This window comes from Perca flavescens, chromosome 2 (assembly GCF_004354835.1).
Source record: "Perca flavescens isolate YP-PL-M2 chromosome 2, PFLA_1.0, whole genome shotgun sequence".
Taxonomy (NCBI): domain Eukaryota; kingdom Metazoa; phylum Chordata; class Actinopteri; order Perciformes; family Percidae; genus Perca; species Perca flavescens.
In genome coordinates, this window is record NC_041332.1 from 35,292,055 (window position 1) to 35,364,143 (window position 72,089).

Sequence of the window (72,089 nt, forward strand, 5' to 3'; positions counted from 1 at the left end):
AGCCTCAGTGGCATTAATAATGTAAAACCCGATGAAATATTACACAAGGCTGTCTTTGTGCTGCCAAAAAGCCGTCTCTACCTCTGTATGTTGTTGCTACAAGACTGTGAACATTTCTGAAGGAGACAATGGCACACACACACACACACAAACTCTCACACACCAGTCCCTGCACAACCTACCCTCACTCATCCCTTCCCCGCTGTCCAATAGCTTCTGTACTGTTTTTCATCAGTGAACCATCTCTGTGGACTCTGTGTCTGTCTGGCTTGTTGTTATTTTGCTGGTTCTTTCACTATATTTTGTGTTTTTTCCCAGAGAGAGAGAGAGAGAGAGAGAGAGAGAGAGAGAGAGGGGGGGCTGAACAAGGTAGCAAGTCATTACGTGTGATAGAATTAATGGATTTATTTACTCACACACACTTTCAACCTATTTAAATTATTTCACTATGTCCTTTTTTCACTCTCAGCCTCGCTCAAACTCTCATTCCAATACATACACACACACACACACACACACACACACACACACACACAGTCAAGCAGCGAATCGGCCCTGCCTGCTTTATGCCCTGTGGTGAAGGGGATTTAAGATTCTGTGTCCTGCAGGCTTGGAGTTTGGGGACCCTGTGCAGCCTCCACAGCCCCCGTTTGTAATGCAGAGGCAGCATTTCAGCTCACGCCTCTCTCTCTCTGTCTCTCTCCCAGCCTCTCTCCCTCTTTGATTCCGGCATATCACGGTTAGTCATTTGGGAGACTCCACGCTGGGAAAAGGCAGCCTTGTTTCTCCCTCTGCTGTTTGAATGCATGTGAAGTAGACTCACAAAGTCATACTTTTTAAGCGTGTGTGCGTCTGCATGCACAGGGAGGGGGTCCTTGCTAATGTGTCGCTTGCTTTGTTGCATTCCGGCTCTCCTTTCACCCTGCTCTCTCCCCCTCTTCTGTTGACCCCCATCCCCCCCACCTCCTGCTCACAGGTCTGGCCAGGAGGGTCTCCATCTATCTTGACAGAAGTAAGCAAGGAGGTGAGTGTCGCCATTCTCTTGTCTACTCCCTCAATCCCAGAGCAAAGGTGCGGCACTAAACAGCCTGCAGCGTGCCTCTTTTTTTGTTTTCTTTTATCTTCCTAACTACCACCCCCAGCCCTCATCCTTTTATCTGTCCGGTAATGCTCCATCACTTCATCCCTAGTCTCGCATTGCCAGACCTTCCTCCAGAGTGCAGCGGAGGAGGGTCTGGCTAGTCCACACAGCGTTCTGGGATGGGAGAAAAACATGCTCTGATTTATTGGCATTTCTTTAAACCAATCCCAATAGTCTTGGGTGGCACTAAACACCGGACGGTGCCACGGTGCCTCTGTAAAATAGCCTCGGGAAGGAAATTGTTTTGGTGGAACGTGTACGTTCAAAAGTTGTTTTATAGCCTGTTCAACAAGTTGGACACAGTTCCTGTTACTAATAACTCACTCATACAAATGGCTGTTGTTCTAGTACAACACATACTGTATGCAGTTTACAGTGATAACGAGGGCAGGGTTATCACTCAAAATTCTTCATAAGTTTTGAAACAAGGGGTCCTCGATCACATATATTGACACCTTGCATACTTGTTTGAAATTTTTTTGTGGAGAAAATCCAAAGTTTGACAGACCTGCCATGCAGAGCAAATTTGCAAATTGGCTTTAATCCACATACAAAAACTTTATTTAAATAGATGCTTATTCAAACAAGCAGAAAATAGCTTTTGGCGTTTGGTGAGTCCAAGGTCTCTCTTCAAACAGGCACTGCACCAATGACTCATATTCACCTCAAAATGGCTTCTGTCACCCATTAAAAAAAACAACAACAAAACATACACTCATTTAAGCTTGTCCCAAGGGTGTCACTGTTTAATTGGGAGAGTGTCGGTGCGGTGTGATTTTAATAGCATGGAGCCACCCAGTTGGTCTCGTCGGAGGGATTAGCCTGTTAAACTCCAGGGGAACCAGTGAAATAAGGGGAGCGTGGCTGGCACAGACTGGAGAAACTATTCCTGAGGCTACTGCACACAGCAGCACACAGACTTCACATCTCTTACAGATTACTTGTTTTTCCCCTTCTTCATTTACCTCCGTCCCCTCCTTCTACTCATTCATACCCCTACAGTTGCCCAAGATTAGGGATGTTTTCTTCCTGTTGTCTTCATCCCTTTTTGGTTTGGCTGCATAAGTGAAAGTAGGGCAGCCCTTTCCTCCTTGGCTTTAGGGAGGCAGACGCTGTGTCCTGTTCTACATTTGACTGTACTGCTTGGTGCTTTGTTAACATTGAGGCTCTGCGAACTTGCTAAATCCTGAACCTGGGACTTGCTGTGGAGTTTGAAAGAGGCACATGACTTAGAAGTTTCAGAAAAATGAGACAGAAATCCTCAAGGCAGACTCACCTGTTTTGTCTGCAGCTTTTACTGGGATGCAAAGCAAGGAGTTTCAGTATACTGTAGGTCAAATAACACAGAACCCTACATTCCCATATACAGTATGGGATAGCAGGAAAGCATGAGATCTAAAACTATTAGGTTTTAATCATTAGGTAATGTCACAGCAGAGCCACAACCCTGTGAAAACTTTATATTATCGTTGCCTAGCTAGGGCTTCCAGAGTTTGGTTCACTTGTGCATATGAAACTCTGATGTTTAAATTTGAAAACCTGACTGTCCAGACTAGCAGAGTCGACAGGTGGTTAGCGTAGTCAGCAGGAGGCAAGTGGATTTCCTGATCCTGATTAGCGACTCACTCAACGCACAACTAGTATTAGTAAAATAGACAGTAGAGCAGAGATCATGTCTGTCAAGGGCAAGTCCACAGTAATCCTGGAGATGGTTTATTAGCAGAGTCCTGGAGGACCTTTACAGAGCAAACACGATGAAGGGAAGAGAGGGGAAAACACTGAGGTGGAGAACAACCAAGAGGGCCGCTGCACTGGTTTAATAAGCTGCAGTGTGTGGGAGATCTAGTCCATCATCGGAGATAATAACCCAGAATAAGAATGCAGAGGACCGCGTCTTCTCCAGAGAGAATAGAGGAGTGAAACAAAGATATTTTTGCAAAGGCATTGATAAATATATCACAAATTAGGTTAGGTTGACTCGGCATACTGGCACTGGAACAATGAGATCTACCACCTGCTAACCTACCAACTGCTGGCAGCCCGACTGTTAGTGGTGTTAAAAGTAGCTTTTTTTCCCTTGTCAAAGACTCAACAGGGGAAAAGCCATTCTGTGAACAATACTATTACTGTTTTTTATATTGTTACTAGGGGAGATCATTTGATCTCAAGAAGTTTGGGAAAGAGACAAGGCTTAAAGAGAGAATTTATATTGAAGCTATCTATACCTCCACCCCTGTAAGGCAGTGAGATTTATAGCTGATGAAACATTGCCCACACTCCTTTGCTCCTGGCCTTTTCTTCTCACTTCTCTATTCTCTATGTCCGTAGTGATTTCTGTGTGGGTAACTAAGACCCGCTCATGCCCACAAAGGTTCCCTCTAAGGCAGAATTGTATCCCATTTTGAGCAGCTGAGCATTGACCGTGTGAGACAAAAGTCAAGGTTTGGGTTTATGGTTGCAGATCTGTGAGCTCTGACACCCTGAACTCCTAGCAATTGGAGTCAGGGAGGATTCAGTCACCTTAAGTGGAGAAGGAAAGAAGATACAATAACAAGGGAAAGAGTTGGGAGGAAGGGAGTTTGGGGTGAGAGGAAGTGTTTGGCTGAATGGAGAGCCAGAGAGGAATGGAAAGGTTGAACTGGGCAAAGGGGGCAACTTGCCTCGCCCCTGTAACTTGAGGGCCCAGAAAGCCCCAGGTTTACTGTGTGTCAACGGGTTTGGGCTATATAGATGGACCATCCACCATTTAAAGCACAGTATCAACTGATGGCAGGGGCCTTATGACGGGTCCTGCTTTATTACCCAAAGGATAATTGTAATTTCATTTGTAACATTCATTACAACTTGGATCTTTTTTTGTACTTTTTGCCCATCTGGTGTTGAAAACATTGTACTCACTAAAGTAATAGCTGATATCTGGGGACATGGCTCATCGCTCGAATAAAGAAGCAAGGGACAGCAGTCACAGAATCAGACAGGCAAGCAAGGAGGTGAAACCAAAAGTGATCGCACCAAACAGGTTGTTTTATAGTCCCTAATTGCACAGGAAGTCGGTGTGCACAACCACAGTAAGCAAAGTAGGTCAAAGTCAAACCAGGAAATAAGTGGTACGGGACTTTGGACGGACCACCACGACCTGCAAGGCGAGGGTTGCAGGATGGGGATAGCCAAGCTAGTACTGTGATTTTTCATTCTGAACAGAGTTAGTGGAAGTCTTTTGCTAAGCGACTGTGAGGCAATAGAACTGTCTGTCACACAAACATTTGAAAGTAAAGTATATTGAATTGCATTGATGAAGGGTATGGTTTCATAATGAAAACTATACCTTTTGCCCAATTTGTATGATTGCCTGACTGCTCAGGGTTTTTTGTCTCGTTTGCTTTCTGTTTAATAATGTCGCAGGATCAGGAGATGTCAGCAATTACTTGAGTAAATTGTCATCACCGATAGAAACAATGGCCAGACCTACAAAAATAAGATTCAAGCTCTAATACACCAGCATTATCCTACAATTTGAGGCCCTGTCTTAAGGGGTCACTTTAGCAAAGTGAAGACCTTCTTTATTTCCTTTGTTTAATCAAAGTACCGCTCAGCAAACATAGGACCAGGTAGTGTTCCAGCTCTGAAAAAATAGACACATCGCACAGAGTGGAAGGAACGGGGGTCAACTACATCATTTTATTAGCATTATTGTTGTGGAGATCTTCTCTCATGCACTTAATATATTTTATCCACAATTGATTTCCCATCTTGGGAGGACACAGGAAATGATGTATCTAAATCGTACGAAGGTTTGGTGGCATATCATCTCCTTATTTCAGAGGAAATGCATGCACACGCTGTTGTGTGGGAATCTTCCATTCCCTACCCCTCTCATTGTAACCCAGATTTCATCATCACAGAGCTACTAGCTTCAAAGGGAATGCCTCCTCTCTCCTCACAGCCTCTGAAATGAGCTAGCATCAAGCGTGCCACTGTGAATATGTCACCCACACGCACGCACGAACGCACGCACGCACGCACACACATGAGCCCACGCTACACTGGCAGTGTGACGTGACGCCTGGGCGAACAGTATGATGTCACAGTGGAGGATGTGAAGCTGCCACATGGGGCTCGGGATTTCCTGACAACTCAAGCCAGGTAGAAAAGTAAAAAGCCCCGTCACAGATTTTTTCGTGGAAGAAAGTTAAGACACGACTCATAAAAGAGCAATACAGAGGAGATGCGCAGTGGGACAGGATCACAAAGAGCGCACAGGTTCACTATTGTTCTGTGAGGCAAGAGAAGAGCAAAGAAATGGAGTCCTTATCCTTCTCTCTTCAACTCCAAATTGTGTGTAAGGAGCCAGTTGGGAAGAAAGGATGAAGCACGGGGGTGACATAGGATGGTCAGTCGGAGATGGTTATTGATTGTGAAAAAACAGGAGGCGGAAGTGACTAAGAGAGAAGAGGGAGCAAGAAAGCGAGTAAATTAATGGTTCAGTTTGTACTCGGGGGTCTGAATTTCCGGGGTCAAAGTCGGAAACACGCCCCCCTGAACTTGGATTTCAAAGTTTGGAACCTTGCAGGACCCTGAGCTCAAAATCCAACATGGCTGCTCCGTGCATCAACAGTTAGTGAAAGCTGTAGTAACATAGTTATTAGCACTTCTGTCTTATTTATGTCTCACTAACACACAGTCCTGTCCAACTTCTATCTGTGGACATGTTATTGCGCTGTTTGTATGCACATGCGTTGTTATCAACTGGTATTGCTAATAATGGCTTAGAGCTAATGAAAACAATGAAAAATCTGACTTGTAAAGGGAACGCATTCAACTCGGGTGTGACGTCATTCCCAGCTCCGGGGTTAATGGAGCGCACTATTCGCATGGCGTGATGAGTGAAAAGGATGATGTTTTCATCATTAGGATGAAAGGACGCTGGGTGAAAGAATTGAGTGAATGTACAAAGGAAAGTGGTGGCATAGGATGGTCAGCCAGATATGGTTATTGATTGTGAAGAAATAGGAGGAGGAAATGAAGCATGGCGTGATGAGTTTCAAGAGGAGAGCAAAGGATGCCGTTTCTGTAGCTTCTGTGGTAAAAGCATCCTTGTGAGAGAAAGACAGAGTGGTTCCATGTGCATTCTGCTTTCTGGAGTCCCTGCCTGCCCCTTTATGCCTTCTCCTTCATCATATAAACATCCATTATCAAAATAGCATTAGCACTCTTCTCAGCTCCGTTACTTGTGGGAAATGTGGATCTCCAAGTGCTGCTGATGGCCTAGTTAAGCCGGAATTATACTTTTCACAACTGTGTAGCCACACAATAATTTTAACTTAAGGTCCACCTACTGTTTGCGAATTTGACAAAAGTCTGACCATGAACTGCAACATTCTCGGTTTGCATGTTTAGTGGTGGAAGAAGTAAAAAAATTGTCCTGCATTGAAAGTTCAGATGATTGAAAGTACAAATATTTAAGTATATTCAGGAACATGTACTTAAATTATTAAACCTTAAAGTACCCAATGTAGAATAATCCTCACATTTTAGAAACTGGAAACGATCCAAACAGTTCTGTCAATCAACTAAGTGTTTAATCGGCCAATCATTTCAGCTTGACTTGTAGACTTGGATATTGTTGGGTAGTTTAATTCATTATAAAACCTCATATTTTGTAAACTGCAAACATCTTAATATGTAAAATAACTAGATGTCAGATTAATGTAGTGGAGTAAATAGTACAATATTTCTCTCTGAAATGTAATGGAGTAGAAGTAGAAAGTAGCATGAAACAAAAAGACTCAAGGAAAGTGCAAGTACCTCAAATTTGTACTTAAGTACAGTACTTGAGTAAATGTACTTAGTTACAGTACATTCCACCACTGCCTTTGTTGCATGTCGTTCCATATCTCTCCACCTAATTTCCTGTCATATCTCTATTACCGACTCTCAATCAAAGCCCCCCAAAAAAGTTAAGGCTTCAAAGACGCTGTCAAAGCTCAGTAACAAGCTTGTAAGTGCAACTTCAGTAAGGATTATTTTCGTCAAACTGTTCCTAAGGCTTTCAAATTGTTGGGGGATGTTGTAGGGTGCTTATTTACACAATATTTTGCGAACAACTCAGCCACTCTATGGCTTGCGAGTGTTAACATGCCCACAGCAAGGAGTGAAAAGTGGCGGAGGCATTGTTGTGTGATTTGATAACCTGCAGTTGGTCTTCAAGACGTGATGAATCCTACAAATGGGGATAAGGATGCATACTGTCCTACGGTCTCTCTTCAAAGGCATTCATGGTGTTGCACTCTGTTGTACGATTCAAACGAAAGGGATTGTGTGAAGTTCAAACCCTGCTGCTCATTCTCACTGTACACACCTGGCCAAAAGCACTTAGCTTGAAGCGTACTGGCACCTTCAGGCTGCAGCCAGGCATCAGCAGGGCGAGTGTGGCTGACATGGCACCCCTCGCTTGATTAATGCTGTGACTGCCAACATATGAAAAGTCTTGCTGTCTTCAGCTTCTTCACTCCTCACTTTCTCACTCCAGTGCCATTTGACTCATCTAAGCCAGAATGTGCTGACAGGCTCTGTTCCAGGGTGAGTGTGTGCATCTTCCATAACGCCTTGGCGGGAAGGGAAGGATGCAAAATGCTAAACCATGCCTCCATCAGCTTGAAATGTATATTCATACATTAAGAAATGTGAAACTTAAAAAAACAAAAAAAACACAGACTTGGTGACTGTGTGATATTTAACGTTATAAATTGACAAAAAATATTTTGCTCATGCGGAAAGCGGTTTGTGGTTTTGCTCATTCCTTTGTGGTGTATTTATTAGTTCCACAGTGGTGCAGGAAGCAGTTTCACTAATCTGTCATTTGACTTGCTACATGAGGCAGCAAGAGCCCTGTGAAACCTCCAGCAGATTGCTTGTGTTGTGTATCGGAGAACTCGACACATGCTTGGTGTGTTTAACAGCTGTGTTTGTGTGGGTTTAGAAATGTTAGGGTCCACTTATGGATAAAAACTTAACTGCTGTTCAATAACAGTAACTAAAAACTGCGGTTCACATATTTTATACAAATTAATTTCTGTAATTTAATATGTTATACTCTTATGATACAGGGCTGTCAAACTTTTTTTCCAAAAGCCAAGGCAATTCATTTATATAGCACAATTCATAGTACAAAGGCAATTCAAAGTGCTTTGCATAAGCATCAAACATACAAGGCAAATAAAACTCTCCCCTTCTGTTTTGTTTGAATTGAATGATGGGATGTCAGTCTACTAGCAACACACAGTACTGGTGCATGTTTTATGGAGTGCACATGTTCATGTGTGTTAATGTGTACATGCTCAGCATTATAACTGCTGTGTCATCCTGTGTTGTAGGTGCAGGCATGGTCGTGGACTGGGAGCAGGAGACGGGGCTCCTTATGACGTCTGGAGATGTCCGAGTGGTCCGGATCTGGGACACGGACCGGGAGATGAAGGTCCAGGTATTGTACTCAGTGCATCTGCTTGTATGTCTGATTTTTCTCCAAAAGCCCACAATGAATACACCTGGAACTTGGTGCAGGGATTGCATTTTGTAACATTTTATTAGCTGGTGAGACGTTTGGCATTCAGGCTGTGCAGGTCTGCACATTGTTTGCTGTCTTTCCTTCGGTTTGATGTCTTTTGTTTGAAGGAGGGGCCCAGATATAAGCACCTACACTACTCCTAAAAGTGTTGTCATTATTTCTGGAGTTGGGGATTACGTCCAGGTTCTGTTTCCAAAACTCACTGAAATGTTGCCGATAATGCTGTTGTACAGGTCAAAATTATTGACATGTTTCCCGGTCTCTGCTAGCGTTGCGAGTAAACGGTTACTACAGCCGATGAAACGTCAAAAACCATTGAAAGTGCGATCCAATAACACACACTGCAATTACCGCTTGAAACGGAGATCTTCGAGATTGTAACTTTAATGCTAACGTGCTAGTGTTAACAAGTGAACATGAAAAGTAGAGACAATATAATCTGCGAGTCAGGCAGGTAAATAAGACGCTCCGCTTCTGAGACGGAGCGTGGCGGAGGACGGAACAAAACCGGAACGAAGCCGGAACGCAGCACAGACAGTGGGAAATGGTTAGTGACTACCTTACCTATAGGCTTCATTAATGTGTTTTTTTTTTTTTTTTTTCACAAATAGGCTGAATTGGATTTGGTAATAATGTGTTGGATTCATGTTAAGACATTTTAATTACTGAAAAAAACTGCCCCCCTGCAGTAACTCTGAGGACCTCCTAGGGGTCCCGGACCCCCTGTTGAAGATCTCTGCTTTTTTTTTTTTTTTACTAGTTTTTTAATGTGTCTATCTCCAATTCAATTTCAATTCATTTTATTGATAAATAATTCACTAATCAGCACCTGATTAATTAAAGGCACACCTGATGGCAATCAAACTTAGAGCCATTCTGATGAAGTAACCAGCGAAACTCGTAGTTCGCCCTCTTTTATTTTTATTTTAATAATCTCCTGAGTTCACACTCAGGAGAGACGCACTGCTGTGCAGTTTTTTTTTTTTTTTTTCATCACTACGTACAGTATATGATATGAGTCTGGACAGACATGGATGTAAACTGCAACTTGACTGGTTGGCGGAGGCGTACAACCGCGAGGTGGTAATTCTAGTTTTTACACATTTAATGCTCCTTGGTGTGCTAATCATGGTCTTGATGGATGGACTTAATACAAGTACAAATGGCCCAGGCTCGCCTGTTGCTGCATATTGATGCCTGAGTCCAACTTTGAAACAACAGAGCACATGATTGATGATTTCAAAGAAGGATAATGTGAAATGAGTGTTGTTGTGACAGTGGTGCCTTGACATAGCTTGCTTTACAAGCCTTTAAATGGGGTATTTTTGTGTTTGGGTTTGTGTGTCCACCAGGACATCCCAACAGGAGCAGACAGCTGTGTGACCAGCCTCTCCTGCGATTCACAGCGTTCGCTCATCGTTGCCGGTCTGGGTGACGGATCTGTACGCGTGTTCGACAGGAGGATGGGTCCAAATGAATGGTAAAACACCCACTCTCTCGCAGTCTGACCTCGCCTTTGTCTTATCACAGATAGGGTTGGACATCGTTTTGATTTTAACAATTGACCGTTCGCAAAAGCCACGCCCCCTAGTTATTGTTACTACGCCCGTCAAACAATTGAGAACCAGACACATAGCCATGGCTGGGTTGAGCTCCATACCTGTTGGTATAAGTGATTGGTTTTGGAGTAATGCAGCAGACATATCCTCCAGGGCACGACAGAAAGGGCTGCAATATGCAGTGGAGGCATATGTTGAATGACCGTCAACCTCCCGTTAAATTATCTGTGTCGATAGCAACATGTGCTTGACAGGCTAACAGCTATCAGGCTGCCTGAATTTCCTACGGAATAATAAAGTATTTAATGTTCTAACTTTACTACTTTTGATAATAATGCTATATAGAACCACAACTGTTAACTTAAGTCCAGTTTTACAGATGTAACTGTTATATGTACTTAGCTACTTAAACTACTTATTGATAATTGCAACCCGGTCTCACGGCAGTTCGTGTAAATGTCCACGTTATTCTTCATCTATTGACACGTGTTCACGGAGACGTTATTCTCGTTTTTAACGTGTAAATGTCACGTTATTTTCTCGGGGAAAGGACGCCGGGAGGCGGCCGAAAAGGTCGCTCCATAATCCGGGAGGCGCCCGCGAGGCGGCCCGCTGGGGACGCGCCACAATAACGGGATGGCGGAGGTTGGGTTTAGGAAAAAACTTACCAGGAAAGGGCGTCTTAAACGCCGGGAGACGTGCCGCGGATTTTTGGCTTTTTTATATTACTCCCTACCATTCTCGTGCTGTGGCCACAAAATACGCTTCCCATTGAAATAGGCTACATTACTTCACATTTCCGTGTTGTCTCCGTGAACACATATCAATAGATTCAAATAACGTCACATTTACACTAACTGCCATGAGTTAGCTCGCTAGCTTTACTTACCTTGGAGCAGGCATATGTAGCTAGCTATGCTTATTAATCTTCGAGGCATTTAGCTGTGAGTGAGGTCTCTGACCCCTCCCTCTAAACATTTGGGGTACCTGGTGTCAGACTTGCAGGTGCCATAGGCGCATCGTTTCACCATCTTGCTGAAATCGCAATGTTTGACGGGGGTCCTTCTCCTTAGTTACAGTTGCTGAGCTAGGATTGGACGAGGACCTTTCGAGGGCGGGGTTTTGCGAACGGTCAATTCTGATTCCAGTTCTTAACGATTCTCGATTCGGGTTGTTTGCGGGGTGGAGTTGAAATGGATCACATGCTAATTTCACAGATAAGAGGAACAGTTTATTTTGTGATTTACAGTTTTACCGGGCTTTGTCAACGTAAAATAAAGCCACACTTTAGAGCGCCGCTTACTGTGCTCCGTGGCTGCAACACAACAAACACCCAGAAGCACGGTGGCCACCACAGAAACCCAAACTTTGGAACTGATAATCAGATTTGAATCTATTCATTCAGTTCTGGATGCCCAATCCTAATCACAGAGAAAGTTAAATTGATTATTCATTTACAGTTTAAATTCCCACTTCTTTTTTTCCTTTTACTGTCTGACTGTTATTCAAATACATTGAAGATCACACACAGCACTTTCTGTGGGCATTAACTCCTACACAGTCCTACATTATTCACTTCTCTAATCTATAATTAATAATTATAGCGGGCTGTAAATCTCCCTTTGGCGTTGCCACCTCTTTTAGTGGACCCTGATGTATCCCCCCAGTTGGTTAAACATAATTTTAATTTCAGTCCCAAAGGGGGACGTTAAACCATGAAGTGGCCCATAAATCTTTAGGTAAAGCTAATTTAAAAGTTCCCTTCAGGCATGGACTTAGATCTTCTCTTCTCTCTAAGTTAACAGGGCAACTGTCCAGCTTGTATTTACCTTCACAAAAGTGCTGGTTTTGCCGCTGACAGACTCAGATTAATATTCTAAGCGTCTGACAACATTAGGGAAAGGATCCCTACAGAGATAGGCCTTTTTAAAACCTCTATAAGACCCAGAAACAGCTCTGAAGTCACTATCGCTAAACCCACCAGACTCCAGACCAACATATTTCCACATCTAAATCGGTAAACTGTGTTTATTTCAACCAAAACTAGAGTTGTGATGGTTTGAAAAGTGGAAAGACGACCCAAAACGGCTTTTCATAGTTTTATTTTGTTTCTTTCGACTTTAAATGAAGTGTATTTTACGATGCTAAAATTACTGTTTATTTACATGGTGTCTGGTGGGTTTAGCGAAGGCAATTTTGCATAAATGTTTTTATGTTTAAAAAAAGGATCTTACTCTAACAGAAAGGTCGGCCTCCTTAGAAATCCTTTCCATAATGTACTTAGAATATTAATCTGAGTCTGTCAGTGGCAAAACGAGCACTTCTGTGATGGTAAATACTAGCTGCACAATTGCCCTGTTAATTTACATTGTAGCTAGTTTCCCCGCTGCTGACTGCAGCGATCTCACTTAATACTGGACCAATGTCAAAGATTGTTGTTCCCATCAGTCACTTAGACACAGAAACATAGGAACATAGGGTCCAGGTTGAAAAAAACGGTGTAGGGAGGGAGATCAAATGCACTTCCTGTCACGCCTGTAGTCAGGATATATCTGACCAAGTTTAATAGAGTGCATTATGGGTAGTGGGTATTTAGGTACAGCTCTGTCCTAAAAAAAAAAAGATGATTGTAGGGGTTCTGTTTTCAGCTCTAATGCAACCTCTTTTCTCAGTCATGGTCCCATGATTTCACCCAGTGGCTTTTCACTTGTATTGCATATTACAGCAGAAAGAGACAGGCTTTTGTATTTCAGACTGCTGGTTTCTTTTTACTGGATCTTGTTGTTTTTTTTAAAGTTCAAACAATGCTAGACACTGTTTAAATCAGTTTAAAATAATACACAGACTCCATTATTCCCAAATAAAACTTCAATAAATCTATCCAGATGATTCCAGTCCTCCACTTTAAGCCATAGTTACTTTGTGTGTCCTAAAATAATAATTATCATTGGTTCATCTGCTCCTCACAGCAAAAAAAAAATAACAATAATGTAATAATACTGTTTTTCTTTTTTGCTTTTTCTTTTTATATAGTTTTTATTGAACTATCAAGTCAAAATGTACAGATTATCATACATTTGACTCTTTCTGTAGATATTTCCGTATATTGTTTTAAACAATTAAAACAATGCAGTTTAAGTTAATCATACAAAGAAGAAAAAAGAAAGTAAGAGAAAAAGGTGTGTGGGTTATGTTACAGTAAATATCCCATTAATACATCAAATCTGATCTAATGCCTGTGGCTAATAAAATCAATCCATCCTTTCCATCCTTTTCCGACATTCATCAAATACGTCCGTCTTGAGTCAACTTTTCCATGACAACCATTTTGTGCATCACATTGAACCAATCTACAAGTGTGGGTGCCCCCTTGTTCCTATGTTTTTCCCCACATATTGAATGTCAGTGGATGGTTTTATGATGCATCCTTTCATCAATCAATCAATCAATCAATCAATAAGTACCCCTAGGGGGACACGTACCCCCATTTGAGAAACACTGCACTAGAGGCATGACACTTAAAAACCAAAAGATACTTACACATTTTTGAATAAATAAAAGCTCTAAACAGTGGCTAATAAGTACATAACCTGTAGATTGTTAAAAACAATCCATAAAATACATACATACATACATTAGTAGAATAAAAACAACTAATAAAAAACTACTTACTAAAACAAACCACGTATAAATAAATGAAAAATAGACCATAAGTAGATAAATAAGTTGTTTATTAAAAGACCTGACTGAAAAGGTAGGTATTAAGTTTGCCTTTGCTTAAAAATATCAACACCCTACTTTGGCTTTCTAATGGTCGTATATCTGCTTTTTAGGCTTTGAGCATACAAGAGCTGCTGATGTTCAGTCTCACAGCTCTAGTGTTATTTTCTGTTTCCTGTCACTGTTTAGCATTCCCTCAGCTGACATTGGTTGTGTGTGTTGTGTGTGTGTTGTGTGTTTCTGCAGTCGGGTGATGACCTACAGGGAGCACGGAGCCTGGGTGGTCAAAGCTCATCTACAGAAGGAGACGGACGGACACATTATCAGTGTCAGGTACGCTCTGCCTCGGTCTGTTCACAAATCACACAAACTGTGGTAGAATTTGTCAGCTTGCGTACTCGTGCTGTGCGAGTTGAGACAGTGGTACCCCGATCTCATTCAGGTCAGAGTCCGACATCACAGCAGCAGGTCATATAACCTGTCTCAGGCAGTGGAGTAGTTCTACTCTGTGTCCCCGGCAGATGACAGGACACATAATGTCCCTGCAATATGGTCAGGCTGACATTGTTTTCAGTCTGTCATGATTTAGGTAAGCAGTTGTGTTTACAGCTCCTGCAATATATATATATATATTTTTTTTTTTTTTTTGAGCTGTCAATAGATTAAAATGTTTAATCGCGATTAATCGCAGGATTGTCCATAGTTAACTCGGGAATAGTCACACCATTTTATCTGTTGTAAATGTACTTTAAAAGAAATATTTTTCAAGTTTTTAATGCTCAAGTGGTATTCTACTTGGTTGGTAACTCAGTTCACATCAATCTATAAATCGGGATATCTCTGTGTCCCCACACATGTTCAGCACAGCAGCGGGGGCGGGGAGTTGCTGAATCCCTACAGGACTCATTGATTGCAATTCACCGGCTACAGGTGTCTTGCCAAAAAACGATCATCCGCCAAAAATTCATTGCTATCTACCCTACATGCAAATCATAAAATGGGGGACAGGTTGAATCTCTACATGCGACTGATTGAGCTACGCCGCAACCTGTGTTCCCAGGTGCTCTGGGGCTCTCCAGCACGTTGTTTTGTTGCGCACATTTCTGCGGCCGTTCTGCGCGCCGCTCAGCCGGGTTCCCAGCTTCTACCGCCCGGGTCACGGCGCCTAAAACTGCCACGATGTGTGACTGCTACACGGAAAAAGCAGACACGTTGAATCTCTACATGAGCTGCAGCTGAACCGCGACCGATTAAACTTGCAACATGTGTTATAGGTTGAGATTCATAAAATGTAGTGATGAAAATGTTTTCTTTTTTTTTTTTTTTTTTTAAAAACCATTCAGGAGGTGCTTTACTTATGCCATATAAAACCACCTGTAATCGCACAGTGCAAGTTCTGCTTTCAAATGTTTAGTTTAGAGGCACTATCACTCAGCACAATGTGATTCAAGGTTGAAATTTTCGACTCTAATTTAATGCTGGATAGTTCAATGCGTCGTATTTTTAAGCTGGTATTTTGTGAGTAGAATCTGAATCTGCAACATTGTTTCAGGTACATTTATGTTTTCCTCTGAAGTACACGTACACAGTATGTCAGTAGTATAGGCCTACAGGTGGGTTATTAAGTGTTTTGGGGGCCCTCTGTTAGTTATTTTGGGGTACCATGGTTCTGGGGAAAGCTACTGTACAAACAGTAATACAGGAGGCCAAGCAATTGGCCTCATTCCAAACAGGCATGTTTTGAACGGGCACTGCACTGGAGATATCTAACTGGAAGGGCTTTGAAAGTGAACTTCCCATTCAGAAGAAACCCTTTTCTTTATCCATTTCTGCTCAAGGAGCTTTGTTTCTGCTAGCAGTCCACTCCCGTTCAGAACGTCAGTGCGTTAATCGTGCGTTATATAAATAAGTGGCGTTAAAAGGAATTTGCGTTAACTCGTTATTAGCGCGTTAGTTTTGACGGCCCTACCCTTTTTTTTTTTACGTTGAAGGTTCAACCAAACGTGACACCTTCAGCATGACGTTTAAATACACCTTCAAGTAGACAGGAATTTCAGAATCTGGGATGGCACTCTGGTTAAACTGTTCTGTTTGATCCCAACTTCTCCTTGATCGAGATTTCATGAAATGCTTCGGTGTAAGTCAACAAAGTCTCCTGAACCTTCTTAACGGATCCAGAGCGGAGCTGCTCCTGAGTTTTTTCATGAAACAATGACACATTTTGACTTTTCCCACCAGTGTTAACGGAGACGTTCGATTCTTTGAACCGCGCTCACCGGACTCCATCAACGTGCTGCAGACAGTGAAGGGGTTAACAGCCCTGGACATCCACCCACAGGCCAACTTGTTTGCCTGGTGAGTTCTCTTTCAGGTTCATGTTCAATTTTATTCACAATAGTTAAAAGACAAGTACAATCATAAGACATAATGCACATATGTGAAATTGGACACCCTGGTAAGCTGTTTGAAGCTTGCACATTATAAATCCTGTCACAATATTTGGATGAAAAAGGAAAATACTACTAAACTACTACTTTTGAACGTCCACATGTTCCATCAAAACAAGTTTCTTCCGAGACTATTTTGCAGCGGCACCGTAGCTCAGTCCGGCACTTAGCGCCGCCCAATACGATTGTGATTGGTTTAAAGAAATGCCAATCTATTCTCCCATCCCGGAATGCTGTGTGGACTAGATAGAGACCCTCCTCCGCAGCGCTGTGGAGGAAGGTCTGGTTTAACAGACAAAATGCAGTACACATTAACCTATAACAAGTGAGAATAACCGTAGAAATAGGACCGAAGGATTTCAGCGTCACTTGTTTAGAAATCTTTGCGTGGATGCAGGTCCCAGCCAAGAAAAAGTTCACCTAGTGTCCACAATGTTAACGTCAGATCCTGTCGTCCTTCCTTTTTCTGTCCTCAGAACTTTGTTCCATTTGTCTAAATCAGAGGAGGAAAATATCGCTCTTTATGTATTTACTTGGCTTGACGAACAACAACGACAGTACACACTGCTTTGGATTTTTTTGTGATTTAACAATTTGAATTTTTTAAAACATACAAAACATACAACTTGCAATATAACTCTCTCTCTCTCTCTCTCTCTCTCTCTCTCTCTCTCTCTCTCTCTCTCTCTCTCACTCATCCTCTGCTCTCCAGCGGGTCAATGAACCAGTTCATAGCGGTCTACAACGCTAACGGCGATGTGATCAGCAACATCAAGTATTATGACGGCTTCATGGGACAAAGGATCGGGGCCATCAGCTGCCTGGCCTTCCATCCTCACTGGGTAACCCAACACTTCTGTTCACACACCACAGCTGTATTCATCTGGGCCAGTAGTTATCAAACATTTCACAATGGCTCTACATTCTGTGGAGTTTGAGTTTAGTGTCATTTATATTACCGCATTCCATTTTTCAAATTGATGTTGTTTTATGTTCTAAAAAATCTTAAACAGGCTTTCAGTTGACTTGCCTGCACTTTATTTTGTATGTATTACTATGTCATTTTAATTTTGACAGTGTGTTTTAATATGTATCATCTTGTATGTTTTATGTAAAGCACTTTGTGATTAATATCCGTGATAAGCGCTCTATAAATAAATGTAACTTACTTACTGAAGTACCTACAGTATAGCTGTCATATAAATGTAATGGGGTCAAAAGTGCAATGTTTCCTTCTGAGATGTAGAGCAGAATAAGTATAAGGAAACACTAAGGGAGGTAACTCAAAATGTTAGCGTTTAAAGCTGCGCTCGTTAAGGTGGCACGATATGATATGCAATATCCGATACCATTCTTGAATATCGCGATAACGATATTAATGCCGATAAATAAACAGATAGTAAAGTGTACTCAGCTCTGCGTTTCTGCTGCTTTCAGTGTTCTGCTAAAATACAACAAAGTGCTTGTTGAATTTAAAACAAATAAAAGGAAATCATTTCTAATATTCTTTTATTGAACACATTGATCATTGAATTGAACGTAAAAAGGCACCACTAAAAAAGAAGACTGTTACATTATAAGTTTTTTACTGATATGTCCTTCAACCAACACAAACAATCAGAGTATATTTCGCGATGTGTTTATTGCGCCAGTTGGCATTGTGATGACTATAAATAAGGATATATTGGGCAGCCCTAGCACACCTCCATATTTTTTTATAAACAATGGCACAAACCTCTATGTGTAATGTGACAGGGTATTATCACCCAATGCTGAAGTTCCCCTCAGCTCTGCACAGCTTTTCATGCCTCTTTGGCTCATCTGTTTGTTTACTTTGCTCTCATCACCCTCTTTTTCGGCAGCAGGCAGCAGGGCTGCACAATAAATCGTTTTTTTATCGTCATCACGATAGCAACTGGTGCAATAAACACATCGCGAGAGGCTGCGACATATCGTGAAAGACATTCCGATTTTTTGTGTTAGTTGAAAGAAAATATCAGTTGAAAACTAAAATGTCATTCTTGTTTTAGTTTTGCCTTTTATATTCAATTTAATGTTCAATTTGTTCAATAAAAGAATGTTTGAAATTATTTCCTTTCATTTTTTATTTTTTTTTTTATTCAACAAGCAATTTGTTGTATTTGAGCAGAACACCGAAAGCTGCAGAAGTGCGGAACTGAATACACTTCAATATCTGTTTATTTATTGCAGGTTATATTGTTATTGCGATATTCAACAACGGTATCAGATATTGCATATTTGCCTCTTATGGTGCAGCCCTAGCAGGCAGCTGTTATCAGTATTTCAGAAAAGCTGTAATAAACAAGAAGTACTAAACAAGTGGGAACTGCCTTCTCTCTTTGTCTCCCTGCAGCCCCACCTGGCGGTAGGCAGCAACGACTACTACATGTCCATCTATTCAGCAGAGAAGAGGCTCAGATAACACACCAGCATTCATCACCACCACCCCCTACCCCCCCCCCCCCGCACCCCCCCAACGCCCTCCAACTCCAAATCCCCCACATATGACTTCTGAACCCGAGCCCAGAGCCCCGGGGTGTAAATGACGTCTTTGTTTTGTACATATGCAATTACCACCCTGAATGTTCTAGTGATGGCTGCTGACAAAAGCTTGACTGCTACGGACGACGATATATTATTATTATTATTATTATTATTATTATTATTGTTATTCTCACTGTTCATTGATATTCTTATTATGAAGCTAATGATTGTAGACTTGGCTGTGCTGAGGAGTGTGTGATATTTAAAATAGCATATACAGAAGATTAGAGGTTCTATTTTAAAAGAAGTGGTACCCACCGGTGACCAGGGGGCTCGCCCTCGCCACGCAGCGAGCATCACTACGTGAACCAACTGTGACCCCCACCAACCGGGAGTCACAGAGGACAACACACACTGCTAAAAACACATTCACTGGTGCAGAAAACACAGACTGGCCCTCCGCTGAACCCCCGGTGTGTTCTGAACTCATTTTAACAGGCGTCTCACAGCCGAAGGACTCTGAGTTTGGCTGTTTTGCTGCACTGCTGGCAAGACGTTTGTAGGGGACGGACCCAGAGATGGAAGAACTGTGCTCATTCTGGCTTGACGTGTGTGTGCGTGCGTGTGCGTGTGCGTGTGCGTGTGCGTGTGCGTGTGCGTGTGTGTGTGTGTGTGTGTGTGTGTGTGTGTGTGTGTGGATTATAGCACAGATGTGTGCCCCACAGTGGGCCTTCATAGCCTTGGACTTTAACTGATGCCTGCTCCCATGCTAGAACTCTCCTTCCTGCTTCACCTGCTTGAACCCAGCGTGCCAAACATAGTCCCATTTACAATGCGGGGGGGTACTGGTTTATATGTTTTTTTAACATATCGCCTGTAAAAAGAAAAAAAAAAGGGAAACCCTCCATTGCCCCTAGGATGATACATCCATTTCTATCTAGCACAGTGAGAGGAGGGCTGCGTTGGTAAAACCTCAGCACCACGTCCTCCATGGAGCCCGCGGTGCCTGCCCCCTTGCCCTCCAAAGCAATAAAAAAAGTTGACCTGATTCAGCCTCAAGCTCCTCCCCTGAAGTTTCTGACTGAAAGTAGCGCTTCAGTTCCAAAGGTGATAGCAGCATCAATAGCTTCAGACAGTTGTACTCGCCCAGAACTCGCCCTGAGGCATCCAAAGGGGCCACAGTATAGCAATACAAACACTTTTTATATACTTAAGAGAGCCAGATGGGTGCGTTATTACACCATCTGCTCACACCAGTGGCAGGAAAGATGTCAGTTAAATTGATTTTCCTGTAATTGACTAAACTTTCTGCTAATCAATATGTCCAAATCCTCCCCATGTGGAATCAAAAGATAGCAAGAAAAAAAAAAAAGGCTCTGCAAATACTCTGTTGACCTTCTCCAGTCAAGCGCACTGGTCCCAAAAACCTGTGTCAGTCTATCTTTTTCTGGCTTCATAAGTCAAAGTTGACTCTGGCTGTTTATCTAACCCACAGTGAGGGCAAGGCATCCTTTGACCACACAGCACTGTAGGTTTCCAGAACTTTTAGATTATGTGACTCATCACACCAGGGGTCACTGTTTGGACCATCTTTCATTTTCTGTAAGCTTTCTTTATTTTTTTTTTCCTCCATCTTTGAGTTTTGATTTTACTGCCAGGCGTGTTTGATTTTTGTTTTCACTAAGTTGGAGGCATAAAGTAAGTTGCATGTTCATGGGTGGCATCAGAGCTGTCACACTCTTCTTTAACTCTGTACCTGTACATGCTCACTGTGTCGACTCTTAGTCTGCGTCCGAAATCTCGCTCAGGTATATCATGAGCCCCCCGGCCCCACCACCCCGTGTCTGCAGCGTAATGGATAGGTGCGGGTGCATGGTCACGCAAGAGATCATGGACATTGTTGACGTAATTGTCATTGTGGTGCTGTTTGGTAAAGATGCCTCTTATATTAGAACGGGGGCTATAGGAGTTGTGTTTTTTGTGCTGTCTCACCATCGTGGTGCCTCTTCTCTGGGGCTGCAGCCTTTGCTTATGTAGTATTTTTTAAATCTTTTTTTCTCTTTTTCTGTTTTGTAATTTTATGTTTTTATTCTGCTGGCATTTTGTTTGTAGGGAAGAGGATTAGGACCACATGTGAAAACATTTATTTGAGTTCTGAGTTTTTATATATATAAATACAATATATATTTATATATAGTTTTTAAAGTCAAAACTATATATATATATATATATATATATTGACTTTAAAAAAAATTTGACTTTAAAAGAAATCGGAATTCTGACTTTAAACTCAAAACTCAAATACAATTGTCACATGCGGCCCTAATCCTCTTCTGTATGTTTGCCTTAGCCTCTGAGGTGGAGGGGGAAAAAGTGGGGACAGCCTTACCCTCTCTCACACACACACAAACACACACTCTCACTGCACTTAAAATCTTCTTGCCAATGCCCCCTTTTCATCGCCAACGTACCACAACAGCTGCCCACTCCCCTCCTCTCTTTCTTTCCTGACACGCCCACCTCTCTCCTCTGCATCAGTTGTCCCGAGCTTCGCTATGTCCCGCAGAAGGACTGGGCTCGTGGACTGGAAGTGAACTGGGAACACACACCACACAGTCTGCATAAGCAGCTGCCATTGCAGTCGCCCCATTGGTTCTCCCCCAATCACCCCGTCATGGAGCCCTGCTTCACCCACTCAGCCCAAATAACGTGTGTTTTGGCTCCGAATCACATTCATTTCTAAGTATCCTGCTTCCACTTTTAAGATTTTAGATCTGGGAAAAAAAACAAGAGACTTCAACAAAGTAGTAAAGGAAAAATGCAAACAATCAGGTTTCTCTCTGTGACTTTAGACTGCTTTGCTGACTGGTTTATAAGACAGGAGATGAAATCAATGAAATAAACCAAATACTACACCGGATTCTGTCTGTTTCTGACATTTGAAACAATAGTACGCTCTAGTCTTTGGTCCACATTATAATAATCGTAATCTCGACCACTTTTGGTGATCATATTGTCTAGCTGTATCAATGCGCTAAGGTCAGTTCTTTTCTTTCTTCAACACTGAATTTGATGCGGTCTTGAAGCCTCTGTTGGGAACAATCAAGTACACCTTATTTAATGTCTTTATATATTTAATTTAAATATCAAATAATGACAAGGCATTTAACTGGGTATTTTAAAGGTCCAATGTGTGGGAATTTCTCCCATCTAGCTTTGAGATCATATTTCACAATCGACTCTCCTTCACGCTTTTTTCTGATGACGCTGGTCTCTTGCTCTTTTCAATATCCTTTTTCTTTTTCTGGGCAAAGAAGAAGACTCCTGTTCCTGAAATTTGGATTTTGAATACGTGTGTTCCTCCAGGTTTCCTTCTTCAAACTTGCCAGGGCCGGGAAGCTACGATACCCATTAGCAGCACCTGTGAGTTTATCATGTGACAGCGAAAACTTGAAAGGCGGAGCAGTATGTCCTGTATGTCCCTTACGGCTAACGTATTTCAAGATGGAGCATGAATATGGAGCGTCTACCCAAGGGGGTAAGCTTCGCTTCAGAACTCGAACCTCCTATGGCGCCATTTTGACGCTACAAAGCCATCACCTCCCGATAGCATTCCACTGACTAGCATACATTTTGGCGCCACTTTGACAGCGAATAACTTTACATCTGAAGCGTTTAAAGACTCTATTTGTCAATTGTTTATTTATAAAGAAACACGACAATGTATAAAAGCTGTTTAAGTTTAAATACTAATGTTAACTAGCATAGTGATCAATAATTAGCCTGTGCCCATGTTATCTGCTTACTTATACCTACGCTCTCCGTCTCTGTAAGATTTGGAATGATTGAGATTTCCAGAAGACTTCCAACTTTCGGACAGGTTGCTCACGTCACATTTACGTTGTCTCTGTCAGTTGGAGGCTGCGCAGTAAAGCAAGAGATCACCGGAAAAGTGCTTCTAATAGCCTTCACTGGTCTCCGTCCAGAGCAACGGGCTCTGTTGGTCCATTTTATATATGTCAATGCGTCTACCCCAGTTCATGCAAACGCAAATGTAAAATTTCAAGCCAATAGGATTACTTGGAATTGATGGTGGAGGTAAATATTCAAGAAAAATGGCAAGTTTGTGAACGGGCAACACAGATTTTGATAATGAATATGTTTTAATTGCTTTTAATTTGTTTTTGATTAAGACAAGACAAAATGTTAAAGGGTTGGTATTGCATAGAGGCCAACATATCCTGACTTGTATCCCTAAACTGGTGATGTCCTTTCAGACTAACCCTAATTAACACCTCTCATCCACAGCCACAGAAGACATTATACAACTGAGTAGTGCTTATGAATATTAAATTGACATTGTCATGTAAAAGAAGTGAAATGGCACATAAAGCACTAAGTATAGTGGATATGGATTAGGATGAAAGGAGTCTGAAATGTAACATGATGTATGTACTATAACTGCACCCTACCTCAACACTCTAATAATGGGGTCGGAGTCATGTAACATGCTGTTCAATTTGCACAAAATGCACAGCTGGTATTAAAACCTATTACTTTTCAAAAATCCACCTGCCAGAAATTTGCAATAAAGTGTCACACCTTGTCTTCAATATTTACCAAATGCATCAGAAATAATATTAAGAGTTAAATGTATATATTATCCAACAAATTGTAAGTAATGTAATACACAATTCCGATTCAATGCATTCCAATGAAACGTCAACTCATTCAAATTACATTTTATTTAACTACAGTTAGTTTTATTTCAAAATGTACTAAGGAACATGCCTAGATTTAGATTTTAGATTTTGGGTTTAGCACTCCACCGAGTATCCCCATTATTGAAGCGCAACCTCCTATTTCAACTCCAAATTGACTGTTCTGGTAGTTCACCAGGTGCTCGCCTGAGCCCGTTCTGATGGGAAGTACATGTACCCATAGACAATGGCTCCACCTACCTGTGTAAGAGCCAAGCTGAGATTTTTGTCTGTGAAAAGCACTTTTCAGTAGCTGAGCTAAACTGTTCTCTTCCCTTCAGGAAATGGGCTTTGCTACACAAATCATATTTAGCGTCATGTCTCTACCTGCGGCTCTGCCAGCCGAGGTCAGAGTTCAAGGGCCTCAGTACTGCACCCCAATCAGTACAACAGTATTGTGACTACCTTTACACACACACACACACACACACACACACACACACACACACACACACACACGAAGGAGAACATTCCACAACAGCAAAGAGCCGGGCGGCATGAACATCCTGAGGAAACAACATTCACTTCCTGGCAAATTAAGCCAAGCCGACGGCTGCTCGGGTTGATAACCGCCACCGCTGGCTGACCACTGAGTGGCTGAGGTAGAGCACCACCTTAGTGTCCGCTCCCGCCCACCACAGTCAGATCTCACAGCCAGCATAGTCACAAGTCAGTTAACCCCCAGGATAGCCAGCAGCATTGGGAGCCACAGTGTTTGTGACACAGGATGGGCCCCCTACTACTGCTCACCTCCACGCTCCTGTCCAGCTGTAAGACCACTGACCTATCTTCTTCTTTAGGAACTCTCTGGATTGCTTTTTTGTGGAGGCGGTTTATAAGATTTGTCTCTAACCTGGTGCTTTACTTTCTTATCTTGCAAGACTTCCATGCAGGGAGAACGGTGAACGCAGATCGATGTAAGTATAATCTAAGATAAATTACACTTTACGTAGAGACCGCTTACTTGGAAATCTTCCACATAATTGTCATTGCTTGGAACACAAGGTGGAGTTAAAAAGGGCCCAGTGTTTATGGAGCATCATTGCTTTTTCTTTCCATATGGACTGAGCTTTGAGTTGGAAGACTTTTCAATAAGTTGCCACCCACTGAAGAGCACTCCCAAAGCCAAGAGAGACACATCGTCATTTAGTGGAAACAGACCTGTTTGTTATCAGAGCTTTCTAGCTGGTGTGTGGTACTGGTGGAAAAGCTGTGGGAGGAAGCGTTGGGAACATGTTTGTGAGCAGTGTCACACCCCTCCCTCTACAGTTGGTTGGTGATGGAAGGCATGAGTCAGCCCCGATCGGTTGTAGTAGAGATGGAGGCATTGTCCAAGCCGAGGCCAAGATCCAAACTTGCAGAAAGACCGTTATTTTTTCTCTGAAAACATATACTGTATTAGAAAATATAGAAAAAATAAATCTTTATTCATAGTAGGAGTGCTTACTTCTTAGGTTTTGAGTAAAAGTATCAATACCCCAATACAAAAATACTTAATTTCAAGTAAAGGCCCTGCATTTAAATTCTTAAGTAAAAGTACAGAAGTATCAGTGAAATGTACTTGTATCAAAAGTAGACGTACTTGTTCTGCAGAAGAAGTCCCTTTGACTGACGTTATTTTGTATATGACATTATTAGATTTTTAAGAGTAGTGAATCAATATGTAAGCAGCATCTTATTGTTGTAACTGGTGGCGCTAACTTTAGCTACTTTATATACAGTTCTGTAGTTTTGTGCAGTGGTTTCCAACCTAGGGGTTAGGCCCCTCCAAAGGGCCACGAGATAAATCTGAGGTGTTGTGACATAATTAATGGGAAGGGAGAGAAGAAAAAACAAAGTCGGCTAAACAAATCTGTTTTCATTTTTTAGATATTTCTCTAATCTTTGCTTTTTTTTATGAAATTTTGGATAATTTGACTTCTTTGGGCTTCGAACTGAAACCATCTGAGAGGTTTAAAGGGGAAATCAATTTTGAACTGATAACTCATAGATACTGCTTTTTCGTAAGGGAGCAACTGGTTTAATCTGTATTCATGTGTTGCATTTTATAATCTTATCAAATGTTTTTGAATGTAAAAACTTAATCTGAAAAGTAATCATAGCTGTTATACAGATGTAATGGAGTAAAACGTGCAACTTTTCCCTCTGAAATGTAGTGTAGTAGAAGTATGTAGCAGCATAAAATGGAAACCTATAAACGGTATAAATAAATGGTACATTGATAGTGAATTAAACTTTAGTTTATAGTTACTTTACTGTTAAACAATGAACCAACAATGTTATAATTTGTTGTTTTTCATTAGTTTCGTGTGATATAAAATGAGTTCATACATTTAGATAGTGCTTTGTCAATGGTTCATAAGGGTTTTGTAAACATCTATAAAACTTATTTGGATAGTTGCAACTAATGCTTATAATATTGAGTTAATGATTATTTAGTGGTTATTAGAGCACCACGTAACATGAATTGGCCCGGTTAAATCTTTCATTGGTTATCTATGAGAGAGCATTATTTGTGCACTGATAAATGCTACCTAAATAATGTTTATGTATGCTTTATACAAAGTATTTATTAACCATTCACAAGTTAATAAAATCATCAGTTGCAACTTTATGATAGCCATCTAAATAATGTTTATTGACAGTTTACAAATATTTCCTCAAAGGTTTCAAATAATTTGCTAATCATTAAAGCGCCCGTATGATGCTCATTTCAGCTTCATAATAATAAATTGAGAGAATATCATTGCAGTATTGAATAATTGGAGCGAGCCCGGACGCAATTTTGTAATTTTCTAAATTTCTGATCCTCTGGATAAAAACAGAAAATAGGAAAAACAGGTTAAAGATCCAATTTTTTTATTTGTCAAGGTGAAAAAAAATGAAAAATTGGATATTTGAACCCATTTTTCTGTTTTTCCAAATGTCTGTCTGTGCTTAGAAAATTGAACTGATAAGCGTTACACGGACCATTCAGAAGCCCGTATCTCACTCAAAACAGCATGGATGGTTTTTTCAAAGTTTGTATGCGTGTGAAAGCACCAAAATAACATCCCAAATCCCAGAAAAAGTGATTTTTTTTCATAATATGGGCACTTTAACAAACACTTAAAGTGCTCATATTATGCTCATTTTCAGGTTCATAATTTTGTTTAGAAGTTTACCAGAATAGGTTTATGTGGTTTAATTTTCAAAACACCATATTTTTGTTGTACTGCACATTGCTGCAGCTCCTCTTTTCACCCTGTGTGTTGAGCTCTCTGTTTTAGCTACAGAGTGAGACATCTCACTTCTGTTCCATCTTTGTTGGGAGTCGCACATGTGCAGTAAGTACTGCTAGCTTGTCAGTTGCAGAGTATGAGAGCGTACCCTGACAGTACCTAGGTAAGGACTACTAGCCAGTCAGAAGCAGAGTATGAGGGCGTACCCTGACAGTACCTAGGTAAGGACTACTAGCCAGTCAGAAGCAGAGTATGAGGGCGTGCCACGCTAGCAGCTAGGCAAGCATGATAATGTGTGTTACAAAGTGACCACGTTTGTCTCTGAAGTAAAGGCTGGACTACAATAGAGCTGTTTGGAGCAGTTTGTGAACAGTGTTTTCTGTTGGAGATGGTAAGTCCCTTTGGGGGGGGACTTACCATCTCCAACAGAAAACACTTTGTAAACCTATAACGTGCACAAAAAGATATATAACACAATAAAAGAAAGGGGAAAAGCCAAAAAGCACATGAGCACTTTAATATAAAAGAAAAAAACATAAATTACGGCATAATTAAGTAAACATTTTTAATTATCATTTAATTGTTTGTTAACAGTAAAAGAAAAAAAACAAAACATAGTCTTTTATTTTCTATCTGCTAACTTTCGTTGAATTATTTTAGGGAACCCAACATGCCAAGCCCCTTGAGGGTTTTCTGGGTTTCCTTTGAATATGTTTTTCACTTATTTTTAGTATATGTAAGACTGTTGTTTTTTACATATGCTAAATAAATCCAATAAAAATAACTAAAGTTTAAATAACTATCAATATAGCATTTATGGTGGTGATGGTTATTATAAAGCCTTACAAGTAAATGTACTTGCTTACTTTCCAGCACTGGCTCAGCATGTATCTATCATAACTCAAGGCGTATTGAGAGCCCACAGCAAATCTCTGCCCTGCACGCCTGATTTTTCTCATCATCAGCGCTGCCAGGTCCTACTGAATGATGCGGGCTGTGGGCCAGATTCAGCAGGCTCTAAAATGGTGAAAGGTCCCCCGGGTGGGCAGTTTGTCTGACAAAGTGCTTTTCCTGCCCTTTATTTTCTTGTTTTGCAGGTTTATTTACAGCCCCACAACACCCTCCTCTGAGTCACAACACAGCCTGTTTTCTCTAATACTCGACCATATGGGTGATCTAGTGGGGAGGCTTGACGTACGTGTACAGATGCTTTCTGTCTCTGGTTACACTGCGGGACACAAAACTGTTGTCACATTTAAAAGTTACTTCTAAGTGTTTCCTAAAAAAAGACAAATTGTTGCTCCTTCTACATTTGTGCACCTGACAATAAACATCTCCTATGAATCATTCATTACTTTCCACCTGTTCGTGCCTGCGAACCACATGAGCATTTGAACAGATGCATGGCTTTGTGATCATTTCAGGTGATTGCCAAAGTGTTGGCATATGGCCATGTCACGGTGAATGACGTAGTTCGGCTGCTGTAATCAATCCAGAGACAATTAGGCTGAGAATAGACCTTTTTCACAGCAGACATGTTGACTTGTCATAGTAGGAAAAGCACAGCTGAAATTGATAACCTTAACGATGGCTCAATTCCATCAAGTGTCCCAGTAAGCTATTTCAGTGAGTCAGCATGAATAATACCAGGACCTCTCCTAAGTGGAATGCAGCCATCAGTAATGGTTTTGAACACACCTGTGCTTTTCCTACTATGACATGTCAACATGTCTGCTGTGAAAAAGGTCTATTGAAGAGCGTACTGAAAGTAAACTATGATTGATTGAACTGTAAAGAGATTTTCGAAAGTTTTGTTCTAAAAAGGAAATGAGCGAATCGTGAGGCTGGATCCAGGAATAAAAGAACCAACTTTATATTGTGTTAGCAAGACAACATTTCTGTAGCTGTTGTGTAAAAGAGCAGAAGTGTTGGCTGTCCTTTCTTTTCTTCGATAGCTAAACATGTCATACCAGTAAGATCAGTGATCTATTTGGCTTATTGATGCCAAGACCCTTAGGGAGGTGATTTGAAGATGCCAAATCCTGAGACCTACCAATGAAACTCTTTCCCTCTCATTTCCAAACTTCTAATGGCTCCAAAAAATCACCAAAGCTGGTTCCATCAGATCAATTTCTATATAGAGAGAATGGGCTCTTCCTTCTATCTGCTGGCATTACTCTTGCCAATTAATTTTACAGTCAAGCATACATGCATTGTTTCTTACATGAGTCTTACGCCTGGATAGGATGCCATCACCAGTATGATGAAATTCCATGGTCAGCTTCCTGAGTGCCAAGCAGATACTCTATTGTATGGCACCTGTAATTGAAGTTTCAGCTGTAGTCATTTTAAATATGCCAGCAAAATGGCCTAGTTCAGGATAAAAATCTGTGATCATCTGACCTCGGACATATATAGACTAGTGTATAGGACAGGTGTCAAGGAATCAAGTTGAACATAGGAATAGACTTGATCGAGAGGTTAAGAAAAGATTCAATGTGTCCACAGGAAAATCACAAATCATCTTGGCAGCACAGTGGCTCGGTGGTTAGCACTGCTGCCTCACAGCAAGTAGGCACTGCAAAGTTCAATCCCTGGTCCGGGGCAGGGACTTTCTGTGCATGTTCTTCCCTTGTTTGCGTGGGTTTCTTCCGGGTGCTCCGGTTTTCTCCCACCATAAAGACATGCATACTAGGACTACAGTTGAAAATTAGCCACTAGCTAATTTTTTTAAGATCAATTTTTTATTTAGTTTTTCATTTTAAACAATAACAACAGAACAGACAAAACAAACACACTTGAACAAGAACCAATTTGTTCAGGTTGACAGAACGTGCAATAGGCAGTAGGAATACCTTTAGAGACGTATCTCTTCTGAGGTGTCCAATATGTCCTATGGCATATGTTGAAGTGGATCTGCTAGTGATTCTGGTTCTTGGAACAGTGGGAAATGTTGTCCCAAACTGTCTCCCAATTAATTACGTTACCCTCCGGGCTCAGCTCTCGCTCCGATTTCTTTAGTATTGGGAGTTTTCCTACAGATACTTGCATCAATTTAGCATAAATCCTGGACACTAATCCTCTCACAGGAAAATCAACAAGCCATTTAATGATTGGGTGGGTTTTGAGACTGTTTCCCCATGATACTCCATAACATTTTAGGGCTGACCTTAAGCGAAGATGAAGGAAAAAGGATGTCCTAGATATCTCAAAGCTAGTTCTCAGGTCCTCAAAGCTCAACATACCTTCTCCATTGAATAACTGGTCTAGAGTGTACATACCTCTGTCACTCCACTGGTTATAAACAAAAGGTTTGTTACCAGTGCATGTTGTGCTCAAATGACACTTATTGGTGTAGCAAAGTTGCTCTTCCACCTGTTTAAAGTTGGTCAATGTGTTGGTGATAATAGGGCCATAGGTAACATACACTTTTTTGGACACACACCTGCAATGGCAAGGTATTGCAGTCTTAGACTACCAGTAAGGTTTTGCTCTATTTCTCTCCATGGGACTGTAGATGAGGGGTCCAGCCACACTCTGAGGGCCCGTAGCTGAAAGGCTTTATGGTACATTTTAAGGTTGGGGAGGGCCAGGCCTCCCTTGTTCGTGGTACGTTGCAAGGTAGAGTATTTTAGCCTGGGTTGTTTACTATTCCAAATATACTGCCGAATTACGGCATCAAGTTTTTTCCAGAAATGTATTGGTGGGGGTAAGGGGGTCATTGTACTTAAGATGATCACACGAGGAACAATGTTCATTTTAACAACAGCAATCCTGGACCGTAGCGATGAAGGCAGCGCAGACCAATTAGTCAGATCCCTTTGAACACTACTTACTATAGTTTCATAGTTGTCCTGGACAACTCGCTGTAGCGATGCGTGGATTGTGATGCCCAAATATGTAATTTTGCTTTGGGTTGGCTGATGTCACCTGTTTGTTGTTCAACAGGAGCAGATTAGATTTATTCCAATTGATTTTATAGCTGGAGATTGAGCCAAATTTGTTAAAGATCTTAAGGATTTTTGGAACAGAGTCCTCAAGGTCAGATATGTACAGTAAAATATCATCTTCAAATAACAATATTGACTTTTTATTGGATTTAATCTGGACATTACAGATTTTATTTTGCCTTATGGCCTGGGCTAACGGTTCAAGAGAGATCACAAATAGCATGGCAGATAGCGGGCATCCCTGTCTCGAGCCCTGCGCGATGGGGAATGGCTGGGAATGCAGGCCATTGGTTGAGACTATGGCCATGGGATTCGAATATAAAGTACGTACCATGTCAATGAATTTGGCTCCCAAACCAAGCCTCTTCTATTACATGGAGTAATCTGCGTATATTGTCTGCACCTTGACACTTTGGTATAAACCCTGATTGGTCAGGGTGGACTATCTTCTCGATGAAGCATTCTAGGTGTAGTGCCAAGACTTTGGAATAAAGCTTAATATCAGTCCCAATGAGGCTGATGGGCATGAAGATTTGAGCACTTCTTTGCCCTTTTCATTGTTTGTATGTTAATGAAAGGTGCCTCTCTCTATGGCCGAGGTTAAAGTTTGTAAAATGATAGGTCCTAGTGTGTCAAAGTACTGTAGTAAGAGTTCTGATGGAATTCCATCCAACCCCGGTGTTTTCCCTTTTTTAGCTTTTTTTTAGCGTCGATTTGACTTCCTCTGACGTAATAGGTTGACCCAGTTCTTCTGCCTCCTCTGGGTCAAGAAGAGGCAGGTTTAACTCTTTTAGGAACTTTTGGCACTGTGTCGGATCTGGATTGCAGGAGGATTCATACAGCTTTGAATAAAAGGATTGGAAAGTGGCAGTGATCTCCTTAGGATTGGTTGAGATACCTCTGTCCGTGCGGATGCTGTTGATAGCAGCTCTGGACCCGCTTTGTTTTAATTTCAGAGCAATTTGCTTGGTTTACAGCTGTTACAATAGTAATTTTGCCTCACTCTGTGCATTATGAATTCAGCTCTCCTTTTTAGAAAGTAATTTAGCTCTGCTCGATTTGTGACTAAAAGAGTATGTGTAAATTTAGAAAAACAAATCTTAAGAGATTGCTCTAACGTTTTACAAAGTTCTTCCAACTCCTCAATCCTTGCCTCTCTCTTTTTTTTCAAATTTGCTGCAAAGGAAGATGTGAAATCTCTAATAAATCCTTTAGTGGCTTGCCAGATGTACGCCGGGTCCGAAACTGAGCCTGTATTGAGTGATGAACTCTACTAGTTTGGCTCCAAATTCTGTATTAAAAGCTGTTTTTTGGAGAAGGGAATTATTAAATTGCCACCTTCTAGATTTTTCTCCTAACATATCACAATGGAATGTGGTTATCAGTGCATTGTGGTCAGACAGGATTACTGGTTCCATTGCTATTGTGTGGAACATTGCCTCAAGTTCACTGGAGCACAAAAAATAATCAATGCGGGAGTGGGTGAGGTGACGTGTGGGAAAAAAAGGTGTAATCCTTGCTAGTAGGATTGTGCATTCTCCATATATCTGTAAGATCGTGGGATTCCATAACTGCATTAAACATGTCCGATATGTGTTTTTGGGCTTTTGTGTGGTTGACCCCTTATCTATCCTAGTACCGCATTCATGTCTCTCCCTATAATTAATGAGTATTCATTGAGAGAAAGCAATTCATTGGTTAGGCGTGGGAAAAAGCTTTCATCATATGTAGCCGGAGCATATACTGAGACAAAGGCTATTTTCCTACTCCTTATCATAGTACATATATATGATATCCTGCCTGAAGAATCTTTACTATTTTTGTCTATGGTGAGTGTGCCTCTTCGTGACAGCAGCACAATGGAGCCCTTGGTTCTGGTGTCGTCACTAGATGCAGAAGCAACTTTAAAATATTTATTTTCTAGATGATTTACATCTCTTTAACGCAAATGTGATTCTTGAATAAGCGCCACGTCTATGTTCTTCCTTTTTAAATAGTCCAGGAATTTAGCTCGTTTGATCGGCCCGTTTAGCCCCCTGATGTTAACAGAAAGGATTGAAACTTCAGCCATTTTCAAAATGTACGTATATATATGTCTCTAGTACCCTACTGGAATTCACTGATACATTTGTAACAAAGGGTGAGCTGTTAGATCTAAGCACAGTGTGGTGAAAACAAAAAAAATTAAATAAATCCCTTAGCCCTCCGAGACCGCAGACCCCCTTCCCTTTCTGCAGGACATCAAACGCAGCTCCCACAAAAACTCAGCTCAAAACTGCCCCTCCTGTCCAAAGTCACAGGTTAACTGAAACAGGTCTAATGCTTTCCTATGTTAAAGTTAAAGTGTTTATCGTGTTCTTGGGCTGTGTAAAGTAAGCTGTCCATGTCCGTCATGCTTTCAGCCTCATCAAACATTCCTTTAAACGTCAGGTTGCCAAATTTACATGCAGAGTCAGTGAGAGCGCTGTAGTCAGGCTTGAAGGGCAGCGTTGCGTTGGAATCTCGAATCGGGCCTTCCTGCTGTGCCTGTCTCACCCCCCGTCTTGATATCTTAGACACCTGAGAATCAGCGTGCGTGTTGCTGTCCCCTTGCCGTAGATTCTGTGTGCCCTGTCAATTTCGATGGTAGGCCTGTTCTGTAAGGCTGGAATCCACTTTGGCAACTGTTTTTGCAAAAATCCAAATGGGTCATCTTTCTTGCTACCCTCCTTCAGTCCGATGACTCAGACGTTATTTCTTCTCGATCTATCTTCCAGTTCAGCCAACTTCAGCTCAATTTCCTCTGGTCATCAATGCAGGCTTTCACCTTGTTTTTCATCTCGTCTGTTGTCCTTCTGCGCCTCGTCTAGTCGCTGTTTTATATCTCTTATTGTAGTTCCCTTCTCTCCAGCTCTGTCCTGATGTGTTATAGCGAGGTGTCAATTTCTGCCAACGCCTGCTTCACTGCGATGCAGACCGCTGATTGAAGCCCGCTTTGTTGCCTTTCCACGACCCTGGCCATGGCCTCCTCCACACGTAGGTCCGCGTTAGCATCCAAAACCTTGCTAGCCGTCGCCATGCTAGCCGAGTTAGCAGAATTCTTTGCTCGGTTAAACTGCAGCGGGGTCTGCTTTTTCGCTCCTGCAGGCATTCCACAAAGTTACCTTGGTAACAACTGAAAGGATTGACATCAAATAAAAAAGAATAGACCTGGTTGTAAATGATAATGCAGAAATAGGGCGAAGAGCCTCAGCCCTGAGAAGCCATGCGAGTCGTCGGTCACGTGATCTCCCCCCACATGTAAATCTCAATCCTAATGCCCGGCTGTCAGCCACCTTTTCTCGGCTTAAAGTCACCGCAACAGCCGCTAAAAAGGCCGCGACCTCACGGTCGTCTTTACCCGGGGCACAGTCACTGCTCTTTAAGCACCCCAATAAAGTGGAAGTACTAAAGTATTCAAAAGTTTATTAGTTTATATTAATAAACTAATATTATATTATTAGTTTAGTTTATTTTAAACTACTGTACTACTCAAGTACTAAAAGTAAAAGTACAAGTATTGTGTTATGTAGTTATTAAAGAAAGCAGTCAAATTTTGAATATCATATTGTTGGAGTTCAACGATTTACTTGGTATTAAGACGGTGCATTACAGGCAGTCACAAACTGTGCATTGCTGGATATGAAGGAAGTATCTGAAATAAACCCAAAAAGGTACATTAATGTCACAGCTGTTATAACTACTATTATCTGAAATATCACTGGGTTATTAATCATTTATTAACAAATACTGAAATAAAATGTGTGATGTAGTGGAAAGTTAGCAAGCTAGCAAAATAAAGATAAACTAGCAGCTTTACATCACAGGGTCAAACGGTTAACATTCAGGACTCACTGCAGACTGAAATAACTCAGGAATATCTTAATCTGCTGCAACAATAACTAAATATAAAGAGTACAAACTTACTTACTGACTTCTGAACGGGCGACCGTAATGAAAAGAAACACGACGCGATGTTGGGATTTCTTAGGTAACTTAAGTAGCCGTGACTACCCAGTCTCCGTAGCGTGAGGAATTCACAACAGTAACGAGTAACGATGCAGCACATAAAAAGTCTATCGGAGTAAAAGTATTAAACTCATCGAAAATATGTACTCAAGTAAAAGTGGAAGTAGGAGAAAAAAATAATACTCCAGTAGAGTACAGATACAGCTTTTTAGTACTTAAGTACATTAGTGAAGTAATTCTACTTTGTTACTATACAGCTCTGCGTCCAACATATCATGACCTTGAAGCTGGCGATGGTATCGTTAGCCACAATAACATAACATAACGTTTCCTACATTGCTAGAGAACACTGTGTCCCAATCCAACAATTCATGCTACGGGGCGTTTTGCCAAAGTTAAATTGCATGTTTGTAACTAACTCCAGTACTCTATATAATGTAATGCGAGCACATGAATGTTGAAATGAGTGAAAATGACTATCCCTATGTTAGCCATGATATAATTGAATGAAGCTCAATGCTTACCTGTTTAGGAGGAAATTAGTCAACTCGGTGGCCTTTCAGGAGCTAAGCTGTCTCCATCTTTTAAATGCATCTCCAATATTTACCCGTGTTTGACCTTGTCTCTGGTTATGCAACCATTTAGAAAGATGGCAGTTTTTTTTTCGTTTTTTTTTTTAATGAATCTATCTCTGTTGATCCCGTTTGTTTGTTTGCTGCTTCCATGGCTGTACTACAGCTGTAGCGCGCTGGGTTTGCGATATCACAGGTATATCTGGCAAACCGGCCCTGTTATCAAAATAGGAGGTTGATACCAACACACAGGCCAAAACACAAACAGAAATTCCGTCACGGAACGGAATTTTCAAAAGGCGTTTGCATTGTTGATTAAATACAGTAAATATATTACATATTGCACATTTAAAATGGATAAGGGTAAAATGTAAAAGCTAAAACCTAAGACTTCAAAGTCAACTGTCCACTCTTTCAGTGCAGTATTAACCTGTACATTCAGTTTGATTTAATTTTTTTTTTTATTCACTCCCTAGTTTTCACGATACGAAACATCACCCTGTCCATCGAGCCAAGTACTGATGTGACTCGGAACACCAATGTGACTCTGAGATGCAAGGCGGTCGTCAGCAGCTCTGGGCAGAAGGCGCTGAGTCGTGAGTACACTATATATAAGGATGACAACACAGTCTACACCAAGACCTCCAGCACCTCTGAGGACCTTCTGTACCCTCTGTCCGAGGCCAGAGTCTCCAACACCGGCAAATATAAGTGCAAGATCAACATTGAGGAGAAGAACAAGACCAGCGAAGCCAAGAAACTCACGGTAACAGGTTGGTTTGTTATTTTGGATCCAGTATTATCTGTTGTGGTTTGAGAAGTTCAGGTCAGTGTGAATGTGTTTAGATAAGGTTAATAGGCTACAACTGTGAGTAATTTTTTAAAGTGTGGTTAAGTTAATCACCTGTTGGCAGGATACTCTGTTATTTGCCCTTAACAGTGTATCGCCCTGTGTAACATTACTTCGTCCACAGCAATCCTGCCACAATCTGTCCCAATACGTCGTAGTTGGACAGTAAATGCCATAACGTTAAACATATTCTCTGTAAATCTTTACAATGATTCCCTGAAAGAACCAAGCAGGCCTGCCTTGTTGCACAATCCAAATTTTCTTCAAAACTTGCCATTTTCAGCGTCTAGCTCGCTAGTTCGAAGTTTGGTGTTGTTTCCCGAAACGAAGAGAGGGCAAGGGACATCCGGCGGAACATCCGGAAGAAATTATCCTAGAAATAAATTGTTGATCCAGACTATAGCCATAATAATGTAACTAATGCAGGCATGATTCTAAATCCATTGTATGTAGGTTTGAAAATGATTTTAAAATGTGCATAATGGGAATGCGGTGTTATGTGCAACAGCAAGCGGGATCATTTCTTCAACATTTGCAGAATTTGGTGCTGTTTCATTTTTGCTTACTTTATTACAACACTGTTGGATTAAATGTGAGCACATTTCTTGCATATTATCTTTCCAGGCCTGTCGAAACCAATTGTCAAGCTTAACAAGGATGTGGTCAGCGAAGGGGAGGAGATAACGGCCACATGTACGGCGCACGGTGAGACAGGCTCCATTTTCTTTTACTTCTACGACGACTCCAAAGAGATCCAGGAGAAGAAGGTCAACTCCAACAGGGCAGAGACCAACCTTCGCATCACTAGCGTTGGCATCCACAAAATTCACTGTGCCTATACTGTCCTTATAACGCCATACTCCTTCAAGTCCGAGGAAAGCAGCACTGTCCATGTTACAGTCAAAGGTAAGTAGCATTTTGAAATGTCTGTACTCTTCAAAGCATTGGACCCGTCACAGGGCTTTCTCTTCATTGGTTTTGTCTACTTAGAACTTCCCATCAAACCAGTTTTGGAGATTTTCCCCCGGTCCAAGATCTATGAAGGAGACCAACTGGACATCTTGTGCACCGTCCGAGACGTTCAGCAGCGCTCTGAAGGTAACCTCTACCTGAGCCAGGGGAACCAGCTTCTCAACGCTGGAGACACACAAGTCAACCACAGCAAGGTTGCCCTGGCCAAGGACCCTGGCGAGTTTGAGTGCAGATTCGAGATGGGAGATGTAGTGAAATATGTCTCAAAGACGGTTTCAGTGACTGGTGAGTGGACAGAGGAAAATGACCTGTGTGTGCATACTGTACATATAAATCTGTGTTCTAACTTCTGATGTGTTTTTCATCATAAAGTGATTGATAAGTGGCCGGTTAGCTCAGTTGGTAGCGCAGGCCCACATATGTAGAGGTTTATTCTTCGATGCAGAAGGTCCAGGGTTTGAGTCCGACCTGTGACAGTTTTCCTGCATGTCTTCCCCCTCTCTCTCCCCTTTCATGTCTTAGCTGTCCTATCATTAGCTGGAACTGCCCATGAAAAATCTTTAAAATGATTGATAATTGTAAGCATTAACTTTTTCCTATGGAGGCTACATCCATGGTGCCCCAAAACGGACAAAATATAGTAAAAGGTTTTGAGACAAGAAATATGACTTAAAACATCAATGAATAAAATGTGTTCAATGTTTAAAACTGAGTTTAAAAATAAGTTAAACAAGAGTAAGGGTTAGTTATTCTACACTCCATTTTAATTACCTAATTATAAAGTATTATTGATTTGCATTGAGTGCATTGTCCCTGTCAAATAAAACTATATTGTTTTTAACTATCTGACATCTTTTACTAGATTTTGTCGGGCTATCGGTGATATCAATGCAGACGATGACTTTCCAATGTTTTTGAAATCTGTCCACAGAGCTGTTTTCAGTGCCCACTTTCACCATGTCTCCTGCTGAAGTTTTTCAAAAGGAAAATATGACGCTAACCTGCAAAAGTGAGAGATTTGCCTCTGAAAGACTCAGCAGTCAAGAATTGACTTACACTCTTGAGCCACCTGAAAGCCCACTGACCCCCAAGGGCCCGGGAGTATTTCATGGCAAAGCCCTACAGTTTGATTTCAACTATACCTGTGTAGCTCGAGCCAGGGGCATCGTGAAACCCAGTGAAACCCTGACTGTACGTCCTAAAGGTAAGCTTACCTGATACCTCTTCCAGATGCAGTTTTTAATACACAGATTAAGAGTGAACTTAATGAGTAATGCACCTCACGCTGACGGTTTTTTTCTGCAGCTCGAGGGCTCTTTTTGAAGTTGAAAAAGGTTCAACTTTTCTAAAAAAAACAAAAAAAAAGCCCCACGTCAAGTGCTTTTTTGACAAACATTTGAGACTTGTCATTTCCACAACAACAAGAAAAAAATGGAGAAGGTGCCGATAGATAGACTTGTGCCAGTGTGAGACTCGGAGCACAGCAATGACATGATATGACCGGGGGCTCCCTGTTCCGAGGGAACTACCTTTGTTTAATCTAATGTTAGTAGCACCACTCCCTCTCTCTGTTCATTCTCTAGCTCGCTCGACCGCTTTGTTTTATCTAGCACCGCTCCACATAGCACTCTTGGATACTGAGCAGTAGCTGTCGTATAGCAGCAAAAGACGCTCTCGACCAGGGGCGGAGTGCGACCAAAAAATCTACCGAGGAGGGTCTGAGTTTTAAACTGATTAGGTGTAATGTTTTCATCCTCCTCCACCTTTCTCTTTTCTGTAAACGTTACCGATAGACTTCCAAACGTGACAAGGAAAAAAAGAGGTGTTCGATGGCTTTACGTCATAGGCCGACCAGGGCTATGCCATTTGGGGAGGGGCCGCTCACTGATCCCCCTACATTTCTGAAAATCCTAGACATGGTTGTGACCTGCACTTCGTTAATGCTTTCTGATTAGAGGCTGCTGCGGCCCGCCGTACGGGTTGAGCAGAGGCTGCACAGTTTGACCAGCGGGCCGCGGCCGCCCACCAGGCCGCCGGATGGTGTTGCTAAGAACGTGCAATGTATAACTATTATCATACCGGTCCTCGTGGCCTCCAAACACTACCGGCCCACCGGGAAATGTCCCTACTCTCCCGATTGCCACTCTGCTATTGCTCTCGACTGCTTTTTCAAAAAAAAGAGTGTGATCATGGCCTAATACCTTTTAAACAGTGGTGATTTTAGACCCTTTTTAGGGGGGCCCTAAATTTATCTCAGCCCCCCTAAAAATTATAATAATAAAAAAATGTTTATATTTTTTTTCAATCAATTTTAGTGCTTTATTTATTTATTGTTTACACCTCATTATCATATGATTCTGGAAGTCCATAAAGGGTCTTTTGTAGTTTTTTCATATGATCAATATTTTTCATTTATCCTTTGTTATAATAATAAATACATATATTCATATATTGTTATCCAGTGAAATTACTGATTTAGCAGGGTGGTTAACACTTTTGCGAGGCACTGTATCCGTGTCACATTCTCATTAGGGGCTGAGCCCCCCTAAAGGTCAGATCCTAGAATCACCCCTGCCTTTAAATGATGACATTGATGACAAATGAGCACAACAAGCATAAAACTAGCTAGGTACCATGTGTGAACAGGGCTATTGGTTTTGCTTTATAGGAGTTGTGTTTTATTTTTTTCTCTTTCCCCTTTTTAGTGTCTGTCTCCATTCCAAAGATCTCGGTGGTTGGCAGAGCAGTCCTAGGACGGCCCCTCAAGATCCTCTGTCTGTCAGACAGTGGCAGCCCGCCAATAAACTACACCCTTCTGAGGGAGTACGACCAACTGAGCACAACCGTTGTCAAGAAGCCCTTTCAACCAGCTGTCTTCACAGTCACCATCACCAAGCCAGACGAAATCACCAAGTACATGTGCGAGGCGAAGAATAATCACAGGGAAACCCCGCTCAGTAAAAGACTCCACGCCTCTGTCGTAGGTAATAATTTAAAATCCATTCTGACATGGGTAGAATATTCTTAATTTCTCATCCTCTCTGCCCAGATCAATCAATGGATTACCATGTGTAAATTATAGCTTTTATGAGCCACTGCAGAGCCATAGCAGCCTTATACAACTATACTAAACAAGCTTTTCCGGAGCTTTTAAATTATATCACTCAACCTTCATTAGCAGGTGGACTTTGTCCAGTTGTCATTGAATTGTGGATGTGAATTTTCATTTTTCTGAGCACTTGAAACACTTCTTTTCTGTTTCAGCTGAAAAGTTGGGTTTTATGGTGGACTCCTGACCTCTGAAACAGCAGTTGGCAGAACAATTTCACCTCAATGCCCCTTTAGCTGTTCAGGTCCTTTCTACATGATCGTCAGAGTTTGCCCAGTTCTCTTAACAGTTTTTATAGCTGCTGAAAGATTAAACTTTGAAATAATTGACAACCTTATTTTATTATTTTATTTTATTGATACAATAACACAATATGATACAACTTTGATTTGATTTAGATGGATTGATACCACTCTCATGTATGTCTAGTAAAGGAACAATTCACTTCAAAATCAAAAATTACCTTTTTTATTTTACCTGTAGTGCTTTTTTATCACTCTAGATTTTTTTGGTGTGAGTTGCCCAGTGTTGGAGATATCAGCCGTAGAGATGTATGCTAGAGAACTAAATGGCAATCGGCTTGTGGTGCTAAAAGTGTCAAAAAATTGGCGGGTGTAGTTCAGAAGAAAGAAAATAGTTCCTACATGAAACTGCTCACAACCAGGTCTGTGATTTTCTTGAGTAACTGGGTCATGATTTCTGAAAAGAGACCTTGCTGTTGACTTTTTCAAATGTATTTTTCCATCTACTGTAGTTCCATTGTATCGGAGTAAAAGAAAAGGCAGACATCTCTACAGCTGATATCTCCAACACTAGGCAACTCGCACCAAAAATAACCTAGAATCTAGCAATCTAGATTGATAAATAGCACTACAGGTAAGAGGGAAAATACTGTATGTATTTGTGATTTTGCGGTAAACTGTCCCATTAAGTTTTTCGCAGCCAACCGTTTTGCTTAGCTTAGCATAAAGACTGGAAACAGGGGCAATGTCCATTGGTAACAAAATCCACCTACCAACACCTCTTAAGATCACTAAGTTAATGTTGACTAATGTCCCATCTTTTCCTCTCCTAGTGCCTCTGACGCACCCGCTTATGATCGTCAACCCTGACCTATCAGACATCTCTGAGGGAGATCATCTCTACCTCATATGTAGTGTTGTCGGCACTCCGCCTGTCACCTTTAAGTGGTACCGTGTTGGCAATGAACAGCCGCTGAATACCACCACCTCCAACGAGAACAACACAGCCTACCAGATCCCCGAGGTGTCCAAACAGGACAGTGGCACATACTACTGCGAGGCTTTCAACCACGCCAACAATGTTGTCATCAGTAACCGGGTCAACATACAGGGTGAGGCTGATGGGTTTTCACTCTCAGTAGGGACCCCCACCTGTTCTAGACCTGCTGTTCTGCGACTGACCCTGACATCTGGAGCATGCAGAAAAATATCTTTCCTTCGGAAATTTTATTTAATTTTTTTAAAGTAAAGAAACATAGTCAAGCTCAGTCGGCTAATTAGCATAATCCTTTGTGGAAACGGTGAGGGTCTCATTCTGTACACAAAACATAAGCTAAGAATCCAGGCAGAGAAATTACATTTTTAAGGAATTTTTTTTTTTGCCTTACCCACAAACCCTCTCAACCTACAGAGGTCATTAATTCAGTGTTTTTCCTCCACATGATATAGAAGAGGAACTACTTTATTAATTCCTCTTGGTGAAATTCAATAATCTTTACTCTGTTGTTACACACACACACACACACACACACACACACACACACACACACACACACACACTAGCCCAAAATAAACACATATACATACCTAAAGACATGCATTATCGTAATTGTTGTGGAGAGATATCAGAGGGATGGGGGCTGCCATAATCGGTTGCTCCGAGCAGCTGGGGGTTCAGTGCCTTGCTCGAGGACTTTGACTGCTCCTTTCCAGATGCCAGTACATACCCCGTTCCAATTGGCTGACTTGAACTGTCCACCCTCCCCAAGCCAAGTCCGTACAGCCACTGCTGCCCCAATATCTAGTATGGAGTTCTCGTTAATTGCTCACTTTCTTTTTGCAGTTTAGTTTTATTACAAGCAGCCAATACTCAGACTGGCCAGATATTTGCTAAAGCTAGCTAACTAAAAAATATCTTGGTTTCATACATGTAGACAACAAGTTATGGTTTCTGTCCTTCAGGATTTGAAGAAAGAGAGACTTAGTAGGGAAATTGCATTGCCAGACCAATCTCCACAGTGCTGCGTTGTAAGGTCTGGCACATACACTCCTGGATAGGAGAAAAAAACACTCTGGGTTGTTTGCATTTCTTTAAACCAATCACAATCATCTTGGGCGGCGCTAAGCACCGGTTGCAAAGACGGTGGATCTGAAAAATTGTCTTGAGAAGGTTTTGGTGGAACACGATACAGTAACGTGAGCCATTTAAATTAGCTGGATACATGGTTAAATGTAATTTGCTCTTTCCAGTGTATTGCTGTGTGTATTTTGTCCACAGCATACTGAATACCCTAGCCTGGGTAAACCCTGACAAACTTCCGGCAAATTTGAGATTTGCTCTGCAAGTCAGTCTGGCAAAGAGCCCATTCAAACCCAATTCCAATGTCCCCAAAAACGAGGCACCAATCACAACCGCTGAGGCGGGCTTTACACCAATCACAACCGTTGAGGCGGGCTTTACGCGACGACGATGATAGCGCAGTGACGGCGAGCAGCTTTTTGTTTACATTCCAAATGACGGCTACCGAAGCGCAGCATCACCCGGATCGTTGGTCTGATTGGTTGAAGGACTATCCAATGCGCCCAGAGGCATTTGAGCGGCGTCGGTTGGTGACGCCCCTTTGGAAATGAACTGTCAATGAACCTTTCCCAGACCCACTCTCAGTTACAGCTGAGAAGGGTTTGGTGTCAACCAGGCTATGAACAACCACCAATCTGTCCCAAAACGTCCCAGTTAGAGAGTAAATGCCCAAAACATATTCTTTGTAAAACTTTACAATCATTCACCAAAAGAACCAAGCAGGCCTAGCCTGACAAGCCAGACCCACATCCAGATGTCTGGGAACTCACCATTGACGGAGCTCGATCCGAGGGGCGGGATAAACGGTTGTCTTTCAAATTCCCTCTGCATGTAATAGGATAGCGCTACAACCAGGCAGAGCAACGAAGAAGGTAGCGGAGCTAGTTGATAGATTAAACTTTTGCCGTATCCGGTCGGCAAAACTCCGAACACATCTTCCTTTTTTAAGAATGATATTGTTTTATTGGCATGAATGTCAGAAATAACAATACTGCCAAAGCATCAAGGATAATAATGAAGAAATACATACATACAATTAATTGAGTAAACTAAAATATATACATTTAAAAAATAAAAACAAAAACAGGAAAGCAACAACAATATATCAATATACAGTAAAATCGCTAGTGTCAAATGTTAGAAAGAAAACAAAGACAAAATGCAAAAAACAAAACAAAAGAAAAACTAAAGCCATGAAGTAGAGGAGTAAATGAGAAGGCAGAGTAAACTGAGGGGAGGTGAACTCCAGATATTAGGTGTTGTTGTGCTGCTTGTCTCTCAGGCTGTGACATGCACTCACATATCTCGCTGCTTCTACAGCGCTCACACTAGTTTCTCCAAGTAGATGTTGCATTTTTTTATGGTCGGAGAGTGTATCAAAATCTGGGAGTTTCTCTGTCTTGAACAACCTTTGTCAACCCTGTCCCGTTTTATTCTCTCCCCTTCTTTCCCCTTGTGTTGTTGTTTGTCTCTCTCTCTCTCTCTCCTCTAGTGCACCTGGCGTTGTGGAAGAAACAGGTGATCGGGGGGTTCTGTATGCTGGCGGTGTCTGTGTTGGTGGTGGTCTCTGTGCTGTGCTTCATATCCAAGAGAGGTAGAGAGACCTACAGTCCTCCAGCAACTCAGGCCATTTATCTCTAACTGTGTATGAAAACCAACCTTCCTCCACCTCCTTCCTCCTGCTCTTCTTCTCACCTCTCCTCTCTTATTGTAGGTAAAAGAGAAGCATCTGCTGAATTGTCAGTGTGAGTTGGCTCGACTACTTCCTCTGAATGTGACCGATGCTGTAGAAGTTAGTGACAGTCTATCTAGTTTTGTAAACTGGTTTAGATGTGGGTCTTTGAGTTGCAGGTTTCTGTTATTTATAGTAATAATAATAATAATAATAATTCATTTTATTTATATAGCGCTTTACATGGTACTCAAAGACATTTTACAGTAAAATCAGCACATATAGCACATTAAAAACAGATAAGCAATAAAACCAACACATTAAACAAACATATTAAAAGCAATTATGAAATGAAATGTAAGACTATTGTATGTGGAAAGCTAATGTGAAGAGGTGTGTTTTGATTAGTGTTTAAATGTGTCCAGGTCAGTACAGTCACAAGAGAGAGGGGGCTGGAATGGTCTTTAAAAAAACACATACTGGTTGTTTTGCATGTGTGTACTCTAAACCCAAGGCCAAGAAATAATGATTTTTTTCACCGACTTTTTTGTGCGGATTAAACAAACGAGACATAACGTGTTAATTAGTGAGCTTTATAGGTGCTGGTTGGCAGATTGCCTCAGGACAGAGCCCTGTCTCCTGAGACCAGCTTCATATTTAGAGTACACACACATAAGAGTGGTATCGATTAATCAATCAATCAATCAACATGACACGAATCAACACAAATAAAACATAACTTACAGTAAAGTCAGAAAAGGATACATTAAAGCAGGAGGAAGAAAGGAAAATGTCACAGCGCTACTATGTATTAAAAGCCATTGTAAATACTACATATGTGCAAGTGTCAATCTGGGGGTAACCTGTTCCAAAAGTCTCGGGGCCAAAATCCAAAATGCGCCGGGGCCATAAAAACAAAATTTGAAACTCAGCAAAAAGCAAATAAGCATATTTATTATCGTTATTTATATTATTATTAAGTTATTAATCCCTACGGGATATTGCAGTGTTACAGTAGCCAAGTCTATCAATAAATCACTAAAAAATAGATAAAAACTGGTAGGTAGGTGTGAAACTATATACAATTTAAGAAAAATGGCTGGTTTCTCTTTCCCCCCAAGTGGCCAAAAAAATCTATTACTGCAGGTTTCAGTCCCAAGTTAACGTCTTATAATTCTATCATCCTGTCGGACATTATAAAATAGGCGGCAGAATTTGCTATCTAATAAGGTCAAATAAAGACATTGATGACAAATGAGCACAAAAGCATAAAACTAGCTAGGTTACATATACCATATGTGAATATTGTGTACACATTAGTAGTGCAAGTCATGGAGATAATGTTAGGGCTGCTTGGATATTAAAATACGCACTGTTAGAGGTATTTTATGTATTAACTAAAAAAAGAGTTGTTCGGCAGAATAAAAGTGCATGAAACTCCCAAACTTAAAGGCCACCAGTATGGTTATTGAAGTTCATTCTTAGCTTGTATCAGAATGTATTGCTTATAGTTTTTCATGCTTTAGCAGATTTTTTTGTTGACTTTATTTTCACCATCTCTCAGAAAGCCTTCGAGCCCTAAATCAGATGACTCTTTAACAGTGAATCTAACCCACGACACAGAGGTTTATAAAGCAGCCACAGGTAGCTTGGTTTTACTATTCTCCTGTGTATCACTGACTCAGTCATCATCTTAACAGCCATGTCTCTCGCCTCAACAGTCATAGCATGTTTCCTGTTGTAGCCACGGCAACCCATTTTCATCCAATGATCCATGTTCTAATATGCATGCGGGGCCCATGTTTCTGTTTATGTAACTGTCTATGTCACTTTCCTGTATAAGTTTATGTGCACGCACAACATGGGTATGTTTAGGCGTATTGCCTTCGTCTGTGTCTGACTTTTTTTTGCATGTACATTGTGTTTGTGTCTAAGTATGTACTGTATCTGCATAGGCAGGACGAGTAGGATGTTGTTAGAAAACAGTTGTTGTACTGTGGGAAGTAAACTCTCTGAGGTACAGGCTGTGTTTATGGAGGAGCAAGCTGCTTGAGTAGTTCAATTATTATTTGTCAATTGTTGCAAACTGCTCAGAGCGTCAACTATCATCTTCTTCCAGACGCAGCGCTACTCTATGATGGCACGGAGGGGAGAGTGACCAATGGGGCGCGAGATAGTGTGGCGTCGCTTCCCATTGACATCAGCAACAGGAGCAGCTACAGTATCCCAGCCACAGTGTAGAGATGCCCCACAATGGGCGGAACTTCAATTCAATTTTTTAAATTTTTTACTTTCAAAGAAAAGGAAGTTCTAAGAAAGGACTCTGAGGGCAAACATGGAAAGGAACACAAGAGGCCGTAATCCTGTTGATGTCCAGTGTTGTGGGATTTGAACACTTTCTTCACTGACGACTTTCCTCAGTGAAAAGGAGGGGCGTGTTATAAACAATTTAAACTAGGACCCGCTGCTCCCTCTCCCCTCCTCCTGCACTCTAGAAGGCCTATTTTTATGATTTTTCAACGTAACATTACTGTCTCTGTCCTTTGTTTCTTTCAATCACCATGTTTGTGTGATTTCATGTCCTTTTATTGTTGCAACTGCTCCATTTGTCTGATGTGCATGTTTAAATGGCCTTGGTGACTTGATTTGTATATACATTTTATCACCATAACAGGAAATGTGTGTATATATTTTTGGTTCATCCCAGAGACACATGTAGAATAAAGACGTTGGTTTTATTTAGAAATGTGTCCGTACCATTCATTTTGCTCCAGCTGTTGTATCTGAAGCAACTATTTATACTGCAAAAAAATGTGGTCCAAGAACATTATTATTATTATTATTATTATTATTATTATGCCTGTATTAAATTTCCATTACACTATGTGCTGGATGGTGCAACCATCCTAAGCACAGATCCAAGACAAGAATACCAACATAACATGAAGTTGATTCATTTCCTAAAAAAGGAACATACCACAGAGACTTCCTTGAAAAGTCGAAACAATAGAGTCTGCAACAAACTTCCTATGTTGTCACAGAGCAAATACAATTGGTGCTGTTGGGAAGGGCGGGGCTTATTTGGTTTCAGGCCAGGCAAGTTTTGAATGCATGCAGCAGGTGGAGGAAATTAATCACATAAGCCTCACTTGAGCTGTTTGTAAGATTATGTTACCAACTGGGAAGTTGTTTTAGCCAGAACTTATTGTGCAGCCGCTGCCATATTAACGGCCTATTGTGCCCAAGGCAGTAGGAGTATTCTCTACGTACCAGACTAAGACTTGGAATCTGCTCCTTTGTTACTGGTTTTATTTTGAGAGCAAGAAAGCCTCCACTGATGGCCAGGTTGTGGAGATGTGCTACAAAAAGTGTCTCTTATCTCTCCGTTATTGCTTTCAGAACAAAACATAATCCTGATATCTGACTTTTGGTCACGTAAAAAAGTAGTTAGACATGTTGGGAAATAGTGCTTATCCACATGCTTGCTGAGAGTTAGGCGAGAAGACAGAAGAAGACGCTTAACTTAGCTTAGCATAAAGACTGGAAGGGGTAAACTGTTGGCCTGGCTCTGTCTAAAGAAAATCTAAAGTGTAAAAATGACAAGTGACCTCGCTGTAAAGCCGCACACTTTATGTTTTCACGCCCATAAATGAATTAGCTGGGTTCAGAGAATGGCATTTGTTTTTACATTTGGACAGAGCTGGTTTATCTGTTTCCAGTCTTTATGCTAAGCTAACTGCTTGCTGGCAGCAGCTTCATATTTAGCACATAGACTAAGAGTGGAGTCCCATACAATTCTCAGCAAGAAAGCAGAGTGTGTTTCCTATTAAAATTCTTAAGGAATGACTCAAACACGCGTCACCTACTACCTACGGTGATATTCATCATACATGTGGCTCTATAATGTATAATTATACATATATATATATATATTAAGGTATATGTAATATGCATAATTCTTACAATATAATTAAAGTCTGCGTTTTGCAGCCCACCATATGACCTGATGTTTGTCTCTCTGTGTGTCACAGTAAGGGTGAACCGAGCAGCAGTCAGCGTGTGGAGCGAGCGACCACCTGAAGCAGGTGAGCTGGGCTTGTAATATGTACCATTATATTAATGCTTTTCCTGAAAATGTCTCCATTGACGCATGTTTATTTAACACGGGTGGACCTATTGAGCATTGAGCACCGAGAGCTTTAACTTCTCTTCCTTAAAGCAACATGTCAAACAATTGATATTGATGTGATATAGGTAAATGTTCAAATGTCTAAGTATAGAAGAGTCATAAAGTCAGCAAACTGATTCAGTAATGTCAGCAATATATCTATTTGAAGTTTGCTAACATTAGCTAACATTAGCTAACATTAGCCAACATTAGCCACTGGTTATACTTCCATTTGTAAGATTCAGAATGTGTCATTTGTTTTTTCAAAAGTTTCATATTCTTGCTAATAAGTTCCTGAACCAGTTCTGGGAGGTAAACTCTATCCACCTCTGAAAAAGTAGATAAAGAAAGAAGATACATGAAAACAGTATTTTCACAAAACAACACCAACTTAAGGTCCACTTATTAGCTTTTTTCAGAGCCTTCAAATTTCAGTAGGTGTTATAATTTTATCCATAGCTCTTTTAGGACATCTCTCCCATGTCCATGATAAGCATAATGGATCCTGCTTGACCTAAAGTAAAACTAACACAACTCAAGGTCTGTAGCACATACAGTCAGTCATATGGTTGAAAGCTCGGGAAAAGACTAGTAAGTGTAGTAAGTAATCTGGAAGATTTTGATTTAAATATATGTCTGTTAAGTGCATTTTATTTCTATGGTTAAGTCACTATCTATCGCTGAATGAGGTAACACAATGGTGATTGAGCTCATAGTCCACTGATGAAAGCCCTTTGCATTTGCAATATTACTAACTGGGTGTCTGTGGCGACATTAACGGGGAAAAATCACAAGTGGCACACAGTTAGTGATGCGTTTTCAGTCACCCAGCACAGCTGGTATGTAAGAGAGAGTAGGCGGAACTAATGCAACAGACTCGCTCTTCAACCCACTTGTGTGTGAAGCGGCGTACTGTTTTTTTTATCGCGTCTGCTATCGTTGCGAGAAAACAGCCCAGATGCCAACTGCCAACTGACTGACACAGGCGATACTGTTTGGATCAGAGGGGAGAGACATCCAAAAACACTCCTGCAATTACTGCTTATCACCGTGTTTCCAAAGAGAACGAAACCAAAGAGTTTCAAGATTGTAACTTTAAGAAAATAGTTTAGCCTATATCGTTTCATTTCTGAGATTGTCCAAGAGGCCAGATGTCCGTCACCTTCCTCTTTCTTTGTGTTGTTATTCTAAACTCTGGTGGATTTGTGAGGACTATGGTAGATCTCTGCAGGGTAAATCAGGGCTCTCAAGTTTTGAACAGAGTTCAGAGTGAGATTTTGGCGGCAGGGGTTTGGGTGGGGACGGAGTCTGATCTGATAAATGACACATAAATTCGTACACAAATAAATTTTTTTTATTTAATTCAGTATTTCTTTGTGTGGGTGTGTGTAATAATTAATACTATGCATTGTCTGGATAAAATATAATGAAATAGCGTAGGCCAAAGTTTTTCACAGTGGGGGCCGGGAGGTTGTGCAGTAAAAATAAAAGGAAAGAAAAAACTAAAAATATCTCAAATTATTATTGGTACTGTTATAAAAGTAAGAATGGGTAGGCCTATTATAAAATGGGTATCTATATAAAAATATAAAACTGTCAGAATAGCCCTGCAGCTGACTCAACATGTAGCTATAATAATAATAATAATAATAATAATAATAATAATAATAATAATAACAACAATAATAATAGGCACAAAAGCTACCCAGTGTTTCCTCTATGTCAGAGATATTCAACAGGGGGTCCGTGACCCCTAGGGGGTCCTCAGAGTGCAGGGGGCCCACCATATTATGTCTAAAATGTTTATGAAAGTTTCTTTTTTCAAAAATTCAAATATGTCTGAAAATATACAATAATATGAATACAACGTATTATTAGGAAAGATAATTTGGACTATTTGTGAAAAGAAAACCATTTCATTTACACATTGAAGATAAGCTTAATATAGGTAGCCATACAGTTAGGCTTAATAATTCACTGTGCCTTCCACATATATGTGTAACATTAAAACATGATGTATAAATAATATATATCTATTCATTTTCATCCATCCGGCCCAGTTTAACATGCAACTCAATTTTATACAATATATGTACAGTAGTAAGGGGTCCCTACTCCGTCTCTCTTTCAGCTAAGGGGTCCTTGGCCTAAAAAACGTTGAAGCCCCCTGCTCTATGTTGATTTCTGCCGCCAAAGTATCAGGGCAGACGCACAACAGGGTGTCCGCTATGTAGCTACATGTAGTATATAAAGTCATAATTACACGACTCTACAGAGCCGTGTGCTCTACTGAACTCAAGCCAACTGTCCTCCGCTCTCTCTCAACTCAACTGGAACAGTGACAGGACGTCATCACTCGCCAAGTCATGGCAACCAGATAAACAACAGGGCGAGTACACTTGTCACTCAATCTCAGGCAAAGTTACAAACAGCTACGAAAGCCACAACTTGAAATCCACACTCACTCCAGGCACTAGCAGCGCCAGGATTTAGATTGTAGGTGGGCCTCCAGAAAACTGGATGGGCCAATTAAAATAAGCCAAAAAGAAATGTATTCAGGTTCCCCCTGCTTACAGACAGCCAGACACTATTAACGTTAAGACACTACTTGCCTTGCTGGTGTGAGAGGGTGGCTACGGGAGGATTTGATGGGGAGAGGGCGGCCGAGCAGGATGGTAACTCGTCACTTGTAACCAGTGGTGTAGTCTAGTTTTTTGTAGTGAGTATACTGTAATTTTTTTCCCCTCCCAGCATTAGACTCGCGTGTCCCAAAGTGACGACCTCAGGGTTTTTTGCAACGTTACCGCGTAAAGCATCAGCCTCTTCTGGCTCATTTTCTGTAGTTTCTGTAACGTTAACGTCTGCGGCAGTGTCATCCGAAGCGGCAGTATAGCTTCAGCGGCAGGCTTACCAAATCACTGAGAGAGTGTAGTTTAAATTTGCTTTCGTTTCATATATCTACTTTAGTGATTCACATTTGTTAATTTCAAATTTGCGCAGAGAATGACTTCCAAGCAACTGTGTTGTGGTTCCTAGGCGACTCGCAACACAGACAGGGTGAATTTATGAATATAAGTGTGAAAGTTCTTTCACAAAACAATCATCGTTACGTAAACGGTATCCTTGCGTTTTTGTAAGGCGGGTATACTGAAATCCTTGACCATTCCTAGTGGGTATACTCTATATACCTGAGTATCACGTAGACCACACCACTGCTTGTAACCGCGTTACTTAAAATGTCCTACTCCTGGCTCCTGCTCCTCGGAGCGTTTCTTGCTGAATTGAAATGAAAACAAGCTGCTTTGCTTCGCTTTGCGTTTCATATTAGCTAGCTAATAGCTACAGTCTGTGTCTGTCTCATTCATTGAGGTTGCTTGAAAAGCTTGCATGCAAACGTCATTCATTGCATTGGATCACTTGACGATGCAGCCTGTGGGCGGGGCTTAAGAGTCCAATAGGGGGGTAGAAGCCGCTGATTGGCTGAGAAGCTTTCACTCAAAGCTTTCCTCGGGCTGCTTATTGGATGAACTTCTAGAATGAAAATCACTCACTACTCACTATAGGCCTGGGTCAAAATGGGTGGGCCCGGACCTAAAAGGCCCAATGGTTGCGCCGCGGGTGGTGGCAGGGCGTTCTAAACTCTATGGGGGACTCACTTGATTCCTCTACCTGTTCCACTGTTAAAGATAGCGGCGCAACTTGGTGGGCGTTATCCTGGTAATTTCTCTGCGTGAGAAATACAAGGTGTGGCGTGTGAGCGTGGGAATGGGTTGAAATGCGTGTGTCTCACGCCCAATGCGTGAGACTTGAGAGCCCTGAAATCCAGACAGCTAGCTAGACTATCTGTCCAATCGGAGTTTTCTGTTGCACGGCTAAAACTACTTTTGAACGTACACATGTTCCACCAAATCAAGTTCCTTCCAGAGGCTATTTAGCAGCGGCTCCGTTGCTCCCACACTTAGCGATGCCCAAGACAATTGTGATTGGGTTTAAAGAAATACCAATGAACCAGAGAACGTTTTTCTCCCAGCCCGGAATGCTGTGTAGACTAGCCAGACCCTCCTCCGCAGCGCTGTGGAGGAAGGTCTGGCAATGCAAGACTAAGTAAACAGTAAAATAATATGAAGTGCAGAGGGTTCAGCATGTTTTACAGAGAATCTTGTTTATGTGTTTGGGTGCAGCCAATGACGAGGAGAGCAGCGTGGTGTCCAACGAGCCTGATGTGGAGTACACTGAGGTGGTGCATCCCCGGCCGCTAGATCCTGCCAGAGGTGAAGAAAAAAAATGATGTTGTTTTGAGTCCATCTCTCAGCCAATCTTTTATTTTTTTGGCTTGTTTTGTTTCTTATTCTCCAAACTCTATTATTTTGATAACTTTTTGTCCCTCTATTTATAACCATATTGCACATTCTCTCCCCTCCATTCCAAACCTCCCCGTAAAAAAAAGAATTGTCTCTACTTTGTCCACATTCCTTTCCACACTTCCTGGGAGGGGCATAATTACCCATAATTAATACATCTCATAGTTGGTGTAACTGCAGGGATAACTGCTGGGATTTCCACAACCATTGCAGACCCCATAAACAGGAAGGGCTGAGCTAATTGCCAGGCTGGTTTCTGATACTGGCCCCCTCTTCGTTATGGTCCTGTGCTCAAGGTCCCAACAGGCTGAAGATGGCAGAGACAGAATGGGACACCACCCGCCTTCTTTTAGATTTCTGCTAATGATTAAATCAGACAGACAGTATCTGCTAAACGTTGTCTTTTGATGTTCATGCAGGCTAATGTGTTGCTTTTTTACATTAACAGTCCCACTGAGAAAAGGCACAGACACAGTGTACAGTGAGCTCCAAAACTCTCCACATGGTGAGTTTAACATCTTTAAAGCTGCACTGATGACTATTTTTATATTTCCGATGGATTAAATGACTGCTTGTTATTGCGAAAGGGGGTCACTCGTAGTGACAAACTAAAATAATCACGCAAATCCAGCACAGTATCACTCCCAGCGCATCAAAAATCGACACTTGGTCATGTGTCTTTTGCATTAGTTACTGACGCAAAAAGTCTCCTTTAGCGTCTCAGTCAGACGCAGGGGGCTTTCAACTAATTCCAATGCAACCCCATCCGCGGCGATAGTTGACGCTCTGGGTACCCCATTTGGCGTCATTTATTTTAACGCGTTTGGTCGGGACCAGGGGCGTAGCACAAAATTCTGGGCCCTGTAGAAAGATATTTTCAATGGGCCCCTCCCCGCATCTACAGCTATTCATTCTAGCATCTTTTTCAGTCCCCTTTTTCCACCCAGTCCGCGTACCCCTGGTCGGGACCCTTGATGCAGGGATGAACTGGAACAAAAATTCGGACCGGGGTTTGGGATGGAGCTGCCTTTTATGAGAGCACGTGAAGAGGGCACGTAGAACTTTTTTTGGAAGTAATTTTATTAGTAATAATAATTACTACATAATGTAACACAGATGTAAAACACTATAAAGGAATACAGCCTTTGTAAGAGAATCTGAGGATGCTAAAGACCTTCAACTCAGGATGTTTTGCACACCTGCCTCCAAGTTGGGAGGGTCCCATACAGACCCTAAAAGGGCCTTTAGCGTCATATCTGACGCTGACAGCCACTGACCATGCATCGCTTTTTGACGAGTTGGGAGGGAGAACAGGTTGCCAACTCTTTTCCCTTCAACTCTGCAGAGCGTTCTTTCAGCTCATTGTTTTGGTTTTCATAATGTTACAGTTTTGGTTCACGCTAACTGCTCACCGTTTCTAGCCACAACCAGAGGTGGAAAGAGTATACAAACATATTCTACACAAGTAAAAGTACTATTACTTTGATGAACTTTTACTTAAGTACGAGTAATATCTTATTTATACTTTTTTACTGAAATAACATGATACTTTGCCAGAGCAATGTTAGACAGCTTTTTTATTTAATTTTGTTATTCAGTAACAGATGTGATTTTAAAAGTAGCAAAGTACAATATTTCAAACAGAACATACTTAAGTCAAAGTAAAATTACAGATTTTTAAAAAAATACTTTAAACAGTAAAAGAACACAAAAAAAACTACTTAATTACAGTAACGTGAGTAAATGTAATTCGTTACTTTCCAACTCTGGCCACAACAGACAGCTATTATTAAACCCACTGACTGTACACTACCTGCCCACAAGTTAGCAACTAGCTAGTGGAGATAGTGGAGCATCTGGCAGCTAAAGAGCTAGGTATTTGGATGGACAGTTTACCCAGGCCAGCTATAGAACCGTGACCATATCCTGTTACTGCTGGCAGGAACTTCCTGTTACTAAAACAGCAGCCAGACACTGGATGTGTCTATCAAGCAGTCCATCGGAGTCCTAATGGTTCCTGTTCAACAGTGACAAAAGAATCCCAAATTCCTGAAAGAAGCATCTGTAAGAATATGAGGGAATATTCAAGAAGCATCTGTAAGAATATAAGGGAATATTCTAAGTATTGATTCAGATGGCAGGGCCTCTACAGTGGAGGGAACAAGTGAGTCAGCAATCTCAGCCACGTCATCATAACTGCCAAATGACTAATGAATAACTCTGAGGTGAGCCAGTGAGTTAGCAGGATACGCGTTTAAACTGTGACGCTTTTTTTCCCTTTAGGTGCTGCTGACCATCATGACTATGTGAGTAGTACACAATCACACTCGTGTTCTTCTCGCTTCTTATTTTCATTATTATACTTCTGTGCCTTTTTTTGCTCACGTGTAACTTAAAAACGGTTTACACTACCTATATTGTTCACATACTGTATATATATTCATAATACATGTGCATAATTGTATGCAGTTTTCTGGATTCACAAGTTTCCCAAACATATTTGATTTGATATCCCTAATAAACAGGATTTTCTTTGAAAAAAAAAAGATAGATTAAAGATAAGATTTGCATCTCCTATTACAGTTTAATGCTATCATAACAATTCATGTGTCAAATCTGCCTAATATGTTGTAGATGCTATGACTTTTCCAGATTGACAACTTTTTAAATAATTCAGTTTCAGAAGCTATCCCATTTACATATTTTAGTTCTTAAGTTTAGTTTTTAAGTTTAATTTTATTTCTGTGTCATGCCAAACATTTAGCCCATCCCACATGGGATTACAAGACACCACAAACTTATTTAGCAAACGTCTTTCGGTCCCATATACCTACAAATTATTTGGAGAAATACATGAATACAAGTATACAGTATATATACAGATATACACACATATATACAGTACATAAATATTGTGTCAGTTTGTCTTTATCCGTTTTATGTTTTCTTTATATGGTCATGGGGTGCCAGCCAGGTCTCTCTCCTGACATCTAAGATAGATAGTTTTATGTCAGTAGTAATTTGTTAGGATATACTGTAGATCAAACCACACAAGCGTGCACATATAAAAATGTACACCCTATACACATTAAAACGTAAAGATAAACCCAACAAAACACAAACACGCAATTCAAGATTCAAATCAAATGTTTCTATATTTAACACAAAATTAAGCAAAGCACTCAAAAGTCCCACAGAAAAAACAGCTGATGCAAACTGGTGATATCTTCCAAGTTGTCACAATATACACACATACAGTATACATACACATATAGATACACACAGCACATAGCACACACATGCACGCACGCACGCACGCACGCACACATACACACACACACACACACACACATACACATACACATACACACACATAGTATGTATACTATGTGTGTTTATACGACAGTTTTTGCTGTTGTCAGGTGTGTTTATGTTCCATCCTATTTTCCTTTATTTTACATTGATCCCTGTGTTTATGCTCATTTTATGTACTTTTTGCTGCATTTCTTGTATAAAAAGATACCATACAGATAAAGTTATTATTGTTAATATTATCTATTGTATTGAAATCTTGGCCATTATATATAGTGCAAACTCCTTTAAATAAAAAAAAAGCTCAGTACAACACACTGATGAACTTACATAAGCTTTTCATGATAGCATACAGTTTGTGAGTTATTATGTATTTTTTTTTTAATTTTACCTTTATTTAACCAGGTATATTCCAACTGAGATTCAGAATCTCTGTTACAAGGGAGTCCTGGCTCAGACAGCAGCACTTAAAAGAACAGACAACAGACAGCAAATTACATCAAATATTACATTAGCAGTGTTCAGTAAGAGGACATGCACATTGAGTGATCAAATAGCTTTTAATCCTGTTTTTTTTAAATCTTCCATGCTAATAAAATAATCTAGTTAAAGGTGACTCTGTAACTCACACCAAGATGAGAGTGCTAAAACTTTAAAAGCACTTTCACCAAACACAGTACAGGCGAGGAATCATGTACATAATTGGCGCAATGCGTCCGAAGGTTGAAACTACCCATAGTTTTAGGCGTTAGTAGAAAACCATAAATAAAGAGGCAGTTTGTGTAATATGGCTTTATAAAGAATTGTTCCATTCTACATAAGGAAACCAACAAACCAACTTTCTCATACAAACTGCAATGATGTTTGCGGAAATCAAAATCAGAGACAAATCCTATCGCAACATGGTACACTGAACATTTTCAGATTGAGATATTACAAGTTATATAATACATACAAGTCTTTGAAGGCCCCTTTCAGTCCCAATGTATTTGTAACTCAGGATCTGTATACAGTACACACTCTATTCAATTATATGCAAGTGTGCACTAGTGGCTATTTTAATATATATGTATATATATATATATATATATATATATATATGTATTTATATATATATATATATGTATATATATATATATATATATATGTATATATATATATATATATATATATATATATATATATATATATATATATATATATATATATATATGCTGTAACGCTTTGAATGCTAATGCTAAAGTGTTTTAAAGCATCTACGCATCTTCCATTACATCTATAACTCAGGTAATACATTTGAACCAAAGTCAATGAGTGATCATTATAAACTCATGAAAAAATCAACCAATCATGTATTGTAACAGGAAAATGCTTCAATAGTTCCACCTTTTGATTCGTCCTGTATGGCCTACAAGTCCAGCTGAAATGATTAGAGTATTAAACACTTAGCTAATTGACAGAACTGTTTGGATCATTTCCAGTTTCTAAAATGTGAGGTTTTTTCTGCATTACTACATTTACTTTTAATACTTTAAGTACATTTTCCTGATGATACTGACATACTTTTACTGGGTATTTAGCTTATTCACCATAACCCCCAGAGTAAGACAAGGCCATACATACCCTTCTCATCTCCGTGCGTGCTGTAACGCTGTCTGACGGCGCCAGCAGCATCAGCCCATCACAGAACATGCAGGTAATGGTTCCAGTAATCCTACTGCTCCAAATAAGTGACAAAATAACACCAACATGTTCCTATTTACACGTTGTGATTTGTAGAGTCACAGTGTGTTCAAAAAACAACGTAACATGAGACACAGCTGTCTTCTAACTGTAAAAAAAACCGGGAACTATATTCTCAGGCGGAAGAATATAGTACTTGGGCGGAGTGAAATGCTCGCAGCAAGCCTGTCTGGGAATATAGTTCCCGGTTTGTTTACGGTTAGAAGATGGCTGTGTCTCATGTTACGTTGTTTTTTGTACACGCTGTGACTCTACAAATCACAACATGTAAATAGGAACATGTTGGCGTTATTTTGTCACTTTTGTCACAATTAGGAGCAGTAGGCTAGTTGGAACCAGTTACCTGCAGGATCTGTGCTAGGCTAAGCTAATGCTGGAACCGTCAGGCAGCGTTACAGCACGCACAGAGATGAGAAGGGTATGTATCGACTTGTCTTACTCTGGGGGTTACGGTGAATAAGCTAAATTCCCAATAAGTCGGCGTGTTCCTTTAAGTAACATTTTCAATGCAGGGCTTTTACTTGTAACATATTTTTACAGTGTTGTATTACTACTTTTACTTAAGTAAATGATGAGAACACTTCTTCCAGCACTGCATGTATGTTACTTGTCTCTGTGCTGGCCGCCTCCTGGTCACAGGGATCCTTTGCAGGCAGATAATCCAGAGCAAAAGGGAAACGGCCGTCAAAGTTTCCAGACAAGAACAAAGGCACTTGGGCTGGTGCTTCCTTCCCTATCACCCGATCAGATCAGTGCTGTGGCCCAGTCAAATTAACTCCAAGCCCATCTCAGCCAGCCTACTGTCCCCCCCACCAGCATGCCTTAACCACCACTGACTGCACTGTTTTATCCCTACATGGTGTTAGGGGCAGTAAAGATAGGAATGTGAAATAATAAGCCAAGGATGTGACATCATGATCTGAAAACGGTTGACCCTGTCATCAGTGGATTCTGCGGTTTGCCCTGATGGTAGTCTTATAATGGTTTTTCTGCTCCTCCGGAAACTGATATTCAGTGGACAATTTCAAGTTTGTGTTATGGAGAAAAAATCCTCCAGGAGTGTGTTATTGGGTTTCACTTCAGTAAAAATGAGGATTAGCACTTAGGTAGTTAGAGATATGGATGCAAACACAGTTTACAATCCCATTTGAACTCAAGCAGGAGTGGTTGTTTTTTGCACGTATTACCAGAAGCTACAAAAGTTATTCATGACCTTAATGCCTGCAATAGTTTTAAATATCACAGAGGACTGAGACAGCCTTAACTGCTCTGTGTTGTGTGCCAGGGTCTAAGGATCAGGATGATAAATGAATCAGCCGTGACTGGGTTTAATGGCTCTGCTTTGTGTGTCCGCAGGGTTCAGTCGAGTATGCTGAGCTCAACAGTGAACATCCTGAGTCCAATCACTACTGTCCAGAAGTCAACGGCCACCAGGAGCTGCCAGTGCCGGTGGATTAGTGACAGTCGCCTTCTTTTGTTTCCATTCCCACTACAAAGTACATTCTCAGTTTCCAATCTGTGAAATAATTGACTGCTAAAATAGCTATTAACCCTTGTGTTGTGTTCCCGTCGACCTGCATCTTTTTGTTTTTCTGGGTCAAACTTTAAAACTACAATTGATCGACACTTTTTCTCACTTTTCCCAAGTTTGTTTTGTCACTTTTTCCCGATGTTTTTGTCTTGTTTTTTTGACGTTTTTGTTCTTTTTTTCCCAATTTTTTTTAATGTTCTTGTATCATTTTTCTTCAAAATGCTATACAATTGACAAAAACACCCAAATGCAATGAAAGTAGTGAACTGATCATTTATTTTATGGAACCATCCACATTATTTGTAAAAAGAAAAAAAAAGATTGACAATGTGGTTGAAAGAAACCCAAATTTTTTTTTTGGTTTTCTATCAATAAAGGCATGTCACATATTCTTACTGTTTGTTGGTGTGTTTTTCCTGTGTGTGACAGCGGGCCATGATAGTTCAGCTGCAAAGAAATTTGATTAGCAGAAAGTAACTCGGCTATCACCGTCATCAGTAACATCATCAAAAGTGCTTATTTCTTAACTTCAGTTCAAATTACTTTATTTGCCATTTGCATTGGCGCAGTACAAACAATGGAATACCTGCATGGCTGTCTTCGTCATGTTAAACAGGAAAATGCAAGCAGAAGAGGGTGGTGGGTATAAAATGAAATTAAGGTTAAATAAAAATACAAAAACAGATTATTATTACACAAACACTATGCCACTTTGCAAACATATATTGTGTAAATTATTTTTATAAGCTATTGTATGTGTACTGTCCAAGGTTGTTTTTGCACTGTATGTTGAGGCCACGTCTAAGATGATTTTCTGTCATCACAGACGATACATTTTCTGAATCTGAATACTATTATGTACTTTGTATATTGATTCAGAATAATGTATTACCAAAGGGCAATTCATTTCTACAGTCTATCCCATCCTTGTAAATAAAATAACCCTGCCAGCCCAACTTGCCAATCACAAGTGCACATCAATGGGTTGTGTTAAGTATAGCTGAAGGAATTAAATCATTTTGAATTGATTAGTTTTTTTTGTGCATGCACATAATAGCGCCGGCCTGACAGCATAACTAAGAACAATGAAAAAATGTATTGTGCCTTTGGTGTGAGCATGTGCACTAGCTTGCACAGGTTTTTGCACAGGCTAATTGGACCTTACATGGAACGTCGATATTGCTCTATTGCACCAAACTGCATGTGCTTTGCAACCAGGACTCATCCCGTCCCCTCTCCCTCCCTTCCGTGCTTCCGTGTGCTTCCACGCACTAACCCCCCAACCCCCACCCCCAAATCCTTCTTGGCGGTTATTGGTTGGAACGCTGGAACACTGTTCTGATCTACAATGCTGCGATGATGTGTTGATAAGAAATCCGCTTGACACTGTCCTTGATTATAAAAGTTTATTACATCAAAGAATTCAGCATCAATTTCCAAACCCTGCAGAGCTTGGAGAGACAACAGATCCAATCCCCAAAAATGGTCGCTCTAATATTCTACTGTTGAAGCTTGGTATATATCCCCTATGCTTTGTTTAACATAAGAAGTGATATGTGTGAGTATATGTTTGGAGCAGAGAACTGACCAATCGATACCATCCACATGGAATAGGGGAAACAGAGTCACCTCTGTTTTAGGTGACTCTGTGACCCTCTGCTATGTTTTTTTTTACAGGACAGATGAAGACTTGAAAGGGGAGAGAGAGGGGGAATGACATGCAGCAAAGGGCCGCAGGTCAGAGTCGAACCCACGGCCGTTATAAATCTTCAGAAACTACATTATGTTTGGTGGGGCAGGTTGGCACAATTTATTTTTGTTGCCGATTGTGGACCCTAGGCTGTCTACAGAGACCGCGTTTTTTTACAGTGTGTTCAAGGGTCTGCTCTGGACAAATCCTCAAAAAGAAACGTTCGGATTTAAAGACAATTACCCCTGGATCCAAAAAGAAATCTGAAGGCACTCAAGAGTCCCAAAGCAAAAGCATCAAGGAAGGAAAATAAATCTCACAGTAAAGTCATAGAGCAGGGGAAATCATATGAAAATGATTTGACTGCCATTGAAAACGAACCACAGCCAGGTTGTTACCACATGAATCTGGATGGATGGGCAACCTCTGACAATAAAAATGAGTCGTCTACTTCAAGTGACAATGAACTCCAATCGGATAGTTCTCATATGAATGGGTCAGATGAATGGTGGTTGATTTCCAGTGACAATAAACCCCATCCAGATAGTTTTCAAATGAATGAGGATTCAAACATGGGCGTAAATCTGATCTAACAGTAAAACATAACATTTCTGAAGAGCAAAAAATCAACCTTAGTTTATTAAGGTATCTCAACGCTCAGGTTCAGGCGAGGTTATACAATAAACATTAGACATGTGTATAAAACAAACCATCTGTTTCACATTTGTCAAAATTATGATCCAAACACACGTCAAATTGCATTGACTTCTATGGGACCGTCTGTTTTCTATCCCCCAAAAGGGGGCGTGGCCTTGAGTTTTAGCGAAGTACCCGTATGTGCCGGTTGTGCATATTAGATACGACCACTGACATATATAAAATGGACCAACAGATCCCGTTGCTCTGGACGGAGACCAGTGAAGGATATTAGAAGCACTTTTCCGGTGAGCGCTGAGCGTTACTGAGCAGCCTCCAATTGAGAGAGAAAACGTAAATGTGACGTGAGCAACCTGTCTAAAAGTTGTAAGTCTTCTGGTAGCTGTGCCAAGAGAAATCTCAATCATTCCCAATCTTGCAGAGATGGAGAACGTAAATATATGTAAGGAGATAACAAAAGCACAGGCTAATTATTGCTAACTAAAATCCTAGTTAATATTTTTAAACCTAAACAGCTAATGTAAGTCGAAACTGCCTGCAAGCTTCTCCTGTACTATACGGTAATTCCTCTACTATGCGACAGTAAGTCACTTGGTTATGACAGAATCGTTAGCCTATTTTTACAAAACCGTCTGATACGGAGCCATAACGAGAGGTACAAGGTAATGGAGCCTTTTATACATTGTCGTGTTTCTTTAGAAATAAACAATGGACAAATAGAGTCTTTAAACGCTTCAGATGTAAAGTTATTCGCTGTCAAAGTGACGTCAAAATGAATGACAGTCAATGGAATGCTAACAGGAGGTGATCGCTTTGTAGCATCAAAATGGCGCCATAGGAGGTTTGAATTCTGAAGCGAAGCTTATCCCCTTGGATACGACTTGCCTTAGCAACAGGAGATCTTTATAGTCCACTCAGCTCTTGGAACCCTTCAGCTCAGCTACAAGCCAGAAAGCTAATGCTATGCTAGCAAGATCAAAAGTCAATAACATTGTGTACAGTTGGCATTCAGTAAAAATGATTGGACAGTATGTTGAACAACGAGGCTAGCTAGCTATCCAGCCAATGCCATTATTGTCCCCAAAACAATATAACGACTTCTACAAAACATTTTATCCGCGATGCGTAACGTTAGTGTCGCCTGCAGCCTGAAGTAGCGACCTGAACGGCCAACGGGATGTAAGATAACGTTATTCATTGTGAAACAAAGTCAGTCCAGAGGGGCAGTATAACTTACTTCTTGCAGCCTGTGTGTTAGCAAATATTGGCCTATAATCCTCCGCAAGCATATAGTCCGGAATATGGTACGGAATACCAAATAGCTGGCGGGTTGTGTAGCCATTAACATGGCATGTGTTGTCAACTTTACTATTTGAATCCAAGAGTGTAAATCCCAATGGGGTCGAGGGGTCAGCACTTACTTTTAAAAAAATATAAATTTGGGGAATATTTTTTGCCAAAAACATTTAATATTTTAATAATTAAAAAGAGTGGTGTCTCTAAACTTACCTCACAGATAATTAATCTTCTGCTGGTTTTACTACAGCACTTACTTTTTAAAAATAGGTGCATCATTTTGGGGAATATTTTTTGCTAAACAAATGTAATGGGAGTCATAGCAAAAAAATATTCCCCAAAATTATATTATGCTTATTTTTGAAAGGTTAGTACAACCAGCAGGAGACACGTTATAATTGAGGTTTGGAGACACTACCTTAATTAATAATATAATTAATACATATTTTTGTTGTATTTCTTTTCGGTGTTGTAGCCTAGTTTGTAGACGGTCCCTAAGCACTCGTCTTACTGCCGTCTCACCGCCGGCTGCTCATAGAGACCAATGTTATTTCTCCAGGTTGGAGGACGGTTCGTTTTGATGAAAATTAGTTTGTAGCTCGTTGTTAACCTACTACGTTAGGAAAGATTAATAGTTTGTGAATTAATAACATTTTGCTATCCCGGAAGTTGGAATCTGTGAATATCTTTCTAACTTTATTTATAAAACTGAGAGTTTATAAATATATATATATATATATATATATATACATATATTTATTTATATATATTCTTTTATATTATTCTCAAAATATCATGACTATTCTCCAAATCTCAGAGAACACAGATGGTTATAGCCTATTTTTAATGTGCAGAACATTTTGAACATGAACAGACATTTTACTGAAACACATTAAAGTCCAGAAGTGTATAAATTCATTAAAGGTCCAGTGTGTAACGTTTTTAGTTGTTTATTATCAAAATCTGTGTTGCTCGTTCACAAACTTGCCATTTTTCTTGAATATTTACCTCCACCATCAATTCTAAGTATTCCTATTGGCTTGAAATTTTACATTTGTATTCGCATGAACTGGGGTAGACGCTCCATATTCATGCTACATCTTGAAATATGTTAGCCGATAAGGGACATACAGGACATACTGCTCCACCGTTCTCTCACAAACTCACAGGTGCTGCTAATGCTGCTAATGGGTATCGTAGCTTCCCGGCCCGGCAAGTTTGAAGAAGGAAACATGGAGGACCACACGTATTCAAAATCCAAATGTCTTCTTCTTTGCCCAGAAAAAGTAAAAGAATATTGAAAAGAGCAAGAGACCAGCGTCATCAGAAAAAAGCGTGAAGGCTTCCGTAGCTGTAAACACGTACTTTGAACTGCGTGGTGCGAGAGAGTTGATTGCGATATAAGATCTCAAATCTATAGATGGGAGAAATTCCCACACATTGGACATTTAAAATGCATTTCAGGTGCCACATGCATATTTAAATTGGTTACTTCCCCCAAACAAAAGACACAAAGGAAGATGGGGGACTAAATCATGCATACATGTGTGTTGGCTCAGCAGAGAGATAACATTAAATGAGAAAAAGTTGATCTACAGGAGAAAAAATATTTTTAAGCAATACCGAATGCCTGAGAGCCTTATACTGCATTGTGTTCCATTATATTATTTTGAATTGGTGCCTTAAATGTTGTTTTTACCCTTTACATAATTAAAGACGTTTCCACCGTAAATATATGCAGAGAAGACAGACATTGGTACATAAAAATGAACCAGAATGCAAGAAAATAAATAACCCGTCTTTGGTTTCAGTCAATGTGATGTATACTTCCACAGTATGATTTCTCTTGTATTCACCACTGGGGGACGCCATTATATCAATAATGTTCAGCAAGTAATTATTCTTCCCTTACACAGTTTTCAGTGTTGGTGGCACATGTGCCCATGCACCATGTTGTGGCAGAACATTGAAGTCCACAACCGGATGTAAGATAGAATCACTTCTTATGATATTACATGAACTTGAAAACTTGAAACTTTGAAACTGAGGCAAGGATTGCAATTAGCAGATATTAATACCAAAAAAGATGACAATATCTTAAGATATATATATATAGTATATGTACAGAAAACCTACATTGATATCAGATAATCCACCAAATCTTTTATTGTTGTCATAGGGATTTTATTTAAACTTTCAAAATTTCTAATATTTGTTGTCAGTTCACCTGCCTTTAAAATATCAGTCCCTTTATCAATCATCTTCATGCTCTGACATTCTGCACTTCACACCGCAGTCTTGAACATGTTTCAGGACATCACCGCCGACGTCACAGATGACATCAATGGATTCTCTCAATCTGTGGTAGATTTAATTTGCAAAACAACAGAAGCAACTGTACCCAAAACTACAGTTAAATCATTCCACAACCAGAAACCATTGATTACCAGAATCATCCTGTAGGCCATAAACACACGCACTGCAGCCTACTGCAGTCTCGAAACATGGACAAATATAAAGCAGCAGCCTATAATTTGAGAAGAGCAGTAAAGGAGGCAAAAAGGCACTACGGGAAGAAAGTGGAACTACAATTCCAGGATTGCAACCCCAGAAGCATGTGGCAAGGTCTAGAACTATGAAAAATTAAAAGCCTGGACCCACTACAGTTTGCTGTCCCAGCCGATCAACGTAAGACCTTATAGCACACATCCTCCACACCACCCTATCTCAGCTGAAAAAAGAAAGGAAGCTATGTGAAATTACTGTTCATTTAACACACCCTCATCCCTAATACCGGAGCACCCCAAGGCTGCGTTCTGAGTCCCCTGCTGCCAGAGTGGACAGCTTCAAGTACCTTGGTGTCCACCTAACTGAGGGTCTGACAAAATTCCATGTATACCCTTAAATGTCGAAGAATTTCTACATGCAAGTATATTTATTACTACAGTCTGCACACAAATTGAAGGAACTGGTGAGATTACATATCACTGAAATTGTACCTAATATGATTTTGTGTGACCAATTAATTGATTGATTGATTGATTGATTGATTGATTGAAACACAATGTGTTTAAAATAGTCAGAATCAGATGTATTTATTAAATGACAAACTGATGGATTTAACGACTAGCTGGTGAACTTAGTGGAGCATTTAGCAGCTAAAAAGCCAGATATTTGCATCAGGAGTTGGTAGAGACCAAAGCTAAGCTAAAATGAGAGTGAATGTTTGACTTCACATTCAAAAGCATGACTCCAAATGAATTTGAATGTTGCTTTGTGTCTGCTTGATGTGTAATTAGGCAAACACACCAGAACAATTTATAAGCTGATAATATGTCTCTATTGTTTATTCTGCTTGTTCTGGTGCCATGGAGTGCCCAAAAAATCTATTAATGCAGCCTAAAAGTAGGACTTACAGAATTTGTTTATTCTACATGAACATAGTTTCTAAGATCAGAATGTGCACATAGGCCTACATTATTATTGTAAGCACCTTGCTCTGTGGGAAGCTGCAAACATCCATTTAATCACAAATATCATATCACCCTTATTTAGTCTGGGAGGGCCAGTTGAGAGCAGTCTCTTATTTCCAATGACGCCCTGATTACATGCCATCTTAAATTACAATGCACACAAAAATTACTGAACATAGTAATTAATATATACCATTGCAATACACAGTACACACAGTTTTCTCTCTTAGACACACACACTTACACAATTCAATTTTACTGCATCATTTTAAAAACTAAAAAAAACAAATGATTATCTCACAACCATCTTATGCTGTCGTGTCACTGTATTTACGCAAGACCATTGAGCAAATATAGAGCAAAAAGTAGAAAAGGAACACAGATATAGTGATGCAATGCAATATAACACTGAGACTCTGCAGGATGTCCTTGTTAATGTTTCTCAGGACTCTATTGGCACTAGATGACTACTATGCACCTATTATACACTCTTGAAAAACATTATTTTCATCAACCGCATAAAATAATAATCTATCAATCAATCTATCAATATATGTATAGCTCATCAATCTATAAATCTAATCAATGTCATTTCTGAAAACATACATCTGATACTTTTCAACACAGTGTATATATTCATAACCTTGTGTTTTTCCATTGTGTTGAAAATACAAAACGTGTGCTGTCAGACACATTCACAAATGTGCTCAAATGTATTCTTTAGTTTTTTTCATGCAATCCTCTCACATGGTGCACATTATGAATGGAACACTGCAGCACCCACTAATTTCAGCTATGACATCAGTGTCCGCATTGTTTATTACAAACTGACCTTATATTTAGAGTTCCCTGTAATTGAATGTCCTGCATCCAATAACCTCAATAACTCCAGGGGCCTGCACTGATAGTGTTGGCATGGCAACTCCACTTTGAATAAATGTATTTAAAGGTGAACGTTTATCTCTCTCTCTCTTTCTCTCTCTCACCGCCAACATCCTTACTAAAATCCCATTAAGCTTTAATGACCTGTATTCATCCGTTTTGGTCCAAACATGAGCTCAAGCGCTGTGTACGTCGATTAGCGTGTCGTCGTCTTTCATTCGGTCCTGCTCTGAATTCATCCAGCTTATTACTGAACTTCCTGGTGCAGTCATTCATAAGAACAATAACATTTCCTCTTTGCTAGTTTTTTTTTAATGTCCTTTTGGGTTAGTGCAGTTGAGAATCTCCTGTTGTTCATCCCTACTGAGAACAAAACACAGCTGATCAATCTTTCATACATAGAATATTTTATTTATCTTAAAATTGAAATACAAAAAAAAAATGCTTCTTCTGGTGTTAATATTATACACACACGTTATTTAACAGTTGTATTTCTGTTTATTTACATTTCAAATTGCATTATAGGACCTTTATCTACGGTGGCTAACATGAGGCAAACGCCCTGCAACTTAAGAAAACACACGCAAATAGACAAAACACAAGCAAATTAAGAAAACAACTTCATTAATTTGACAACACATGTGCAGCATTCAGCAAACACGCTGCAAATACACAAATACACACAACAAAACCAAATACATAAATGCAGTGCAAATAAAAAACGATGCAAAAAGAAAAGCACACAAACCCCAAAAAAAGAAGCGATGCAAAAAGAAAAACAACTTCAATAATTTGACATCACATGTGCAGCATTCAGCAAACGCGCTGCAAATACACAAATACACACAACACAACCAAATACATAAACGCGCTGCAAATATGAAACGATGCAAAAAGAAAAGCACACAAACCCCAAAAACAAATGCAACAAAAAACCTGTAATCTTGGCTGCCAATTTCAGGTCACACATGAAACATGTCCGGTTGTGTCATATTTGGATCCAGATTACACAAGGGAGAGAGAGAGAGAGAAACTGCATAGACTGTAAATATTAAGTCTATGTTTTAGATATGTTTTCTCTCGTTTGGTGGGTGTGTCTCGGCTCAGGTCACAGGTGATACTCAACCAAAACAATGGATTGTAAACACAGACGTTTGATGATGTTGGGAAGATGCGTGGAATTATGGGAGTTTTTATTGCTAAACACTATCGTCGATTAGAATGCATCTGTTGACGGATGAGTTTACCCATTCAAGTTTATTCAAGTAACGTTTATTCATGTCATGCTAAGAAAATAGCTGCAGTTTCCCCAACATAATAACGTTTTTCTTGATTCAATCTGTATTGGTAGCTAACTGATCAGTTAGCTAGTGAGCCAGCAAGCTAACATTAGCGGCTAACGTTAGCTGTTGTCAGCTATCATTCCGAATGAAGTCACTTTGTGCCGGGGGAGTGAGGCAGACAGACCGGAGTGTGCTAGCAGGTTAATTAAGAATTGGATTAATTGTCTATCTATACAGCTAACGTTAACGTTACTAGTGAAACTTATTCGTGGGTTAGCGCAGTGCTGCTTTTATCCATGGTCAAAACAATCATACTACTAATAACTTTATGAGTGTGTTGAACAATGTTGTAATTAGAATTGTAACCCTATAATGTTATCCACCAAGCATTAGCTAGCATTAACGATAGCTACTTGTCAAACCAGCACATACATTGTAGTAACATTAAGCTGGATTAATATTGCTATGTATCAATAAATAAGGTTTCTGCTGTATTACTGTGTTGCAAAGTGGCATGTAATCAATCACATCTTTTGGCAGAAAAAGCAGTGTTACCAGTAGTTTTTTCTGTGACATTGTATGATTTACAATTACTCTCGAACGTAGCATCTGGGTGCCCGTGTTTTGACGGAAGTTACGAGTAACTAGATGGTGAAAGGTTATATGACGTCACTGACAAGCGACTAAATGAAAGGTGACGTGTCTGAAAATAAAATAACAGATTTCTCTGGGTTTGCCATTTGATGGAAACATCTGGGATAGTGTAACTACACAACTCAAAAAAATATATAACATTTTTATGGTTGTTTTTAGACATTTTAATACAGAAAAGTTACATATTGTACCTTTAAGCCATATTAATTTCGAGGTCCAAAAGGCACATTACTGAAGTATAGGCCTCCTCAAGTGTAATATTGTGATTATACAACGGTTACCAACAAAATAAGTGATCAATCTGTATTCATATTGCGGAGCAATTCGCTCTTGAAATACAAAAAACAGACAGGATTTATAGTCCCTCCCTGTTTAGTAAACCAGCCAATTTACCGTGGGATTTATCAAACTGAATAAAGTTATTGTATTCATTAGCATGATTGCTGTACTGTTTAGTTCAAAAACATCCAACACACCAAGTACAAAAACATAGCGGACCAGACGCAAGTTTTTATTTTGAAAAGTCGAAGCTGGGAGGGCATGAGACGGGAGCATAGACTGTATATTATTAATATATTATGTTATTAATAATAATATGAATTTAATATACAGTCTATGGAGTTCTCCAGGCTGCAGCCATACCCAACTCTAATAAAAAGGCAGAGCGCTCTCTCCCTGTGGGGTCGAAAACCCAGCTGTTCCACTTAGCTGCTCCCTCTAGAGGTCTGGAGAACTTCCGTTGTGTAATCTGGATGCAGCGTTTTTTTTTGTTGCATTTGTTTTCGGCGTTTGTGTGCTTTTCTTTTTGCATCGTTTCATATGTATTTATGTATTTGGTTGTGTTGTGTATATTTGCAGTGCGTTTGCTGAATGCTGCGCATGTGTTGTCAAATTAATGAAGATGTTTTCTTAATTTGCTTGTGTTTTGTCTTTTGCATGTGTTTTCTTAAGTTGCAGGGTGTTTGCCCCTGTCGGCAACTGTATTTATCTGTGTTTCGACAACTTTTCGCAGCTGTGGAGGCGAAAGCGACATGTAACCAAGGTTAAAAATCTATATTAAGAGCTAAGTTTATATTAAAAAGTCAATTCATTAAGTATGTTATTAATGTTAAAGATTAAAAACATATCTGTTTAAAAAGCAATTCAACTGAGAGAGAAAATAAATAGGAAGTTTATTTTGAAGGAGGTGGGTTGGGGACGTGCTGTCAGCCAATCAGGAAGAAGGTCGGACTGTTGACCTGCACGGAGCAGAGTTCCCTTCCCCTTGAGCTGTTGGAAGAACAGAGAGCAAGCCCCGCGTCGAACGATACCTACCTCGTCAAGACATTCCAATAAAAGTTGTTAAAACTCGGATTAAAAACTCTTAAAAACAATCCAGTGTGGAGCCCTGGACCTGTGAGAGTGCAGCCGGAGAGAACTGACGTGTCCCTCACGAAGAAAACACATTGGTCAGGTTTTTTTGTTGGACCCTTTGAACCTTTGATCTACCTGGATGTTGGAGCCTGGATCGAGACATTGATGGCAAGCCACAGCCCAGAGGAGAACTAGAGATACGGCGCCTGCAGAATTCAACACTTCATTACATACACACACACCCACCACCAACTGTGCGGTAGGACAAACTCTCTCCACTTCCACAGTGGACTGAACTGAACTGGAACTGAAACAGAATTGAAGTGACTGAGAACAGGGGGGGAATTCTGAAATTTAAATCACAGCTGTGAGTTGTTTACATTTTTTATTTTTCTACTTACCCGGGTAAGATTTGTGCAATTTTAAAGTGTGTAATTTTCATATGTTTTTTTGGCTATCCTTCCCACCCATGTAATAAAAGGGAAGCGATTTTGTTTCTCAAAGAAAGCATAACTGTGTTTGAGTCATTCCTGGCGTATTGTTTGGTTAATCCTGGGCTCCCTAGTCGAACATAGAACTTCTGATCCCACTGGCCATAATAATTATTTTATAGAGTAATCCATTTCTGTTCCCCACCTCTAAAGGGTTACATAAAATTTGGCGAGCCAGCCAGGAGCCTAGTTCATTGCCAAACAATTACCTGGAACTAACTGCTTTTGTTTACTGCATGATAATTTGACACACCACTAGAAAATGGATATTATTGATAAATTGAGCATCAATGTTCCAAATGCAGCTCTAGTGAGTGGGTTGACAGGATCCGAGAAAGATTAAAACATTTTTGACTTTTAAAAAAAATGTAATTCAATCAGTAGGACTGTAAAGATAGATGACCCAACTACCCTCCCGAACATGGAAGAGGCGTTCTCCTCACTCACTGGGTCAAAGTGGTTTTCCGTCCTTGACCTAAAGTCCGACTATTATCAGATCCAGGTTGAGGAAAAAGACAAACCGAAAACCGCCTTCGTCTGTCCCATGGGGTTTTGGGAATTTAACCGGATGCCTCAAGGAGTCACAAATGCTCTGAGTACGTTCCAGCGGTTGATGGAGAGATGTGTGGGAGATATGAATTTGAAGGAGGTTCTTGTATTCTTGTTTTTTCGAAGACTTTGGAAGAACATGAGGTGAGGCTGATGAAAGTCCTGAACCGTCTCAGAGAATTCGGCCTTAAGCTCTCCCCGGAGAAATGCAAGTTCTTTCAAACGTCTGTCAAGTACCTGGGGCATATCGTATCACAAGATGGAGTGGGGACTGACCCTGGAAAAGTGGAGGCCC

The 72,089-nt window shown here is 40.5% G+C and overlaps 2 protein-coding genes across 10 annotated transcripts in view; both read left to right on the forward strand.

The window, feature by feature from the left end:
- Positions 1 to 18,912, forward strand: part of rptor (regulatory associated protein of MTOR, complex 1) — a 261,324-nt gene extending 242,412 nt beyond the window's left edge. For 2 of the 4 annotated variants that reach the window (XM_028566774.1, XM_028566782.1), the window contains exons 30-36: positions 977 to 1,024; positions 8,515 to 8,621; positions 10,058 to 10,185; positions 14,231 to 14,317; positions 16,223 to 16,339; positions 17,144 to 17,273; positions 18,806 to 18,912. In XM_028566774.1, the coding sequence (XP_028422575.1) occupies positions 977 to 1,024; positions 8,515 to 8,621; positions 10,058 to 10,185; positions 14,231 to 14,317; positions 16,223 to 16,339; positions 17,144 to 17,273; positions 18,806 to 18,874 (686 nt within the window). In that variant the 3' untranslated portion in view covers positions 18,875 to 18,912. The remainder of the gene's footprint in view (positions 1 to 976; positions 1,025 to 8,514; positions 8,622 to 10,057; positions 10,186 to 14,230; positions 14,318 to 16,222; positions 16,340 to 17,143; positions 17,274 to 18,805) is intronic. The other 2 variants (XM_028566789.1, XM_028566798.1) reach the window with 1 other exon arrangement.
- Positions 18,913 to 24,351: 5,439 nt separating this feature from the next.
- pecam1b (platelet and endothelial cell adhesion molecule 1b) lies at positions 24,352 to 59,550 on the forward strand. Of its 6 annotated transcripts, XM_028566418.1 has the most exons (16): positions 24,352 to 24,466; positions 24,578 to 24,613; positions 35,903 to 36,199; positions 36,901 to 37,182; positions 37,267 to 37,533; positions 38,180 to 38,452; positions 39,954 to 40,232; positions 41,433 to 41,711; positions 44,172 to 44,273; positions 44,394 to 44,424; positions 45,916 to 45,995; positions 48,383 to 48,436; positions 52,701 to 52,790; positions 53,329 to 53,385; positions 55,164 to 55,186; positions 59,292 to 59,550. In XM_028566418.1, the coding sequence occupies exons 1-16, from the start codon at positions 24,424 to 24,426 to the stop codon at positions 59,391 to 59,393; spliced, it is 2,295 nt and encodes a 764-aa protein (XP_028422219.1). In that variant the 5' UTR covers positions 24,352 to 24,423; the 3' UTR covers positions 59,394 to 59,550. The 6 variants fall into 6 exon arrangements, with proteins under 6 accessions (XP_028422219.1, XP_028422227.1, XP_028422246.1 ...); XM_028566426.1 differs by lacking the exon at positions 53,329 to 53,385; XM_028566445.1 differs by lacking the exons at positions 52,701 to 52,790; positions 53,329 to 53,385; positions 55,164 to 55,186; positions 59,292 to 59,550 and having other exon boundaries at positions 45,920 to 45,995.
- Positions 59,551 to 72,089: the final 12,539 nt, after the last annotated feature.

Coding starts and splice junctions, on each gene's coding strand:
- pecam1b (XM_028566418.1), top strand. CDS start 24,424: ATGGGCCCCCTACTACTGCTCACCTCCACGCTCCTGTCCAGCT. Junction 44,274..44,393: donor GTGCTTCATATCCAAGAGAG/GTAGAGAGACCT, acceptor CTCTTATTGTAG/GTAAAAGAGAAGCATCTGCT. Junction 45,996..48,382: donor GGTTTATAAAGCAGCCACAG/GTAGCTTGGTTT, acceptor TGTGTGTCACAG/TAAGGGTGAACCGAGCAGCA.